At 37.1% G+C, this 72,089-nt stretch overlaps 1 protein-coding gene and 2 pseudogenes across 3 annotated transcripts; 1 reads left to right on the top strand and 2 right to left on the bottom strand.

Annotated features, from left to right (window-relative positions):
* Positions 1-3,228: 3,228 nt before the first annotated feature.
* FEM1C (fem-1 homolog C) lies at positions 3,229-28,820 on the top strand. Of its 3 annotated transcripts, none has more exons than XM_032274188.1 (3): positions 3,229-3,619; positions 4,456-5,187; positions 22,816-28,820. In XM_032274188.1, the coding sequence occupies exons 2-3, from the start codon at positions 4,644-4,646 to the stop codon at positions 24,123-24,125; spliced, it is 1,854 nt and encodes a 617-aa protein (XP_032130079.1). In that variant the 5' UTR covers positions 3,229-3,619; positions 4,456-4,643; the 3' UTR covers positions 24,126-28,820. The 3 variants fall into 3 exon arrangements, with proteins under 3 accessions (XP_032130079.1, XP_032130090.1, XP_032130102.1); XM_032274199.1 differs by having other exon boundaries at positions 3,579-3,666; positions 22,816-27,506; XM_032274211.1 differs by lacking the exon at positions 3,229-3,619 and adding an exon at positions 3,910-4,275.
* Positions 28,821-34,625: 5,805 nt separating this feature from the next.
* On the bottom strand, positions 34,626-36,368 carry LOC116548736 (annotated as a pseudogene).
* Positions 36,369-57,707: 21,339 nt separating this feature from the next.
* On the bottom strand, positions 57,708-58,063 carry LOC116548745 (annotated as a pseudogene).
* Positions 58,064-72,089: the final 14,026 nt, after the last annotated feature.

Below are 72,089 nucleotides of genomic sequence, written 5' to 3' on the forward strand. Positions count from 1 at the left end.
AATCCCAGCTACTCTAAAGGCTGAGGCAGGGAGAATAGCTTGAACCTGGGAGGCAGAGGTCGCAGTGAGCCATGATTGCGCCATTGCAATCCAGCCTGGATGACAAGAGGGAAAACTCCATCTCTCTCTCTCTCTCTCTCTCTCTCTCTCTCTCTATATATATATATATATATATATATATATAATACATAGAAGTTGAAATTTTAAGTTTCTTATGACTAGTGATTGGAAGTTATTTTCTTCTAGATTGAGGCATTGTTATATTTATTAGCAATTCTCAAGTGTTCAAAACAATACAAAATATAATTTTTTATTAAACGTGATGTTTTACAGTTAAGGGCACACATTTATTGTTAAATACTACTTATTAGAATGAGACAGTTCAGATTCAATATTTTCTCAATTTTTCATTTTTATAAATTCTGAGAAAATATTTTCACATTAATAAGTAGATGGAGGCTGGGTTTGGTGACACACACCTGTAGTCCCAGCACTTTGGAAGGTGGAGGCAGGTGGATCACTTGAGCTCAGAAATTCAACACCAGTCTAGGCAATATGGTGAAATGCTGTCTTTACAAAAAAAAAAAAAAAATTGCCAGGTGTGGTGGCGCATGCCCATTGTCCCAGCTACTTGGGAGGCTGAGATGGGAGGATCACTTGAACCCAGGAAGTTGAGGCTATAGTGAGCTGAGATTGTGTCACTGTACTCAAACCTGGGCAACAGAAGAGACCCTGTCTCAAAAAAAAAAAAAAAAAAGTAGCTGGGCCTATAAGGAGTTTTGTCATTATATCAATGTCACTTAATTCTTTAAACTCCTTCTAATTGATATCAGTGATCTTTAGGTCATACTTTGTTCAAAGAGATTATTTGGAAATCATCTGACTTGCAAAAGAATTTGTTACCCAGTCATTAGAAGTATACATTCTCTAAACAGCCCAGTGTTTTAAATTTATAAAGAACTGGCAAAGATAGCTGAGGTTTTTACAACCCAGAGCAATGCCTGTAAGATTCTCAAATGTCTTTCCTTTTACAAATGGGAAATATACAGCTATTATGAAAGAGTTTGGAAAGGAGACACCTTGACCATACTCCTTTACCAGCAGATCAATTTTAGGAAAGAACATAGGTGTAAATCGAAGATTGAGAAACTGATAGCCTTTTTTTTTTTTTTTTTTTTTTTGACAGAGTTTCTTTTTGTGGCCCTGGCTGGAGCACAGTGGTGTGATCATGGCTCATAGCCTTGACCTCCCCAGCTCAGCTCAGGTAATTCTGCCACCTCAGCCTCCTGCGTGGCATGCCTAATTTCTTGTGTGTGTGTGTGTGTGTGTGTGTGTGTGTGTGTGTGTGTGTGTGTGTGTGCGCGCGCGCGCATGTGTGTCTATGCATGTATAAAGTCGGGGTTTTACCATGTTGTCCAGGCTGCTCTCAAACTCTCAGGTTTAACAATCTGCCTGCCTCAGCCTCCCAAAGTTCCGGCATTATTGGCATGAGCCATAGCAGGAACTGGTAGCCTTTAAGCTAAGTGTCCATTTATCCCTTAACAATCCCATGGGGGATACAGAGCTCAGTTTGAAGACGGTTGATGTGAATTTTTACATCTTATTGAATTAGATGAGAGAGAGAAGTCAGTTCAGGTTAGGCCTTGGTTAAAACATTGTACACTGTTATCTGTACCCTGGAAAAATATAGAACTGTGACTTATATGCTAGGGATAAAATAGCCAGTCCTCTTGGTTGGTTAATTTTCGTGGATGGTCAATCTTATGCTTTATACTTTATTCTTTTATATATTTTCTTCTCAGTGGCAATTACTTCAGTTTTGGGAATCTGATGTTGAGTGTAGTCTAATACTGACCACCTAAGGAAGTACTATGCTATACTTAAAAATGATTGACTGTAAAAACATAAGAAATGTTTAGAGTATAAAAGCAAAATATACAGTTAGTTGTATGAAAATTATTTCAATTATGCAAAACTACATAAACTTCTGGACAATACTATATGAAAATGAAGTTATAATTTTTTAATAAATATTTTTAGTGTTACATGGCTTCTAACATAGTGTTATTGATTACATTTATGATGCTGAGGGTCAGACTGTCTACTGTTAATATTCTCTTGCTCCTAGTGGTACTAAGCAATTATGTGAGCTTAAGTTCCCTCAAACAAAGTGACTGAAGGTCCACTTCAAGAGGAGGTCCATTTTCAAAAATTCTATTTTCTCATCAGGATTCATTATGAGTGTTATTCCCCAAACACATTTAAACATTTTCATCCTAGTTTATTACAACCTAGGTCTTAGCATCACAAATTCCAGATGTTTATCAGCTGCTGTATGAGGAAGTAATTCTTTTCATTCATATATATAACCTTTTTAGCTTTCTTTTATTTCCCAATTTTATTATTCAGAACTGAAGAACTTGACTTTACATTGCTCTTAGGGTTTAACCATTCCTCATAGCCTTTATAGATTTAGAGACTACTTTAAAAAGAGAGTCACGTTTGGCAGACTCTAAAACTAATCTCATTTTTTGAAATTCCGATCTCCTCTGTGTGTTCTGAGGTGTAATTACGAGCTTGGTGATTTCCAGGGCCCACCAAAGGAAGGACAGAAGACTAATCTGAGGGCCTTCACGTGTGTGAGGATAATACCGGTCCCCACCCAAATTTGGATTTTAGCTTCCTTGATTCCCACGTGTTGTGGGAGGGACCTATTGGGAGATAATTCAATCAAGAAGGCGGTTCCCCCATGCTGCTCTCATGGTAGTGAATAAGACTCATGAGATCTGATTGTTTTATAAAGGGTTTCCCTTTTCGCTAGGCTCTGATTTTTTTCTTGCCTGCTGCCATGTAAGACGTGGTGCCCTTCCCCTTCTGGCATGATTGTGAGGCCTCCCCTCTCCAGCCACGTGGAACTCTAAGTCTGTAACAGCTTTTTCTCTTTATAAATTACCCAGTCTCGGGTATGTCTTTATATGCAGCGTGAAAACGGACTAACACACTACCCTTCTGGGGTCTCTGAGATGGAACCGAAAGATTCCCTAAAGGAGCACCCCGAAAACTGGAGAAGAGAGGAGCCAGCGAGATCTCAGAACTCGATCTGCCTCGAGAGACTTGATGCGCACAGATCCGCCCCCTCGCAGCGCCCCGCCCCCTGGCACGCTGCACGCAGGCACGTCCTTCCAGCAGCTCGCGGCCCCGCCCCCCATCGCCCGGCCCTGGCCGTGACGCCCCGCCCTGGCCATGACGCCCCGCCCCGCCCCTAGGCGGTTGCTGGCAGCGGCTGCCGCCCTCCCACTGCCCAATAGCGCGGCTGCAGTCTGTGATGTGAAGCTCTGCTCAGGCTTGTCCGGCCCCCGGCTCACAGCCTATTACACCATCCGTCGCAGAAGCCGCAGCAGCCGGAGCCGACTCAGAGGGCGGGAGGCAGTTCGGGTGGCGGGGCGGGGCGAACAGCGCGCCCGGATTCATTCCTGTGGGTCGCGGGGCATGGAGGAGCTGTGCGGCCGCAGGCGGAGCTGGGCGGCCCGGGCGGTGGCGGGGACAACGGTTTCCCTTTGAAGGGGACGGCTTGAACCCGAGTGACCATCGGCGGCGGGGAGGACTAGCCCCCGGGCAGGTAGTGGCGGCGGCGGCGGCTGCCAGGGCTCGGGCCGGAGCCCTGAGGTGCCCGCGGAAGGCCTGGGCGGGAAGGAGGGCGCCGGCGAAGCCGAAGGCGGGCAGCGGGCTGGAGGCCACAGGCTTGGCCCTTCGGGAGCGGGTTGTAGTCGGTGGAGGAGATTGGGGAGGGGGCTGCCGTTGTCTGGAATAGGGCGAGGGGAGTGTTGTGTTGGGCGACTGTGGTTTGAGGAACCTGCGATCATCTCTTGGCGGGGGGTTGGGGTGATCAAAATGGGGCGGGCGAAGTTAATGGCTAAAAGGCAGGCGGATTTCCTGAGAGCCGTGAGTAGTTTTAAAGGAAAGAGAATTTTGCTAGGTGGAGTTTTGGCCTTAGCCGAGGTTTGGTGTGTCCGACCTTTTTGTTCCTTCTCAAAACCCGGCCTCAATGAGGCCTTCTAGCCTGGCGCCCTTGGCCAGCTCGCCTGCAGATGCAAGAAAGAGAAACATTTCTGAACCCGAGTTTCCTGCCTCTTTCGGTTGTACTCTCCCTGGGCGTGTGCAAAGCCAAACTAGAACAAAGCTTGGCTGATTAGAGCTGGAGGCGAGAAAACGGGCTGCCTGTAGTGTTTAAATTTTCCGCACATGGAGGAGACTGCCTGCCACCAAAACATTTGGGTCTCTGTACCTTCTGTATTTTTCTTTACCACCTTTTCTTTGGGGGCAGGGGGCCTTGGGACAGAGTAGTGCCTGAAGTTTAGCTTTTATTCCTTTCTTCCCACAGAAGTGGAATTAAGAAGTGTTTTGCCTTTACCTATAGAAAATTAAAAGCTGCTATTTTTTTTTTTCTTTCTCTAGTTTGGTGCCGTTTGTCAGATGTTGGAAGGCAGTAGGACGGAACATACTCTTCGTGGTTGTATATCCGCTCTAGGGTGCAGCAATTAATATTGAACTTTGGTTCCTGTGACTCTTGGCTGTGTCGATAGAGTTAAGCTGGAGCTCTGCTTTGAAAGGTAAATAAAGCACAGCGTCTCAACTGGACATAAATGGATCTAAAGACAGCAGTATTTAACGCAGCTCGGGATGGCAAACTCCGGCTTCTCACCAAATTGTTGGCAAGCAAATCCAAAGAGGAGGTTTCCTCCTTGATCTCTGAAAAAACAAATGGGGCCACGCCACTCTTGATGGCCGCCAGGTATGGGCACCTTGACATGGTGGAATTCCTCCTAGAGCAGTGCAGTGCCTCCATAGAAGTTGGGGGCTCCGTCAATTTTGATGGCGAAACCATTGAGGGGGCTCCCCCTTTATGGGCCGCTTCTGCAGCAGGACATCTGAAAGTGGTCCAGTCTTTGTTAAATCATGGAGCATCGGTCAACAACACGACTTTAACTAATTCAACTCCTCTTCGAGCTGCGTGTTTCGATGGCCATTTGGAAATAGTGAAGTACCTTGTAGAACACAAAGCTGATTTGGAAGTGTCAAACCGACATGGGCATACGTGCTTGATGATTTCATGTTACAAAGGACATAAAGAGATTGCTCAGTATTTACTTGAAAAGGGGGCAGATGTTAATAGAAAAAGTGTTAAAGGTGAGTTCAGCTTCTTTGTTTTTCTACGTGTCTGCCACTTATTTTCAGGAAGTTTGATGCATAATTATAAGCATTGGTATTGAGTAAACCAACATTTGACAGACTTTGTTTTGATTAGGTAAGTCTTCCAGTCTGACTTTGTTGAGTGTTTCTCTGATGTTTGGTAATACACTGAAAAAGTGTGATAAAAGACTTTTGTTACTCTGTTAAGCAGTGTTTTCTCTCTTATTTGGAGTAACAAAATTCTTGGAAAATGGGTTCCCTAAAGTTACAGAGCATGTTAATGGTAGCTGAGCTGAGCCTTTAGGCTTTTACTTAATCTACATTAGTCTACATGGGAATATGGTTAAGTGTAATACATTTTTCTTAGTTTTTTTTTTTTTTTTTTGAACAACCTTGGAGTAGAAACTACTATGTTTATTGAGTCATGGTCTTGTTTGTTCTAGGTAGTTATTTCACTTATTCTGTCAGAGAAGACTAGTCCAAACTGACCTGGAAGGATTAATATCAGTGGAAAAGGAAAAAATCTATTCCCTTATTCTATATTTGTTGTCAATAGATAATCCTTTTATAAGAATATGCATTAAATATAGCAAGAGAGAAAATACATTTTTAAAACCGCTTCAGTACTGAGAATGCAAAATAAGAACTAGATTAAACAGATGTGGATTTGTTGGCTAGCAACAGTGTAAACACCTTTGTCCAGAAAAAGGGCTCCAAGTTTACAATTGTGTATAATTTTCGTTGATTGTAATCCAAAAGTAGCAAAAGATAGTTTAGAATTTTTCTTAACCCTTAAAAGCAACAGTCTTCATAGCATAATTTTGATACTTGAAAACCTTAACTTTCCCTAAACAAATCTATTTATACAATAGCAAAAAAATTTACTACCTCATTTTTAAAAGCTATTAAAATTTAAAAGTAGCATATAGACGTGTTTAAAAAAAAAAAAAACTGTAAATGATTTACAATAAAAAGTCTTATTCCTGATTTCTAGATCTCTAATGTGCTGACAACCACTATTTACAATTTTTATGTGTCCTTTTAGAGCTGATCTATGCAAATACAAGCAGTCTTGTCTATGTACAAGCATACTTGTTTGTGTAGCCCTCCGTCTAGTGGTTGATTACATACTGTTCTGTCTTTATTTATTTTTCTAACTTGGATGTCATTCAACTTCAACACATATAGCTACCCCATTCTGTTTCATGGTGATACAGTATTTCATTGTATGAATGTACATAATTTTTCTGGTCTCTACTGGTCAATACTTAGGTCACATCCAGTACTTTGCTAATATAAACAATGCTACTGTGAACATTCTTGAACAAAAATGTGTCTTTGCACATTTGTATGAGAATAACTAGTATAAATACCTGTGTTTAGAATTGCTAAATCAAAGTGAGTATACATTTGCAAATGTGATGGTGTCTGCCTTTCAGAAAGGTTAAACCACAAAATTATGGGGCACTGTGTAGTTACTGAGGATATTTACTGTACATAGTATGATCTTTTTAAAAAAGATTTGTTATAAAAATGATACAAAATCATTGTGAATTTTCTGAATTTTTTTTTCCAGAGGAAGTGTAAAAATCCCACAAAATTCCAGTACTCAGGGATAATAGTACTTCCAAAGATATTTCTGAATTTTGCATACAGATATATGTATGCAGTTTTATATGCTGTTCTATAACCTGTTTTTTAGCTTAATAAATATTATCTTTAAATTACTAATTATAGGTCTTTAATTTCAATAGCCGCATACTCTTCTACTAATGGAGTTTTATGTTGCTTCCAGTTTTTCAGTATGATTAAAAAAAAGTTTCTGTAAACATTCTTTCTAATAAGTGTTTTCGTTTGTTCCTGATTATCTTTAGGTGGCTTGGTAGATCAAATGATGGCATTTTTTTTTTTCTTCAAACAATATCATTCTTTTGAAGAATGCTTGTTTTAAGAGAGCAAATTACTGCTGAACTAACCATGTTAATATTGGGAATGGTTTGAAATCATGACTGCTAGTTTTGTTGAATTTTTTTGTTTCTTTGTTTTGGACTTTTTATTCATCAGCTTGATGTAGAGATTATTGATAAATTCATATTTAAGTCAAATTGGGGTATGTTTTAAACTCATGTCATTGGAGAGATGAAAACCGGTATTACTTCCCTTATATTTTTCAAAGCTTCTTTATATACTTTTGGAGATATATGAGAGAACTCTAATATAAATAGCTCATATTATTTCAGGATTTTCTCCTGAGAAGCCGTAAACAGTATTTAACTTGATTACTTTTGAGCTCTTTCAGACAAATGGTCCCTTTGTCACCACTGTCATCTTATAGTCTTGTAAGTGAGGGTATGTATGTTCTCTCTTTTGGTCAAACTAATTCTAAGTCATTTTTTTCCCCAGTATCAATATCTAATATGTATATCTTTTAAAAACTACATGTAACATGAGAAAACAATTTCATTCCAAAAATTGTTTTCTAATAACTTCAACTTTATACACATACATGGTCTACTTAAAGATAAAATGCATGTGACTTCTACATTCCATTACTTTTAAACAGGCAATTGATACTTGAACATATTATTTAACCTCTTTTCATTACTTTTTAACAGGCTACTGGCATTTTGAACATGTTTTAACCTAAGGTAGAACTTACTAAATGAGAGCAATTGTTGCGTCCCTCAGTGTGCCAGGCTATTAGGATGTACAAAAAGGAATAAGACAAGATATCCAATCCTTGATTCCCTGCTCTTGAGGAGCTCATGGTTTGATTGGAGAGACAGGTTCATAAGTAGATATTTAAACCACAGTATGGTAAGTGCAACAGTAGTGCTTTCTTCTATTAGATATTTGGAAATACTTTATCCTCAACAATTTTTAACCTGAGGGGACAATGAGTTTCTTCTTTTCCAATGGCATTCCAAAAGGGAAAATATCTTTGAGATATTTAAGAATACTTCTTCAGTTTAACAGTCACAACAATTGATTTTTGAGACAGGAGCTGGTTCTTATTTAGGACTCTAGACTGCAAATCAGAAGTGATTAGGTGAGTCCTTCTCAGAGCTATCACAGTGATCTCAGTGCTTTGTGGTTATATTCATCTTTGGTTTTCTTTGGTTCTTCTGTTTGTGTTTTGGGGTTGTTTTGTTTTTGTTTGGAGTTAGAATAGAACTTTGCAGATCCAAAGTGAAGTCCTCTTGAATTCCACTTTTATACCCTAATTCTAATGGAAATTGGGCAGCTAAAGGTTCTTGATTCAGTACTACAGACCAGTAGAAAACTCTGTAGGCTCAAGATTTGGAGACTGGCTCTAGAAGACATTCTGTCCTCATTCGTGGGTCAGTCAGTTTAGATACTCAAAGTAATTAAGTAAATTGGTAATAAGGCAATTAACATGCATGTTCTGTAGGCAAGGCATTGTGTTGGACATTTTGGAGATTAGATGATACAAGGTGTCACATTTTTATCTTGTGAAGGAGTAGTATAAGCAATCTGTGTTACAGAATTTTGAGCAAGTGTACTGACTAGGATTACTTCATGGAGAAAGTAGAAGTTAAACAGGGCCTTGAATTTTGGTGTTTAAATCTGCAGACAGGTTGGAGTTTAGATCTGAAGAAAGTTTGTTGGGGTATAGATCTGCAGAAGGGTTTTGGTAGTTTTGCAGGTTTAGGAAATGGCGTAAGGAAAGGCACACTGAAGTATATGCTTGGAGGGTCCAGGAATTGGAAAGTAGGCATATTTGGACTAAAAGGCACTCAGGGCTGGATTTTAAAGGACATTGAATCTTGGTAAAGGAGTTGGATTTTATTCTTCGTGCCAGTGATTCAGCAGAGGACTAACTGGAGTGGCTTGTTTGTTTGCTTATTTGTTTTCAGGGAAACTTACCTAACTGCATTTTACTACATCACTGTGACATCTAACTGCATTCTACTACATAGTCTTTGAGGCTAAAGACCTGGTGTTTTCATCCCATACACTGGGCAGAATATCTGACACTAAATGAGCTTGTTGAGTGGACATGTTGGATTTAAGAGAGGAAAGATTATAAGCTCCTTGTTGGCAAGCACTATGTTTTATAGGCCTTTCTGTATGGAAATAAATACATGCATGAAGACTTGAAGTAACAAAGACAGTAGTTGACAAAAGTGACTGGCACAGGTAGAACTCTATAGGAGTTCAGAAAAGGGGAAAATACATGTAGGAGTGTAGCATGGAGAGCTAGTATTAAAAGGGTTTGAGAGAGCTAGTTCAGACAGTTTGCCTTTTCATTAAAGAAACTTTCTAAATTTAACACACAGAGAAAATACATTGAACCGCTATGTATCCATCATTTTACTTCAACAATTATCCATTTACTAAAGTTAAAAAAAATGTTTCTACTTTCCTTTTGTTTTCTCTAGAAGTTTAAAGCAAATCCAGGGCTTTATATTACTTCTCTCTCATAATATAGGCATTTAGAGTATAGATGTGTTTTAGTCAAGGAAATGCTAAAGAAAAATCTTATTTAATTCCCCACTGTAAATGTACAAGAATCTCAAATGAGAAAATCTCCCTTGTAAACTAAAAACTGTTGGTATTCAAATAGATTAAGATAATGATTGCTGTCATGGAAGCTAGGTTATTTTAGCATACTTTAGTGCTTTCTGAGTGTTGGAAGCTGAAGTTCTCATTTCCTTCTTGACTCTTAGCTGTTGGTTACCTCAGCATACCTACTTTCAGAGAAAAATACAAGGGGGAAGGGAAGGACTTAAAATTGTATCTACTGCATAATATATCTGTATGTATTTTGATTGAGTAATGATGTTTAAATAACTTACTACTTGAATTCGTTAACATTTTAATCCCAAATTATGAAGTTACTCCTATAAGTTGTTCCATATTCATTCTTTTCCTTCTTATATCCCCAGCACACTTTTCTGTGTCCTTGGGAAGACTTGGTATCCTAGTTGGATAAACTAAGCCATAGATGGTGTGCAAATTGAGTTTAATAGGGAAATATCTATGTGGTTCTTTGTCCCTGCAGATTGGATTTTGAACTGTCAATCCTCACAGAATTGAACAGTTTGGTGAGGAGGAGTAGTTCCTGAGCACTATTGCTGTTCATATTGTTGGTGGCAGTAACATGAACTTAAGATAGAACTTAGTTTCACTTATTCGCCTTCGGGTACAATGTGGCTCCTTCACTGGGTTCATTTTTTTATCAGATTTTCATAGATTGATTGATACAATATGTTTGTTTGAAATAAAACTCAGGAAACCCTGGGCATTCCAGAGATTTATGCTGTTGAGGCATCAGGAATATATATGATGGAAGATAGAAGTGGAAGAGAGAGGGAGAGAGGCAGATGAAAAAGTCACATGGATGCAAATCTGATCAAAACATCTCTTCCTTCTTTTTTTCCCCCCTTTGGGAAGAGCTGTGATTGACTAGGGTATCTGTGAACTAGAACAGGACAGGGAATTATAATGTCGAAGAAGTTTTCTGTCATTAGATTTTCTGTCATTAGAGTTTTTTTACACATAATTAGTTGTTTTTAGTCCTCATCCCTTAGCTCCACAGCTCTTAGCCTTGAAAATTCTACTTAACATCAAGACTCATTTCAAAAGCAATTCCTCATCTCCCTCAGGTTATAAGAATGCATCTTACCTCTGTGGAAGCAGATTTTTTTTTTTTTTTTTTTTTTTTTTTTGAGACGGAGTTTTGCTCTTGTTACCCAGGCTGGAGTGCAGTGGCGCGATCTCGGCTCACCGCAACCTCCGCCTCTTGGGTTCAGGCAATTCTCCTGCCCCAGCCTCCTGAGTCGCTGGGATTACAGGCACGCGCCACCATGCCCAGCTAATTTTTTGTATTTTTAGTAGAGACGGGGTTTCACCATGTTAACCAGGATGGTCTCGATTTCTTGACCTCGTGATCCACCCGCCTCGGCCTCCCACAGTGCTGGGATTACAGGCTTGAGCCACCGCGCCCGGCCGGAAGCAGATTTTTTTTAGCATTTAACTTTGTCATAAGCTCAAGAACCTTTATTGTTAAATTTCTGTATGATGTTTGCTCAGTGCCTTATACAAATAATTAATGAAGGGAGGGCACATTGTAGTCTTGGCACAATTTATCTTTGCTTCTTTTTTTTAAATTCCTTTTTGTTTATGAACTGTTCTTGAGTATCTCTCATGATAGACTACATGTGGAAGGGAAACATTCTAAGCAGAGAAGCTTTCTTCTAGGGCTCTTTTGATACCCTAAGTTGTTTTGTTCCTTTTATCCTTTCTTATCTCCTCTATTAACCCACACATATTAATTATTCAGGGAATAAAATACTTGGAATCAGCATTATTGTGCAGTTGAACCACACACCTTTTCCTCATGTTGCAAGTGTACCACCTCTATACTCAGCCCAACCCCAGCTACAAAGTTGTGGAAGGAATGGGTTGGTGCCAAGCATAGTAAGTTGAAGAAAGAGAGATGAGGATTGTTTTTGTGTCTTTCTAGATAAATCTATTATAATAAAAGACCTTCTAATTGCTGCTTCTATCAGTCAAAACTTACACTTTTACCAAAAATACAATATTTTGATTTTAATTGGATTTTTTTAAACAACTTTATTGAGATAAAATTCACAAACCCACTTAAAGTGTGTACAGTTCAATGGCTTTTTAGTATGTTCATGGGGTTATACAACCATCACAGCTATCAGGTTTTCATCACCTCTCAAAAAATCTAATATCCATTAACAGTCACTCCCTCCTATCCCTCCCCATTACTGGGAAACTGCACTAGTCTTAGGCAACCACTAATCTCCTTTCTGTTTCTGTCAGTTTGCCTGTTCTGGATATATCATTTAAATGGATTCACATAATATGTAGTCTTGTGACTTATCTCTTTTGCTTAGTGTAATGTTTTCAAGGTTCATCCATTTTGTAGCATGTATCAGTGCTTTTCTTTTTATTGCAGAATAATATTCCATTGAAACATATATTACTTTTATTCATTCCGCAGCTGATGGGCATTTGTTTATACTTTTTAGCTATTCATGTACAAGTTCTTCTGTGGATGTATGTTTTCATTTCTCTCAGGCCTCTAGCTAGGAGTGGCATTGTTGGGTTGTATGGTAACTCTTTTTTTTAACAGGAACCATTAAACTGTTTTCTAAAGCAGTTGTACCAGTTTACATTCCTGTCAGCAATATAAGAAGAGTTCCAGTTTCTTCGCACCCTCTCCAATACTTGTTCTTACTCTTCTTTTTTAATATAGCCATTTTAGGATGTGTGAAGTGATATCTCATTGTGATTTTGATTTCTGTTTCTCTAGTGGATAATGATGTTGAACATTTTTTTAAGTGCTTAATTCATGTGGTTATTGGCTCTCTCTGTCTCTGTTTTCTTTGAAGAAGTTTCTTCATTATTCTTTGCATGTTATTTAACTGGATTATCTTTGTGTTACTAAACTGTAAGAGTTCATATATTCTTATATATGTCTTATCAGATATATTATTTGCAAATGTTTTCTCCCATTCTGTGGATTTTTTTTCTTTTACTTTTTTGATGGTGGTATTTATAGCAATTTGGATATTTCTTTTACAAACTAATTTTTAAAGAAATTTGACAGTGGGCGCAGTGGCTCATGCTTGTAATCCCAGCACTTTGGGAGGCCAAGGTGGGCAGATCATGAGGTCAGGAGTTTGAGACCAGCCTGACCAACATGGTGAAACCCCATCTATACTAAAAATACAAAAATTAGCCAGGCATGGTGGCACATGCCTGTAACCCCAGCTACTCAGGAGGCTGAGGCAGAATAATTGCTTGAACCCGGGAGGTGGAGTTTGCAGTGAGCTGAGATTGCACCACTGCACTCCAGTGTGGGCAACAGAGTGAGACTCTGTCTCAAAAAGAAAAAAAGAAAAGAAAGAAATTTGGCTGTGTATCACTTATATAATGTCTTAAGCAAGAAAATTGTTAGGAGTAGACTGTGGGATTTACTGATACTATGCCATTTACTACACAGGAACTTTTCCGTGGATGAAACTTTGTAATCTAATTGTAAAACATAACCCTATTCCTGCTTTGGCATATGTTTAAATTTAGAATAAAAAGGAATGATAAAATTTTATTTCTGTGTGGTATAAAAGAGGGCCGTGACCTAGCCCTCCTTTTAAATTTATGTTCATTATGACTTGTTATTGCTATTAGATATATTAGTTATGTGGCAAGTATCTATATAGTATCCATATGTGGCAAGAAAATAATATTTCTTCTCTATTTTCTTGCTACTCAAGGACCAGCAGCATAGGTATCACTTGGACTCAACCGAGATGAACTGAATCAAAATCTGCATTTTACTATGACTCTCTAGTGATTTTATACATGAAAGTTCAAGAAGCATAGCTTTATTTGACTTACACTAAACACACACACAAAGCTTGAACTACATGAGGAACTTAGAAACAGCAGAATCTACTGAGTTGTTACTACTAGAAAAAGCAATTTAAAGACATTTTGTGTTTGTTAAATATTTTGCAGTTCTTAGGAGGACATTTTTGTTTTATTAAAAAGATCAGTAAATTCTGTCTATTCGATGAGGGTGGCTTAGAAACTGACCTGATCCTGGTGAATCTTGGTAATTGTATCCAAATTGAGATATTTATGTTATGTTGAAGCTCTTTTATGATTTAGGTGGTTGGTTGGTAATAATACTTGTCCTTATCAAGCCTAAAACACTTGGTTTGGACCCAGAGAATTCTTGGGCCTCTAACTAGATCTTCCTCAAAATACAGATATGTTTTGGAGTTACCTAATTTGAAAAAAAAAAAATTGATTCTATTCCTAGGCACCTAAGCTTCACAATTGAACATGAATTTTTAATGCCTTACTTGCTATCAAAAGATTACAGATGTCTTTAAAATTAACAGCAGTGAAGATTGGCACTTTAGATGCTTCTTGAGTAATACTACCATCCTTTAATGCACGAGCACTTCCCATAGTTTCCCTACCTTAATGTTTATCCCAGAAGCATCCCAATGAAAATGGCTCTTTTCATTCTTCCAGATTTTCTTAGTATTGTTTTTATTTGTATCATACTATTTTAGCTTTCTAGAGAAATTCTTTTTTTTTTTTTTTCCCATTTATTTATTTTATTGCATTTTAGGTTTTGGGGTACAAGTGAAGAACATGCAAAATTGTTGCATAGGAACACACATGGCAGTGTGATTTGCTGCCTTCTTCCCCATCACCTACATCTGACATTTCTCCCCTTGCTATCTCTCCCCAGCTCCCTACCCCCCACCCTCCCTCCCCTATTTCCTCCCAACTGACCCCAGTGTGTAGTGCTCCCCTCCCTGTGTCCATGTGTTCTCATTGTTCAACACCCGCCTATGAGTGAGAACATGCGGTGTTTGATCTTCTGCTCTTCTGTTAGTTTGCTGAGAATGATGGTTTCCAGGTTCATCCATGTCCCTACAAAGGACCCAAACTCATCGTTTTTGATGGCTGCATAATATTCCATGGTGTATATGTGCCACATTTTCCCTATCCAGTCTATCGTCAATGGGCATTTGGGTTGTTCCAGGTCTTTGCTATTGTAAACAGTGCTGCAATGAACATTCGTGTGCACGTGTCCTTATAGTAGAACGATTTGTAATCCTTTGGATATATACCCAGTAATGGGATTGCTGGGTCAAATGGAATTTCTATTTCTATGTCCTTGAGGAATCGCCACACTGTCTTCCACAATGGTTGCACTAATTTACACTCCCACCAACAGTGCAAAAGTGTTCCTATTTCTCCACATCCTCTCCAGCATCTGTTGTCTCCAGATTTTTTAATGATCGCCATTCTAACTGGCGTGAGATGGTATCTCAATGTAGTTTTGAGAAATTCTTTAAAAGAATTAATACTTAATATTGTACCAGTAACCTGATTTCTAAGAAATGTCCATTTAACAAACATGTCTTTTGAGAAATCATGAATTTTTTGTTTTATGAATATAGTGCCAGAAATTTTTTTTCTCCAGTTGAACTTTTTCTTAATCAGGCACTGAGAATTGTTTAATATAATACATTTTTCTTTTTCTCTTCGTTTTTTTTCTTTAGCTAAAGGTAAATCCATTAAATTTCAGAGGTACATATCTTTAATTTCATTTCAGATACCTAGTAGTATCTAGTTTTGAACTTTGTGTTGCTTTGTTTATTTTTCATTGTCTTTCTCACTCTGAGAGTGTAAAAAAGAAGACATCATGTGGAGATACAAAATCTTTGGGAAGTATGATCAGCGTATTATGGGAATGTTTTAACGCAGGGAAAATTCTTGAGCTGAATCTATAGTACTTGGCATATATTGTTATGCACCAAAAGTTTAAATCAATTATGTTGCCTAGCAAAAAAGAAAATATGATTTTAAAGATTTTTGGCATGTAACAGCACATACTAGTCACAAGACCTTGGTAACTCACTTTTTTTATTTGGCATGTTATAATACTTTTTTTACAAAAAATTCCACTTAATACAGCATATCTAACACTTGAAACAACTGACATAGCAAAATATTTACAATAAATTTAACAAGCAACCAGTTATTTTATAAAGTGCTTACACCTAGAAAGCCAGATTAATCCCAGAAACTAAAACATAGACATGTCATAAAAGGAATTAAAGTTTATAAACAGATATGAGAAAATATTCTATTTACCAACGAATAGAGGTAATATAAATTAAAAAGTTAATTTTGGTAGTAGAAAGAATACTATAAGGGGGAACTTTAAACAGTTTTTCTAATCCCATTGGTAGTGAATTGAAGATGTATATTAACACATTTTTTATTCTATTTTAAGCTAGGCATTAATTTTTTTGGTCATTTGCTTATTGACATATAATTTACATGCAATAAAATTCATACTGTTTAGTATACAGTACTGTAATTTTTGACAAACATATACTACTTGTTTATTAAGAGTTAGAACAAAAACTTCCTTCATGTTCCTTTGCATATAACCCCTCTCCCAGTCCCCAGCCCTTGGTAGTCACCTGTCTTTATAGTTTTTTAAACATTAATTTTAATAGTAAAAATTCTGAAGCAGTGCAGATGTCCATCAACAGGGAAATATTTATGTAAAGTATGACATGCTCCCTTACTTGAACTTTCAGCATAAAACCATTAAGGATTATGTAGAATCTGTGTAGTTACAGAAAGTATGCAGACATGTAATAACACATGACAGAATGTCCAAGATGTAGGTGAAAAGCAGGGAATAGTTTTTTTAATATATATTATAACTTTGTCAAAACATACCATATAAAAAGACTTGGAGAAATGACACAAAAATTATAATTGCTTTAAGATCATGCTTTTTTTTTTTTTTTTTTTTTTGTCTCTGTTTTCTAATCTGTAAGTAGTGCTCTAGGCTATAATTCAAAAACTTACCTTTAGGACCTTCCAGGGCAGAAAGTGTAGTGGTTATACACTTAACATGCTTGAGTAATTAAAAAGATCTCCTTCTAGGATACTACTTTTTGAACTTATTTTGTCTGCAAAAACTAATTACTTTTTCTGATAACAAATATTAAAAATTTAGAATCTACCTTAGCTTTAGCAGTGTTAGTTGCTTCTGGGATATAAAAGAAATACAATATAGGATCTGTATATTTTTAGAATAGACAGTTTAGGTGACAACTTACTTGTGAAACACGAGCATTATACTGTTGTCAGATATTATAATAGGCGTTATATGAATAATTACTAGGATGACCCATATATTCACCATGCATTCTCACGATGATAAAATTGATATGATATAACCAAGAAAACGTCTTTAAGCAGTTGAAATTTCTAGTGAAATTTGAAGGACAAGTTAAAATGGTAAAGATGAAAGTGCATTATAGGAAGAAAATCAAGAACTGAGGCATAGAGGTAGAAGTTAACAGGGCTGTTTGTTCCTAGTGCTGGGCGAAGACCTTAGGATGGAATAATATGAAGCATAAGCAGATTTTCTGCCTTGGGTGTGGGAGATGTAGACAGTGTCTTCTGGTTAGAGCAGGTTTGGCAAACTATGTATGGCCCAGGGTTCAAATCCAGCTCACCCTGTTTTAGTACTGCCTGAGAGCTAAGAAAGATTTTTACATTTCTGTAATGGTTGAGAAAGAAATCAAATGAAAAATATTTTATGACACATGAAAATCAAATTTCAGAGTACATAAGTAAAAGTTTTGTTGGAAAACAGCCATGTCCATTAATTTAATATACTGCCATAGCATATTTCATGGTACTTGGCAGAATTTAGTGGTTACAACAGAGTCCTTATAGCCTGGAAACCTAAAATACTACCTGGCCCTTTATTGGAAAAGTTTGCCAGTCCCTGAGTTAGATGCACAGTGAATCATTCATTCCGGAGATAATAAGAAATGAAGCTAAACAGGTAAGGTAGGGAAATATTTGTTAGTCTTTTAAAATCCATATCCTTGCATATCCAAGATTAAACTTCACATAATGTTTTCTGAAACTATAGATTTCTCCCTCATTGCTCTCTCCACACAGATAGTGCTTTGAGAATCAATGATGTAGAATTTTGAAGGCCATCTCAAAGATTTTCTGCTTTTCCTTAGAGGAAGCGTGAAAGCTTTTGGACGAGTTGGAAAGTTGGAGGAAGAGTTAGAAAATGATGTGATTGGTTGAAATTCTATTATGAGGTTTGGTTTTATATTAGATATAATTTATTCATTGAAGTTTAACATGACTAGCGTTTAAAATACGACCTTAGAAATGAGCAGCACACTAAAGTGGCAGTTGGAGTTTATGTTTTCCCACTAAATTCTCTTTCCTATTTGTATGTAGAATGAGTTTGTCATCTCTACCTTGCAAAGTTATTGATATAAGATTAAAAGGAGGCAACAGTTAAATAAAATGTAGGAATATAAAAAATGCTGTATTAGCATACTTATCCTTTTTTCTTTTTCATTTTTTTTTAACTGTTTGCTTCTACTTTCTCTAATTTAATTTACTGTTTTTCCTTGTAACTTCTTCAGATGGAAACTTAGCTATTTTTTAAGCCTTTCTTTTATTTATGCTAGTTAAACCAAGTTTGTAAGGTTCAAATCTTTATCCTTACTGGTTTTGGTCTTCCAAACTGAGAAAGATATGTTTAGATGTACTAATGTTTGCAGATTTGTTTGCTTTCCTTGTAGTTCTGTCGATTTTTGTTTTATGTAACTTAATTTTATGTTATTAGGTGAAAACAAGTTTAGAATTATTATATCTGTATATTTTGAATTTTATATAATTATAAAATATTTCCTTTTATTGCTAATCATGTATTTTCCATTAACGTCTACTTTCATATTTTATTATCAGATAGCTTCTTAATATTTAGTTTTTGCAAAGAGTTTTTTTCCAAACTTTCACTTCTAAAGTCATTTTCTACCCATATATTTAAGGTGTGTCTCTTGTAAGCAGTGTGTCTTGAGTTTTCTTTGTTTCTTCAGTCTGACAGTTTCTGTCTTTTAATAGGACCATTTACTTTACTTGGATTTAATGTAATTACTGATATTTTTGGATTTTTATCTCCTGGGTATTTTTCTAATTTTTATTTGTCCTGCCTGGTTTGTGTTCCTTGGTCTTTTTGCCACCTTTTGGATTATTATTTCATTTTTTTCTGATATACAGAAAAAAATGTAGTTATATGCATACCCTCTATTATTTTAGTAGTCATTCTAGACAGCACTGCTTTGACTTATCAAAGGCTAGCATAAATTTCTAGTTTTATATCTTTCCAACAAAGAGATCTTAGAACATGTTAACACCAATTACACTCCTTACTTCCATGTTATTGCTGTCAAGTGTTTTATTTCTATGTATGTATTTCAAGCCTTACAAAATACTATTATTTTTTAAATCAGTATTTATTCTTTCTACTTTCTGTTGATGTTTTTGCCTATATCTTCAGACTTCCACGTGGTTAATCTTCCTTCTGCCTAAAGGACACCATCTAGTATTTAGAACTGCTGGTAATAAATATCTTAATTTTTTTCCTTTTCATTTCCTTCTCTCCTGAAAGGGTTCTTTATTTGACATTTATTCTTGATGTGGGTATAGAATTCTAAGTTGGCAGTTAAGTGTTCTCTCATGCTTTTAAATAACATTCCATGTCTCCTAGCTTCTGTTGTTCCTGGTGAAAACTTTGCTGTCAGTTTGGTTGTTGCTGTTTTATAGGTAATTTCCATTCATTCTCTTGTTTTAAGATTTTTCTCTTTGTCCCTAGTTTTCAGTAGTTTTGCTGTGTTTTACGTCAATGTGTTTTTCTTTTTATTATCCTTCTTGGAGTTTGTAAAACCTACTGGATTTCCAGTTTAAATTTTAATCGGCTTCTGAAAATTCTTGGACTTTATCTTCTTAAATATTGCTTTGGGTCCCATTTTCTTCCTCTAGAATTCTGGTTTTGAGTATGTTCACAACAATCTTCTGACATTGTTCCTTCTTTATCTTATAGTCTCCATCTTTTCTGTTCTTTTACCACTCCCTGTTTCTTTCTGTATATTTTCATCTAACTTATTTTCTAGTTACTAATTCTCTATTCAGCTGTGTGTAAATCCACTTTTAAACCCACCCACAGAGTGTTTCAGTTCTAGAATGTTTACTTGAATTTTTAGTTTCTAGTTTTCTGTTCAATTCTCAATTTTAAAAAATCTCCTTGAATATGCTAAGCATAGTTACTGTTTTAAAATCTGCATTGATAAACTACATTATCTGGGTCTCCTTTTGGGCTTTTCTGTCAGCTGCTTATTTTCTTTGTTTTTTGTGTTATAGTTCCTTATTTCCTTTTCATTATTTTTGATTGGATACCAAGCATTACATATGAAAAATATAAATAATTTGAACCCTAGTATGATAATACCTTCCTCTAAATAGTATTTATATTTGCTTCTGGCTTTTAATTATGTATACTAGCAATCCTGGATTATTTTAATTCAATAATGAGATGATTCTAAATTAGATTTCAGTTTTTGTGAAAGCTAGTCTATTTGCAGTTAACTCAGTTAACTTTAACTCCCTAGGATTAAAAGTTGGAGCTCTAACCCAAAGTATGGGGAATTTTCTAAGTTCCTTTCTTAGTAGGCTGTAGGCTTTGCTTTCCCATTCTATCCCTGCAAGGCTGTCAGAAGTTCTGCTCAGGTTTTCAGCTATCTCTTCCACAATTGGTGGAGGCCACTGTGGGAAAGCTGCCTCAAATTTTGAATTTGACTTTAGTTTTCTTTCTTCTCCTTCATATTGTCCCATTGCTATCTCTTAAATCCTGTCAAGCAGATTTTTAAAAATACATTTTTCAGCTTTTTTAGTTGTTAGTGGGAGGGTGATCACATTACAGGTATCTTTGCCATTACTGGATGTGAAAGTCTTCCTTATCCTTTGTTTTTTCAAAGCTACTTCTTTTCTCCTGGTATGCGTGTGTATTCAAAATAAATATATTCTGTATTTTTTCAATAAATACAGAAATATAGTTCATTAAATTGGCTTTTGCTACATTTTATTCTTGATTTTGTGCCACTCTGAATAGAAAAGAGTGCCATCTAAGCCATTTCTTTATATTCAGATTTCTCTTATATTGCCTATTTCTTAGTAAAACATGGGGAATAGTAGGGGTTCTCAATACAAGAGAGTGTTTAAAATATACTTGGTATAGTAGTCACGTTTAATTGAAATTATTTTAATAATTTAAATAATTGATGTTCATTTAAATAAATGAACATCAATAGTCAGAAGTTCTGGGCTCTATCAGTGATTGGTTGGCTTACACATTGTTAAAACATTTTATCAAACACTATTTCATTGTAGACCATTGAATCTTGGGTCAGAATAATTATATAGTCCTTGTAGATATCGTAGAAGACTAAACAGGATAATCTTGTGGAAAAACTCAATTTTTAATATGATAACTTGTTTTTTTCTAACTTTAGTTATAAAGTCAATTTACTTGAAGTATTCAAGTTTAAAATACTTTCTGGTACACATGTTGTGTTGGGCATCCCCAAGGCCACCCCCATATTTGGAGGTAACTCACCATACAACTGTACTCCTAAGCAACATTTATTGCTGTAATATAAGGACATGCAGCTAAATCATGAGGGGTAAAGGCACAGGTGAGGTGTAGATAAATCTTTGCGTAGGTGTTATTATGCTCTGTTCCTCTCATGAGGGATCAGATAGAGCACACACTTCTTCTGTAATGTAAATACATGTGTGTCATGTTCCTAGCAAGGGAAGCCTATGGCAGACTCAGTGCTGAAGATTTTTATTGGGGGCTGGTCACATAGGTACCCTTTGCCTAGCTCATATCCAAAATTTCAGACTCCCAGAAGGAAACCAGGCATTCAGTATAAACTACCTTGTTGGTACAAACAGTTTAGGTACAGTAAGCTACCCTTATCATTTAGGGAAAGTTATATCAGTATAAAGAACTGTTTACCAGCCAAGTTCCCAGCTACCAGCCATAGGTCCAACCTTGCAAGAAGGTCTTTCTAAGTACTCAGTCTCAGCCTGCTGTGCTACCTCTTTTCTACAGACATGCCTAAAACGACTGAGTGTTGAAATTCTATGTAAATGTTGTATGTAAATACCAGAGGTGGGCATGATAATTTCTATTTTGACAATTAGTAAAATGTTTATCATTAAACTTAGCTAAAATACCTGGTGTTTCTGATGTCTTAATATGTTTCATACGGCCTTTTACTAATGTGCCAGTGCCTGTTGTCAGCTTTAATCTGTGTGTGGGAAAAAAAGGACAGTGTTAGAACATTTAGTACAGCTGTAAAGAATTATAATTTATAATAAAAAATGTACATACAAAGTTAAATTATAATAGGAAATAATCCATTATGAAAGGACACTTCAGATATCTCCTTTTAAGTTTCATATTGAACCACCCACATATTTTTCAAATTCCATGGATTTGTTTTTCTTATGAGAGCTTTTTGGGGACAATCGTTTGTTACCAAGAATATTGGCTAAGACAGTTGAAATTCACTTGGCAATCAAAAATAAATATTGAAAAAATAGTTTCTGACTACTATTAGAATGAAACTGAAGAATCTTAGGTATATTAAGGGCCAGTCTGGCCAGGCATGCTGGCTCACACCTGCAATCCCAGCACTTTGGGAGACTGAGGCAAGAGCATTGCTTGAGCCCAAAGAGTTCAAAACCAGCCTGGGCAACATAGCAAGACCTGGTCTCTAAAGACAAAAAAAAGACCAATTCTTTGTTTATAAATGTGGAAACTGACCTGGAAGTTCAGTGACTTGAATAGCTGGTTATTTGTATTCTATCCATTTTTAAGTCATAGAATATGTACTTGAAAACATTAATGGAAAATACCAAGAGACCATGGATTAGTTTGAGTTTCTTCTGGTGACTTTGGATGTCTTTTTATACCTAATATGGTCATGTCATTTATTCAGCAAGTTTAATATCAGATACTAGTTTTAGGTGCTGGGGGAATTTTTTTCTGATTTGTAAACCAAGTATGTCCTACTTATGGGCTTAGAGCTGCCTGCTTTTCTTTAGGTTCTAAAGTACATATACATATTACGTTATATTCTGGTCCCTCAATGTATGTTATTTATTTATTTATTTTCTTTCTCTTTCTTTAAGGTAATACTGCATTGCATGATTGTGCAGAATCTGGAAGTTTGGACATCATGAAGATGCTTCTTATGTATTGTGCCAAGATGGAAAAGGATGGTTATGGAATGACTCCCCTTCTCTCAGCAAGTGTGACTGGTCACACAAATATTGTGGATTTTCTGACACACCATGCACAGACCAGCAAGACAGAACGTATTAACGCTCTAGAGCTTCTGGGAGCTACATTTGTAGACAAAAAAAGAGATCTCCTTGGGGCTTTGAAATACTGGAAAAAGGCAATGAACATGAGGTACAGTGATAGGACTAATATTATTAGTAAACCAGTGCCACAAACACTCATAATGGCTTATGATTATGCCAAGGAGGTGAACAGTGCAGAAGAGCTAGAAGGTCTTATTGCTGATCCTGATGAGATGAGAATGCAGGCACTATTAATCAGAGAACGTATTCTTGGTCCTTCTCATCCTGATACCTCTTACTATATTAGATATAGAGGCGCTGTCTATGCAGACTCTGGAAATTTCAAACGATGCATCAACCTATGGAAGTATGCTTTGGATATGCAGCAGAGCAATTTGGATCCTTTAAGCCCAATGACCGCCAGCAGCTTATTATCTTTTGCAGAACTATTTTCCTTTATGCTACAGGATAGGGCTAAAGGCCTGCTGGGTACTACTGTTACATTTGATGATCTTATGGGCATACTTTGCAAAAGCGTCCTTGAAATAGAGCGAGCTATCAAACAAACTCAGTGTCCCGCTGACCCATTACAGTTAAATAAGGCTCTTTCTATTATTTTGCACTTAATTTGCTTGTTAGAGAAAGTTCCTTGTACCCTAGAACAGGACCATTTCAAAAAGCAGACTATATACAGGTTTCTTAAGCTGCATCCAAGGGGAAAGAATAACTTCAGCCCTCTTCATCTGGCTGTGGACAAGAATACCACATGTGTAGGGCGGTACCCTGTTTGTAAATTTCCATCTCTACAAGTTACTGCGATACTGATAGAATGTGGTGCTGATGTGAACGTCAGAGACTCGGATGACAACAGTCCCCTACATATTGCTGCTCTTAACAACCATCCAGACATCATGAATCTCCTTATTAAATCAGGTGCACATTTTGATGCCACAAACTTGCACAAACAAACTGCTAGTGACTTGCTGGATGAGAAAGAAATAGCTAAAAATTTGATCCAGCCTATAAATCATACCACATTGCAGTGTCTTGCTGCTCGTGTCATAGTGAATCATAGAATATATTATAAAGGGCACATCCCAGAAAAGCTAGAGACCTTTGTTTCACTTCATAGATGATAATTTGACTGTATTTTAGCACTGTCAAAGCACGAATTGGTAACAGTTGTTTCATAAATGAGCACTGTTGTGATTACACCAGCATTCATTTAGCTTGATTGATATCGTGCTCTCATTGGCTAAACCATTATAAGCATCAAATTTACAGGATTGGTTTCCCAGTATTTAATATAAATATACCATATAATATATTGTTTGTGAATTACTGAGAAATGTAACATCATATTCAAATTTCTAAAATTGTCTGCCAAAGGCTTATTCATTCTGGTTTTGTTTGCTGTTGGATGTTTGGGGCAGAGTTAACCATTTTTCCATGGTGTCTTTATACTTTACTGGTTTGTGAATTTTATACAATTGAAAGTCTTTTTTTCCTGCTTCTTCCTTCTCTTCTCAAGTTTCCTTCCTGTTTCTACTTTATTTTTTGTCCTAACCATTTCTACTACAGTTTTTTCCTTATGGAGCCATGCTAGGTTGTACAAACTTTAAGGACTCGTTACCATTTGCAGTTACCATAAGTGCTTTATCTTCTCTATGCACAGGCTTAAACTTGACTGTTGTATGTTAGCATATTTTCTATGCAGCAGTTGGTCAACTTCAACTCAAAACACTGTTTTCTTATGTTTGTTACAAAGTTAGTTTTTTTTGAAAGTACTCTGTAGCATGACAATTTTTAGAGCTGCAGTTTAGCTATTTTAGCTCAAGCTTTTTTATTTGTTTTTTTTCTTCATTTTCTTCACATCTGAGGTTTCTTTCTCTAATCCACTGAAATTATTGTGTGCTAAATTTGGGAAGCAGATCTATTCTAACTCATTAACCCAGTTGAAATTTAGGTCTGTCATCTTAATATATCATGTAGTAAAATGAAGAATCTTTTTAAAGTGACCCACCTTTCATGCTGCTCCAGCATTGTCCTGCTTGTGCTGATGGTGTGACTAGGTGTAGAGAATTTGCTTAAATTTAACTTCAAAGTTTATCACACAGCTTAATGAGTCACATTCAAATATTCAGTAATTGAACTGCAAATCACTTTTAGTTACAAAAAGAGCTAAAGCATGTCAGTGGCATGATGCTTGCCAAGCCAGATCTAGGCATCTAGGATAATTAAGGTATTTTAGTATGCAATTTACTGCCACAATATCAAAGGTCAGTAACAGTGTTCTTTCTTTCTTCAAGCTTACGTATACCTTTAAAGATAACTTGCATGAATTATTTTGATTCCTTTGGTCTCAATTATTTGTCACCCTAGTTAAACATGAAAGGTTGCAGTGCTTCCTGTTCCCTTACTGGAAGTTAGCTTTTCTTTTCTCTTCCTTTTTTCCTTTCTCTCTCTCTCACTGTCTTTTCTCTCTTTCTTTCTCTTTCTCTCACAGATTTGCTAATGCCACAGAAAGGGCTCTTTTAACTTAAGATAAGTGAAAAGTACTAAAAAAGATTCAGGTAATTATCATTCAGCACTTTATTGTATTTCAGAATAAAATTTATGATGGCATATTTGCCCTGCAAATGTCTTAATGAAGTTGTTCTGAATAAAAAGCTCCTTACTGATTTGAGAAAAACTCAGTTTACCTGTGAGTTTAATGAGCTGGATTACTCACTTGGATTTTTGTGTTGACATTTTGTTCTGAGGGTTAGTGTCACTATTTAAATCATCAATGCAAACAGTCACATTAGGTTTGTCATTATCTTTAGTAAAAACCTTGTCATGAAGAGTAGTAAATAAACAAGAGAACATTATTTGACTTTTTGGTTAAACAATTGAGGTTTAATTTTTAAAAGATATTCTCACACATTTTACTAGGTTGCAAATTTGATTTCACCATTAAGAAACAGTAAATTGGGATATGAATGAATGCTCTCCAACCTTTTGATGAAGAGGTTTTACTATCTCTTACTAGTAAATTTGATGAAATATTTGAATTGTCACATATATTAAGAATATTTTGTGATTTAGACCAATATTCTAGAAATATCAAATATCAGTATTTTCAAATCATCTGCCTCTAACTTTGTGGTATAATAATTATATATGTATATGCTATTATTTTTATAAAGGAAAACTTTGCCATTACAGTAAATTATATCAGGAGATCTCAATAATTTGGGGTAAAAGATGACAATTGGATTTTTAAGTGATTTAGTATTTCCTCTTCCTCTTTGGTGGCTGGGTAGGAGGGCTTACATGCTCTTAGAGTAAGGCACACATGTCTTACTGTTTTACAGCTGAACTTGAATTGTACAACTCCGGTGTAAAATAAGGATTTCTTTAGCATTTTTGTACCACTAAAAATAGATAACTTAGAACTCAGTCTTGATAACTGAAATGACTTATTTCACTTAGAATATATTTCCCCTTCTCTACCATCTCCACAGATGCCATTGGGAGGTTTTGAAAAATCAGTTTAATAGCTCAAAATTGTCCCTGATTTTATTTTATTTTAGAGGAAATTGTTTCATAAATGTGAACTTAGACACTAATAAAGCCTTTGTCAGAAAGTATTCTCAAAATTACGAATGGATTATGATAAAATACTTAAATTTCTGTTATTTTTTGAACCACAGATGAGTAAATTTTAATAATGAACCTGTTACACTCATGTGAGTCAAACTAAACTGTACACTGTAGCATGGTGGTATTGACTGGAGTTAATGTGTAAGTTCTTATTACATTTCTATGAAAATAACCGTTTGGGGCCTGCTGAATTTTAGATGTTCCACTGTTTTGATCATTTCTGTAAAAGAAATGGTAATTTTACTCAGATGCCAGTCTACTTTATAAAGACAAATAGACTATGGACTTAAAAATAGTCATTTTTCTTATTCATAAATCTGATAGGCATAAACCCAAATCAAAGATAATTTGGCGCCCTTTATGAATTTGAATTTAAGTGATAGCTCACTTGTGAAGTGACTACCTTAATGTGTATAGAGACCCCAGGCTACCATGATTTGGGAAAATTGTTTAGGTTATATGGGAAAAGTAGCTCTTTAAAAATCATATTGCCCAACAGAAACCTTAGGCTGAATTTACAAATATGATAATTTTTATAATTATTCTTAGAATTGTGCAGACTGGATGAGATGATAACGTATTCTTGTACACTGTAACAACAGCATTATTGCCTAGAACTTTAATCATTTTAGAGTTAGATACTAAGGAAACAAACTAATTGGTCATCATTATTTTCTTTTTCTTTTTTTTTTTTTTTTTTGCCCTCATGTATCACTAAACAACTAGTTTCTCTCCCTTTTGTCAGTTCCCATTGTGTATTTTTCCAAAAGAAGTACTGTATTCAGATGCCAGCTAATAAATTGTCACACAATGGAAAAATCATATGCCACAATATTCATTGTAAGGTTTAATAAAATTAAATTTGCACCAAATTTAAGTGTATTCTTATTAACCCTTAATACTTGATTGGTATTATCTTAATGCAAATGATAGTAGACTTCTGTTTCACAAACACCTATTAATCATTTGTGGCCAGTTAGAACTTAAAAGGTAGCATTTATTGTTAATACTTCTATGTATATATGATTTATGTACAGTTATTCTAAATTTTTTTCTAGTAGAAATTACAGAAACTAAAGATATAGGGAGACTTTTGTCAACTGCATAAGAGAAGGGATGCCTTTAATTCTTGTTTTATAATTGGTTTGCTATTATCAGAAATATATCATAAATATATTTTATAAAGGTAAGTTTTATACATTTGTTTTCCATCACTTTCAGTTGTAAAATCGAAGTAGTCCTTGTCTTTTTTTATGTTTAACTTGCCTAATACAAAAAGCTCTAGTTAAGTCAGAAAATGCATTAGCTGTAATTTCTAAACTCCAAGCATAAATTGAAATATCTAGTTTTATAGGTTTTTCCCTTTTGAATTGTTAATATCCCTTACTCATGACAAGTACAGGTTTTGTTTTTCTTTGACCGAGCCCTTTTAAACATTAGTCTTCTTTACCCTTGGTAATGTGGTACTACGGTTGTCTGCACTACCACCTCCAATATTTAAGAGGACTCTTACCAAATTTATAAGTAAAAGAATATTGTATTTTAAGTCTTTAAGAAAAAGTCTTACCATGTCCTCAAGATACTCTGTTTCTTCAAGATACTTTATTTCATCTTTTTTATCTCTGTACTAGTGTATAGAACATTGTTGAGAAGTTTGGGGCTGTGGGAGTTAAGTCATTGATTCCTGTGTCCCATGTTACTTTATATCGCATGGTTTTTTTTTTTTTTTTTTTGTAAAGGTGCTTTTAAATAAGATTTTGTCTCATAAAATTACAGCTGTATATAATTGTTGATTTAATTGATTTTTCTAATATATCTATGTCTGATTTCAAAAGTGAAATAATACAGTTTCCTACCTTGAAAAAATTGAAAATCCTAGGATTGGTATCTATTTTTAATATCTTCTCATCATTATAATTGTCAATTATACAACTATAAAAGATACTTGTAGTAGTACATAGTTGTCCTAAAGCCTATCTTAGTTATGTTTTCCCTTTTTTCTTTTTCCCATGTTAAATCTTAAACTTTTTCAAGACAAAAATTCTTAAAGTAGTAGTAGTAGCTAAAATTTGGTAAATTATGAAAATGAAATTAGGTCAAGAATGAATTTAAGTGTGATCAGTATATACTGGAATGTTGAGGAAAATTAGGCATATTCCTCATGCTCTTTCAGAGTAATCTTTCACCAAAAAAAAAAAAAGTCAATAAGCCTGCATTTTATGCCACTAGGCAACAATATCTTTCTGCTTACTTCTTCAGTAGCTAATAGTAGAATAGCTTCTACTCATCTAAATGTAACTTATAAAGAAATGGTGGAAGCTCTAGTTATACAGAGCTTGTAAAATGCATTTAAATTTTTCGGATGATCATCTTAAGAATAGACTAGTGTTTTGTACTATTTTGCATCACTTAATGCCTGGGATAATGTACTGAGATGTGTCCTTTAGATGATTTTGTCATCATGAGACTATCATAGAATGTACTTAAACCTAGATAGTCTAGACTACTACACTCCTAGGCTATATCGTATAGCCTATTGCTGCTACTGTACCAACCTGGTTAGCAAGTTACTGAATACTTTAGGCAATTGGAACACAATGGTAAATATTTGTGTATCTAAACATAGAAAAGGTACAGTAAAAATACTGTTTAAAAGATAAAAAAAAAAAATGGGGGACTTAACATAAGGAGAGCTCGCAGGACTGGAAGTTGCTCTGGGTCAGTTGATGAGGAAGTGATGAGTGAATGTGAAGGCCTAGAATATAGACTTTATAACAATGTACACTTAGACTACAGAGCTATACTAGATTTGTAATAAATTCTTTGATAAATTAGCTGATTATAACTTTTTTACTTTATGAACTTTAACATTTTGACTTTTGTAATTTCAGTGTAGACACATGGTACAGCTGTATGAAAATATATCTTTATAAGCTATTTTTAATTTTTTTTCTTTGTTAAACTTTGTCAAAGACAGATACAAACACACACAGTAGCTTAGGCTTACACAAGGTCAGGATCATCAATGTCACAGTCTTCCACTTCCGCATCTTGTCCCACTGGAAGGTCTTCAGGGACAATAACACAGGGAGCTGTCATTTACTAAGTTAACAATGCTTCTGAAATACATCCTGAAGGACCTGCCTGAGGAAGTTTTTGCAGTTAACTTTTAAAAAAAATAAGTATTATACTCTAAAATAATCATAATCATTTTTTACTCCAACACTTTAAAAAACCTTGGAGTAATTTTAGACTTACAGAAAAGTTGCAAAGTTAATACAGAGAATTCCCACATATACCATTCAACTTCCCCTAATGTTAATACTTCATATAAACATGGAACATTTGTCAGAACTAAGATGTTAACATTGGTGCAATACTATTAACTACAGACTTTATTTGGATTTCACCAGCTTTTCTATTAATGCCCCCTTTCTGGTTTTGGACCCAGTCTAAGACACTACATTGTATTTAATCATTATGCCTCCTTACTCTTAACAGTTTCTCAGCCTTTCCTTGTTTTTACAGATCTTGACATTTTTAAAGAATACCGGTTAGATATTTAGTAGAACATCTCTTACTTTGGGTTTGTCTGATATTTTCCCATGAGCATACTGGGATTATAGTTTTCCACGGAAGAATACCACAAAAGTGAGGTAACTTTCTCATATCAATATGTACATGATAGCAACATGACTTACCACTGCTAAGTTTAACCTTGATCACTTGGTTTAAGTGGTGTGTGCCAGGTTTTGCCATTATGAAGTTACTATTTTCTCATTTAATATTTTATTCTGTGGAAGCAAGTCACTAAGTCCAACATTGCTCACAGGGAGAGGAGTTAAGCTTCACTTCCTTGGGAGGGGTATCTATGTACATTATTTGGAATTCTAATGTAAGGGAGATCAATTTAGTCATTTTTTTAGTGTTTACTTGTAGCTATGTATTTTATTTTTTTGGTGGTACTTTCCAGTAATTATTTGTTTTGTTGCTCAGATTGTTCTAGCTTTGGCCGTTGGGAGCCATGTCTTTTTGGCATGCTCCCATTTTTTTTCTTTTTAGCTTTTGCTTTCTGGCACTATCACGATGCCCCAGGTTCATCTTGTATTTTCTCTGCTCAGCCCTAGAATCAGTCATTTCTCCAAAGAGCCTGAACCCTGTTCCTTTTATTGGAAGATGGTATTTGCAATCCGAGATTTGAGTGCTGAATGTGCTTGTTGTTACTGGGATGTCATGGCTTCTAGACCTCAGTGAACAGAGCTAGGACATACATGAATGTGGACTAACATAGGTATACACACATCTATAATGATTTCTGTATCTTTCTGTATATATTTAAAATAAAAAGGAGTTGATATGGATATCTACAACTCCTAATCCAGCACCATGGGGTTCACTCTAGCTTTTCCCTTTTGTTTACTTGTAACGTCTTTCTCTGCCAGTTTGAAACCTAACTTTCATCATAATTTGTTCCCTATTTTTTCAGCCCTAGTACACATGTAAAGTGGTTTCAGAATTGGTAACCTAGCATATATATGTTAAGTTTACCTACTGGAGTACACTTCATCTTTAACTTTACAGTACACAGTCAAAATATATTTCAAAGTTACTTTAGGCAGCACCTTTTCTCTTCCAACAAAACTTTTCTTAAATGACTCAATAGGTAGCAAAGAAAGTGACATAAGATTCTGATTACCAGCTATCGCTCACCTTCATCAAAACAAGGAAATGTATAAGAAACAGTTAAAATAGAAGTCTGTTATCACTTAAAATTATTCTTTATCCTGCTTACCTGATTGCTCAACAAATCTAATTCTAGTATCTTTTCACTGCTTTTACTTGACTTTCTAGCTCACTTTTTTTCTTTTCTTTCTTTTTTTTTTTTTTTTTTATTTTATTTTTTTTAGTTGCAATCTCGCTCTGTCACCCAGGCTGGAGAGCAATGTCATCATGGCTCACTGCAGCCTTGAACTCCAGGCTCAAGTCCTAAGTAGCTGGGACTACAGGGATGTGCCACCATGCCGGCTTAAAAAAAATTTTTTTTTTTGAAATGGAGTCTTGCTGTGTTGTCCAGGCTGTTCTCAAACTCTGGGCCTCAAGTGATCCTCCTGCCTCAGCTTCCATAGTCACTGTGCCCAGCTCTAACTCATTTTTAAACGTAGCAGTGATTACTAAAATAGAATAAAAAGTTTTCAACCTGTGAAATTTGTCTCCTGCCATTTTGAATAAGGCCTTACAAATAAAGTGATGTCTTTTTTAAAATTATCTTTTAAATTTTATTTAATAAAAGGAAATAATTTATTAAAATAAAATTATTCTTCATGTTTAAACAATGAAATATTTTAATTTGTTCTAAAATCCAAAATAAGAGTTAGAATTGCTGGTCATCTTCATAATACCTCATAGTGTTGTTGATTGATTGAATGTATTGACTTTTCTTTAGGCCTCAACTACTTTATTTATACATAAAATGACATCAGAGAATAATGTTGGGTCAGATTGTCAGAACATAAACTCTTCTGGCCTGCTAATGTGGTGAAAGTATAGGAGAAAGTGTCTTTATGACCTAAGGGAAATAAGTTTTGGGGGAATTTATTGTGTAAATTCACATATTCAACAAACTTATTGACCATCAAGCACTATGCAGTGAGTCAGGTATATAAAGATGAACAATAGAATCCTGGCCAGGTGCAGTGGCTCACACCTGTAATCCCTGCACTTTGGAAGGCCGAGGTGGGTGGATCACCTGAGGTCAGGAGTTCAAGACCAGCCTGACCAACATGGAGAACCACCCCTCACCATTTCTGCTAAAAATAAAAAATTAACTGGGCATGGTGGCATATGCCTGTAATCCCAGCTACTCGGGAGGCTGAGGCCGGAAAATCACTTGAACCCGGAAGGTGGAGGTTACAGTGGGCCAACATCACGCCATTGCACCCAAGCCTGGGTAACAAGAGTGAAACTCCATCTCAAAAAAAAAAAAAAAAAAAAAAAAAGGAATCCTTCCATTGAAGAGTGAGCAATATTTTGGGGTAGGCAAACAAAGCTATTTTTCAACTATATTCCGAAGGGCAGAGAATTTGTCTGACTTTTAGGTTTAATAAGAATTAGATTAGGTCTTGAATTAAAGTTGCTTCTATATTCACTGTCCACTTTAAAAAACAAACACAGTTCACACTGTTTAGGGCTAGATGGCTATTGTATATTTTCATCAAGATGGGGCTTAGGGGAAAAGTCCATTTAGTCCATTGACTAAATTTTCTTCATCTTTTGGACATCATTATTGTGCTCAAAATTTGTGTTTTGTATCTGATTTTGAAACTCGTATTTTTTCTTAGATAAAATTGTAGGAGCTACCATTGGGATGTGCATGTACGTATGTCTGCAAATGACTTTTTAAAAGAAATTCTGAACTCCAAAAAACTGACCCATGTCGTGCATTCAGAAGTCGTGCTCACTATGATTGACAATCAGTCATAGTCTACAGGTTTGGTAACAAGAGATGTTCTTTGTAGTCAGGAATTTCAAAGAATTTTTTTTTTTTTAATTGAGACACAAAATTGGCAGAAGAATAACAATGAGTGGGGAGTGAAAAATAAATCTTACAGCTTCTAACTTTTACAAATGTTGTAGGTCATCTGAAAGTACTCCAAAGATAAAAATTTTTAAAGCTGATCCAGAAAAATTAACTCATTGGCTATCACCCGAAAAGGAGAAATTTGGTTTGAAAGAGATTTTTTTTTCCCTTTTTTCTATTTCGTAACCTCTGTTTATAGGCTGAGCTTAATGTCACAGGTGAAAATGATTTGAGGACACAAATCAAATGAAAATGTACTTCTCTCTTGCTAAGACACTGAAGAAGGTATTAAAGAGAATGAAACACACGTCTGTGAATATTTAGAGATTCAATTGTATGTGTGGGTTTTATTTTGCTTTTAATCTAATCTGAATTTGTCTTTTAACAATTGCATTTTAACTTGATTGCATGTAAAATCATTTCTAATTTATTTGGACTTTGGTTTATGATTCACTATGCTTTTTTTCTTTTCTGCTTTCAAGAGATTTCTATTTCTCTCTGTTTGAATGTATACATTCTGCTTTTTAGAAAAACCATTTTAGTAGCTACTTTTACATTTTTAACATGAATACTGGGTTGACTTGTTGTCCTCAAAAAATATGTCCACTCAGAACTTTAGAATACAACCTTATTTGGAGTAAGGGTCTTTGCAGGTATAATTACTGTAAGGATCTCAAGATTAGGTCATCCTGGGTCAGAGTGGGCTCTAAATCCAATGAACGTCCTTGTAAGAGACAGAAAAAGAGAAGGCACGTGAAGGCAATCTCACAAAGGGGCAAGCCACGTGAAGACAGGCAAAGATTGGAGTCCTAGCTACAAGTTAAGGAACGCCAAGGATTGCCGGCAGCCACCAGAAGCCAGGGAGACATGAAACAGATTCTTCCTCAAAGCCTCCAGAAGGAATTTACCATGTCAACACGTTGATTTTGGACTTCTGGCCTCCACAACTGTGAGAGAATGCATTTATTGTTTTACTTAAGCCACCAAGTTTGTGATAATTGGTTGTGACAGCCCTAGGACAGGCTTAACAGAGCAAAATCCTAATTTTTCAGGTTGTTATATAGATCACAGATGTTTGTTTCACCTTGCTTTTCACCCTCCTCCCATCCTCATTTTGTTATTGTTTTAGTTTGTACTCAGTCGTACTTATTTATCAGCTTTGTTGCTAGCATTATTCATTACTTGTATCCCATTCCTTCCTTTTGGGAAAAGTTTCCTTCTTCGTAAACTACTTCCTTTAATCTTCTTTTGAGGGCAGGAGAGAGTGGATACTGTGTATGTTAAACTACGTTTGTCTCACTCAGACAGCTTTTCCCTCAGAATTTTTGTTATTGTCTAAAGAGATTCCTTTAATGAATACCAAAGCATGCTGAGGTAGTATCCCTACAATTACACAGCTTTGAACAAATGAAACTATGGTTACTGAACAGCTCTTTTTATTACAGCATCTACAGTGTCTGAAAAAAAATGTAATAATAAATAACTGTAGATGCCTCACAAGACATCCATTTATTTAATCACAGTAGTAGATCTTACTACACAGTATTCTCAGTGTCTTCATTCTTCAGATTCTCCAGGCTTATAAATGTTGTCCATCTTCAAAATCATTCTATTTGTGTTGCAAGAGATGTCTGTTGCTTTTTGCCAAGCAAGGTTTCTAGGACATGGCGTTGCTTCACATCCTTTGTCCCCTTGTGCAAACAGTCAATGCCAAGAGCAGGATTCGTCTCCTTCACTTATCTGGCGCAGACTTCAGTCATAGCCTGGTTGGAATTCATGCCACTCTTTTCAGAAAGGGCCATGGGGCAACCCCAGCATGTCAACAAACACTCTCATGGTGTACTGTTCTAAGGTGAGGCACTTATCCACCTCTTGGCTAGCTGCCAGAGCACAGGATATCTCAGCAGCTCCACCTCTGTAGGCCACACGATTATAGAGGATGAGGTTTCGGATGACACACAAAGTATCCTGAAGGGATTGTTTGGCCACCTCAATGGTCATCTTATTTCCTCTTCTAATGAAAGTGGCTACAGCTCTGGGGTTCTTACACTGCTCAAGGACCAGCATTTTATCCTTAGTTGTCCTAAATGAGATCTCCTGTACAAGACCAGTAAAGCCCAGCATCTCAGCATTGAGCTCTGAGAACTTGGGGACGTTCCGCCCTCCTGTTGCAATGGCAATCAGCTCAATTTCAGGTCCTCCTACCCAGTGAACCACAGGCAAGTTGTTATGAAGAAATAAGTGATTTGCTTCATCATCAAAGCCCCATTGGCAAATTGCTAGGTTAGCACCAGTCTCTTCAATTTGTTGAATCATCTCTTCAAATTTCTCCTTTTCACATTTCTGAAGAGCTTTATAATTTATGGTCATATCCAGTTTATGCTTTGCTTTTGGCTTGGGTGTTCAAATGGACATGTGAGAATTGCAATCTTACCATCTTCTACTTTTTTCGGCATCTGTGGGTGACTGAAATCCTTGTCCACAATCACTCCCTGAATCAGTTTTGTGTCCGCCAGCCTCCCGCCCACTTTGCCGCCTAGTTTGATGAGCTCAAAGTCAACATCTCTCCGCTCCATATCTGCTGCGGTGAGGACGGCATTTAAAGCAATCTCAGCCATTTGTTGGTGCCAACTGTTGACAACTTTAAAGCCCAGCATGGTTTTTGCAGTCTGAATCAGGGGTTCGGTGCCCTTTATGTCAACAAGAACACTATCAGTGATCTTGTCCAGATGTTCGATGGCAATGCCGGCAGCCTGCTCAAAACCATCAGCTATTCTGATTGGGTGAATGCCTACATCTAGCAACTGCTCAGCTTCTTCTAACAAGGAACCAGCCAGGATAACCACTCTGTGGTTCCAACTCCAATTTCATCATCCTGAGACTTGGACATTTCCATCATCAGCTTAGCAATCTGACAATCGACATCCCTCATGCTTAATTAAGATGGTGTGGCCCCATCATTAGTTACAGTCACATTGTCATCCTTATCCACCATCATCTTAAAAAGCCCATTTGGTCCAAGTGATGTTGTATTTGCTGCAGCCTTTGCTGCCATTATATGAGACTTCAGGGCCTCAAGTCCCATAAGACAGGACTTGTGGTCCCGATCCTTGATGATGAGGAAAGGTTGTTCATATTCATCAAAGGCAGGGGTCCCCATGGTACAGCCCCAGGAGTGACTCTTCCTTCAGAATTTTGAAGATGCTAGTCTATTGTCTTTTGGCTGCTAATGCTGCTGAGTTCAGTCATTCTTTGTTCCATTGTGAGTGATCTTTTCTTTTTTTCTCATTTTCTTTTAGGTATTTTCTCTCTCTCTTGGGCATTTTGCAGTTTATGATGAAACTTGTTTTGGATTTATGTATTTATTCTGCTTGTTACCACAGTACGACTCTTTAATCTGTGGACTCATGTCTTTCTTTAGTTCTGGAAAATTATGTCTTTGTATGAACTCTCATCCTCTTTATTCTTTTTTTCTGAAACTTCTATTAGGCATATTGTTAGACTTTTCCAGTCCATTCTTGTGTCTTAACTTTTTACGTATCTTCTATCTCTCTGTACTTGATTCTAATTTTCTTAAATCTTCTATTCACAAATTATATTGCTTCCTATCATATCTGCTAACATTTATTATGTTTTAAAATTTCTATGCCTATATCTCTATTTTAGAAGTTCTATTTCTTCTTCACAAGTTTACCAATTTTTTGTTTGTTTTCAGTTTCTACATACCATTTAAAACTTCCCCACTTTCTGGTCTCCTTTGGTTATGCTGTCTCAAGTTCTTAGAGTGCTGATCCTCCTGTTGTAGTGCTGCCCACTGCATGATGGATACTTGTCTCATGTAGATTGTCATTGTATTTTTGTAGATATGCTAAGCAGTTAGCATTTCTCAGAGTGAAATCTGTAAGCCGAGGGCTTTGGGAGAATTCCATCACAGTAATCAGGGCTCCAGCAATTCCAGAATCAGTTTCTCATATTAAATTTACAGCTTGGGCATTTTATATGAAGATAGTGGAGTTAATTTGGATTCTGTGTACCAAGTGCAGGGTTAAAGTTCCAGTTTTTCATGGGAACATTTAGTTTTTAACCCAATCCAGACTAATGGGCAGATAACAGAAGTTTCTTTCTGTGTCCTTGGACTTGAAAACTAACGTTTGCTTGGCCTCTTTCCTCAAGGAATAGTATTCTCAGTTATTCCTTGAAATTATATGAAATTCAGTTTCAGCTTCTGTTTAACTGAGACTCAGGGAGATGCCTTCTGTAGGTGCTAAACCCTCAGTCCCTAGCCATTAGATGATCCCACCCCCATTAAAGTTGATTATTTCCTCATGCACTTACTACTCTGAATAACCCTCTTCATTTTTGAAATTTACAGATTTTCCTTTCAAGTTTATCCGTTTACTTAAATAATTTTTTTGTGTGCATGTATTTATCTAGCCTTTTTATGTGTTTGGAACAGGAGAATAGTCTACACTAAGCTAGTCCACTGCTGTCATTTCAAACTATGCTGGGTCATGAGTACCAACGTTATAAGGGAGTTGCTGTTTTATAAATCAGAGTTGATTCAAGATCATTCTTATATTGACATTCTCCCTAAAGTTTAATTACACTTTGTTAATAGATCAGAAAGTATAGAATTATAATTGTGCTGAGAATCGTATGCGACCTTGGGAATGCCCATGGAATTCAGTTCTGAATGTGAACTGTGTCATTCCTCTGCCACAATAGAAAACAAAGTTGCTTAGAGCAACCTGTAATGAGGCCAAGATTTGGGACTGAGAACCTTTTGAGCCATTGAGCCTGTCTTCATTTTGTAGTCACAGACTGTATGTAGTCCCAGCTCAAATAAACCTTCCTGCAAGGTTGAGGGTACAAGGAAAGTAAGAATTGTATAGTGCATTTCCTTTAATTTACTAGAAAAATTCACTCGTGTTATTTTAGTGTATAAAGTACAATTTTTATTTATATTCTTTTTTACTTGTATATGAATCATTTAATGTTTAACAGCCATTTTAAATAATGTCATATGTGTCTAGCAATGGACTACTGCCTCAAGGTAGCTAAAAGGAAGAAATGTATATTCAATACATTCTTTCATCATAAGCACTCTTTTCAATATATATTTTTGTCCTTAAGATACTTCATTTAATATATACATGTATGTAAATATATAAATACCTATATATCTACATACTCATATATTTGTGTATATATGGAAAGAGAGAGATTTCTCCCAAGACACTACTTAATATAAAGCTAAATGATAATGCACTTTGTTGGATTGTGCCAATAACATAACATAACAGATAGTGCATTTGCTGGAGTGCTCATACTGAAGTTAAGGAGTGGTTTATTAAATTATAGTGGCAAGACTGTTTTTAATCATAGAACATGAAAGCCATCAAATGTCAGGTGTCTAAGAAAACATTAGATTCATCAGAAATGACAACGAACTTTAAGTAATTGTGACCAAATTTGTTTTGCTTGCTAGTCACCTAGTTACCCACAGGACACGACAAAATTGCAAATACAGGGAAGATGGGGTAAATCACCCTAATTATCAAACAGGTGAAAAATAGTTTGGTGATGAGAAATTCATCTAAAATAACTCAGAGCTCATTGGTGCTTTTTTACTACGTTGAACTCATTCAACACACCTTCTTTGCAACGTACAATTATAGTATAAAAGGAATAAATGTTAATTCTGGATCTTTGCAACATATAAATACAGTGTAAAAGGATTAAATATTAATCCTGGATATATTCAAATTGCCTTGGGAAAGTATTGAATATCACCTTTTCTAGAAATGTGAAGTTACTTGTGGTTTTATTTATTCATTCAATTAGATTCAACAAACTAGGTCAAAGATAGCGATAAGCAGAGCACAAAATAAAGACAAAAAGGAAACAAATGTTGGAGGGTAAAGATTAATATATTACTTACACACGAGTTTCTATTTACTAGCTGACTAACCTTGACCTAGTTAATTGACTATTCTAAATCTCAGTTCCATGGTTAATGAGAATTAATACTTATCTTACAAGGTTTTTATGAGAGGCAAATAAAGCATTTAAAAGGCTGAGTACCTGGCACATAATTTCTAAATAAATGTAATAGTACTATTATTTTATGGAAAAGTATGTCATTAATATATCACAAATACTAGACTTATTTGGATTTTAACCTTCAAACAAACTTTATGTCTATAATGAGCTTATTTTGTACTTGATTACAAATGTAGGCTGGGCACAGTGGCTCGTTCCTGTAATCTGAACACTTTGGGAGACCGAGGCAGGAGGATCCCTTTAGCCATGGGGTTCAAGACCAGCCTGGATAACATAGCAAGACCCCGTCTATACAAAAAAAATGTAAAACTTAGCTGGGTATGGTGACAAACGCCTGTCATCCCACCTACACAGGAGACTGTTGTGGGAGGATTGCCTGAGCTTGGGAGATTAAGGCTGTAGTGAGCTGTGATCATGACACTGCATTCCAGCTTGGGTGACAGAGTGAGACCCCCATCTCAAAATAAATAAAATTTTATTTTTTGAAATCTGGAATACGAAACTGAAGGGTGCACCTGATAGTCGAAATGAGTATGTTGATATACTTTCTCAAAAGATGAATTTGAGAGGCAGTAGGAGGAAAGAGGTTAGAATTAGAAATGCTTCATTCTTAATTTTGAATTATGACCTAATACATTAAAATTCTGTAACATCATTAAAAATAAGCCCTCAAATAGCAGACCCTAGAATAAGAAATTCGCTAAACTTTTCAAAAGCTCTATTTTGAAGGGTCTCAATTATATTATCTTTCAAACATGGAGAGCTGATTTCTAATTCTGCATATGAGGGGAAATTGGCCACATTTTCAGTATTACAAGCAGACTTCTAATGCTCAAAGGAATTATGTTCTGTCTTTTATTGCCTGTGGGAGGAGTGTTGCTAAGAAACAGAATTCCTGATACATTCTGAGGAAAGCAGCTTGTCATTTTAGTGATGCACTGAGAATAAAATGCAGTGAAGGCGATGTATTTTCAAGATCTGAGGTTGTTTCTAGCCAAAGAAGACTGCATCTCTGGCTGGTTAGATGTAATACATTTAGTTATGTGAAGCTCAGAAAACAAACCTTTGAAGCCTATATATTGATGCTCTAGAAGCCTATATGGCCTGCCAAATCATTATTTTGTGTTTGCCAGATGAAAAGCAAAGAGCTAGAGTGTGAAGGATGGAAGGAAATGAATATGCCCCGAGCACTTCCATATAAGCATGTAAGCATCAGGCTGGGCTCCCTCACAGCCACATCTCCTGGACTCTCTGTGATAACTTGTGAAGGAGGTTCATTATTTCCACAAGGCTACTAATTATCATAATGTCAAACCTGTACTCTCTAACTGCAAGTGTAGAGTTCTTGCCATTACACTTATCATTATCTGTTTCCATTTTCAGAGACTAAGTAGGGCCAGAGTTAGACCACAACTGCCGAGGAGATTGGGCAAATTCTTTAAAGTCAAAACACAGGCCTAGACTTTGAAGAAGGCCTAGATTTCCGCTTTCCTTTTCGTGCTACAGAATGGGCACTTTCTCGTCATTTTTTTGTCCTCTAAGGCACTACAGCCTCAGGTGAATATGCTTTCTTGCCAAAGATCTGTAAGGTACACAGAGTAGGGAATTGCTGACAGTCTCATTAATAATACCATCTGGTACAACGTAGGTTATCTGAAATGCTAGGGAACTCCAGCGTCTCTTCTTATTTCTCTATTATACCACCATGTTTTTAGACTTTCACCCTCACCTTTGCAGCACTAATATCAGTCTTCTCTGTTATGATAACTGGGATCATAAATAGCTCATGGGAATAGACATTGTATTCAGAAGTAGGAATATTCATTCAGCAAATATTAAGAGTATATTATATGATAGGTGACATTACAAGACTGGAGAATCAGGAGCAATTAGGACGAAGTTCTTGTTCTCATGAAGCTTGTCTTTCCATGAAAAAGAGACAGGCAAAAAATAATGTCAGATTATATGTGCTGCAGAAAATCCTAAAGTAGAGTAAGGGAGAGTGAGTGGGAATGGGACTCAGTGGCAATAGAGAGGTGATTGATTACTAAGGCCTCTCCAAGGATCTGTTGTTTGAACTGAGATCTGAGATGTAGAGAGGAGCAAGCTGTGAAGCCTTCTGGAGATAGAGTATGGAAGGCAGAGAGAACAGCAAGCATAAGGCTCCGAGACGGGTTCTCGCTTGCTCTTTCAAGGAATGGCAAGGACATATCCCAGGCATGGGGGAGGTTGACAGGTGCATTATATCAGGTCTTGTTGGCCATGTGGAGGAGCTAGGGTTTTATTCTGGGTGTGATGGAAAGCTGAGAGATGGTTCTGACTTGGAACTGACATACTCCATGGTATTAAAAGACAGTTGGCTGCTGCCTGGAAAATCAGTTGTTGTGAGTGGAAGCTTAGAAACCTTTAGAGGGCTCTTGCTGTAGACAAGATGAAGGAGAGTGGGACTAGGGTGTTAGCTGTGGAAATACATAGGTTAACACTTGGAGGTAGTTCCTAAAGGATTGCTAACATTAAATGAGAAGTGTGAGGGGAAGAAAAGGAATCAGGGGCTCTAGACAAATGCTTGGCAACGTATCACTTTAATAGTTGTAAAACAACACCTGTCCTTATTATAATAATCCAGTCATTTTCATCCCTCTTTGAACCACAGCAGCAGTCACTGGCAGTATATATTTATACATGAATACTAATAGAATGTTTATAGTTAAATATTTACAATTTTTAAAGATTGGTTTGATTTTGTTACTGAAAGGAAAGAGCAAATATCCCTTTAGCAGTTAGAATCTTTAAAGAAAATTCCAAGACCTAAATAAATGAACTCTGTATATGATTATTGGTTCACATATTATATAGTTTGGGTGTTTCATTTCCAGCCCTTCCCTCCAAATCTCATGTCGAAATGTAATTCCCAAAATTGGAGGTGGGGCTTGGTGAGAGATATTTGGGTCATGGGGCAGATCCCTCATGAATGTTTTGGTGCTGTCCTCGTGAAAGCGAGTTCTCATGAGATCTGGTTGTTTAAAGTATGTGGCACCTCTCTCCTGCTCCTGCTTCTGCCATGTGATATGCCTCCTTCCCCTTCCCCTTCTGCCATGACTGTAAGGTTCCTGAAGCCCTTGACAGAAGCAGATGCTGGAGCCATGAGGCATATAACCTGCAGAACTGTGAGCCCACTGAACCTCTTTTTCTTTAGAAATTACCCCGCTTCAGGTATTTTTGTATAGCAACGCAAAAATGGCCTAATGCAACATGAAACATAAAAATAAAATCTACAATGAAAAGAAAATGTTTAAAAATTATTGGCCATTTAGGGATTCATAGGAAGAAATATTAATACAGTTTATCTATGGTTGGAGTACATGTTGTCTCCCCAAAATAATATTAATAGCTCAAAAGTGAAAAAAGTAAGACTATTTAACTTATGGGTCTTCAAGGAGTACAGTGATTTAGATAACCTGAGTATTAAAAATAGAGAACATGAATATATGGCATACACACTGAGAAATATATGCCAAAACAAATATATGGCATGCATACTTTTTTGTTGCTCTCTAAAAAGAAAGGCAGACAGTATCTTCATTGGAACACAGGATATCCTTCTGGTACAAATTCATGACAATCACCATGCAAAGAAGCCATTCTGGATTGCTAGGTCAATATTGTGTTCGATTAACATAACATATAATGTTAGATGCTGTCATCAAATTAATACTCAAAAGTACGAGACAGAGATGAAAATCCTTTCATCAGTGAGTCACCTGGTAGCCTAGAGTAGATATTTATTCTCCTTCCCACCACCACTAGCATTATCTGTTCTTGTCTTCTGGAAACAGCCTCATGATTTTGTTTGAGACTAATTTCTCCCCAGTGGTTACAGCCTTAGTGGGACTGTTCTGCTAACACTGATCAAGGTGAGGCCATCAGATGCGCTATCTCTCCATTAGAATCTCGATGCAATACAAACATTAAAAAATGGCTGGCTCTCATTAAACTCAACAATGGCATCTTGAAGAAATCCCCCCACTGGTTTCAACTACCTAAGTACCCGGAGCAGCCTGGTTCCTGTGCCTGTCGAGACCTGGTTCTTCAGCTTTCCCTCAGCCAGTATCTGCTACCATATGCTGTTAATAAATCCCAATATTTGCTAAGTCAGTTGAGGTTAGTTTCTAATGCTTGCAATTGGAGAGTCCTAACTGAAACATGGTTAAGTTATATCTTTTTAGTAATAAATGCTTGCTTCAATAAAAACTGTTACACTGTTTTGCAAAAGAATGCTCAAAAAGACCTTTGCGCCCTTTAAATACCTAGTTATAGCTAAGGCTTTAGAAGGTAATGGTGTTAAGAATCTATGTATTTAAAAATGACTTTAGATGCCACATCGATTCTCATGGCTTTCTCAGGGAGACACAGTGTGATAGGAGTGTTCATTCAAACATATGCTTCAATTATTCCTACAAATTTTCTTTTTATATGGTTTAAAACAACTATGTGTCCTTTACAGTTTTTGAAGGTCCATATTCAGTTTCAGTTGCCTTTTTTTATCTTTGGAAGTGTCCAAAATTTATTAAAATTTGCCAAAATGCTACCTTTCCTCTGTGATTTGCTGTCAAGAGAAGCAATAAAAGGCACGCCTGGGCGGGGATCAGCCAAGCAGAGGTGTGAGCCTGGGCAGGGCCTGGCCTCGTGAATTCACGTGTGGAATGCTAGGTTAGCCCAGCCCAGGCTCACATCTCTGGATGGCTGATCCATGCAGAGATGGATGAGGGCTCATTTTGGAAGATAAAGGAAGGAATGGGTGTTCAACTTTTATCTAGTATTTTTTTTTAACATGTATCATTCTGCACAATAATCCTGTTGCTTTCATGTTGCATCCTTGGTTGAAATGAAGAATCTACAAATTAAACAAGATATTCACAAAGACGCAGAAGGAGAATAAAGCCACTGAAGAGAAAAGCAACCTAAGTTGTAAATGACATGAAAGACAGGAGGAGTAGGAAGATAATTAACTTATGTAACCCAGTTCATGCAGAAGGGTATTGGGCTAGGGGTGGGGCAACGTGTTCCTTTATTTGTGATAGGCAAGGTTCCAGTAGAGTGTGAGCAGTGTTCTATATAAAAAAATAAGATGTTGGATGTCATCATTGATGCTGCATTTTCTTCCAGCATTGAGTTATGGTTGGAGGAGGTCTTTGAGAGATACACTATTCAACTTACTTCCTTTTCAGCCAATCACTTCCAGCAGTATTTTTTACTACCCTAAATTGTGAGAGGGCTCTCCATTCCCCAGGCCTCATCTTTCCACAAAGGTTCTTCTGTTACCAGCCCTTGTCTCCATTCCTTACCGTAAAGGAGAAGTAACTGCCTGATTGTGAAGCTTGTTGACTTAGACCTGTCAGGTGTCTCCCTGGCCACCCTGCTCTCAAGATAGCTGCATTCTCCATTCACTCCTGCACCCCTGCAGTAAGCGCACTAGGGTCAGGCCCAGAACCTACTTTCTGCAAGCACTTCTGGACATCTGTCTCTCTGTCTTTGCTATCTGGGCTAAACAGGTACAAGGTAGCAATTTCCTTTTGTAGCAGAATAGGTAAGCTTTGCATGGTCTGGAGGATTAGCCTCTTCTGCAGATGGATCTTGGTCAGTGGTATGAAGAAATCAAACCAGTGTAAGGGGACGTAGGGTAGGGGAGAAGAGGGCATAGGCAGTGTATTCAGGGAAAGCCCCTCTGAGGTGGTGACATTTAAGCATAGACATGAATGCTAAAAAGGCGAAAGCTATTGTAAAGATTTGGGGACAGACTGCTTCAGGCAGAGGGTAGAGCAAATGTGAAGGCCGTGAGGTGAGAACTAGCCCGTTCTTGGATTTTCAGGAATAGCAGAAAGGCCAGGCTGGGAGAATGGTATGATATAGTATCAGACAGAGAAGTAAGGGCATGAGTAGAGATTGGAAAGTTGAGACAGGTTTAACAAAGGAGACTGAGAAAGCAGTTGTATTCTGTTGGTTCTCCAAAGAAAGAGATCAAATTAGATAGATAGATGGATGTAGATATAGATCTTACATGTGAGATATGTACATAATTATACATATAATTTATGATAAGGAATTGGCTCACAGGATTGTGAAGGCTGGGAAGTCTAAACCTACAGTGTGGGTCAGCAGACTCAAGGCCCGGGAGAGTCAATGGTACAGATGAAATTCAAGGACAGTCTATGGGAAAATTCTCTCCCACTCAGGGGCAAGTTGGTCTTTTTGTTCTATTCAGGTCTTCAACTGACTGAATGAGTTCCACCCATATTATGGAGAGCAATTTTCTTTACTCCAGCAATTTAAATCACTCTAATGTTGAAATCTACCAATTTAAATGTTTATCTCTTCCCCAAACACCCCAACTTAAACAGAAGCACCCACAATAATGTTTGACCAAATATGTGGGTACTCCATGGCCCAGCCAAGTTGACACATAAAATTAACCATTATAGCAAGCCATAGGAAAGTTGGCTTCTTGATATGATTGTAATACTTTCTCATATGCATGTGAGCCAACAAAGGCAGCAGAAAACAAACAAAAAAGCCACATTTAAGCCCACTTTTTAAGCTAGAAGCATAGCCCCCTGGAAGGGACCTTAAAGCTGGCTAGGCCAACTTTCCATTCAATGAAGATTTTTCAGTCTCTGCTTAAACACTTCTAGTGCTGGGGAGTTCACTATATTATAAGACAAAAGTTCTGTTAATATGAGTCTCTAAAAAAATCATCTTTATATTGGGGAAAAAATCTTGCTTATGAAGCCTGAATATCCCTCAGCTTCCCTAGCATGATGTAACGGCACAGCCCATTAACATTCACATTTGAATGTGTTAACTATAAAGCACCACTCCTGCAGAGGACTTTGCTGGTTCTAGAGCATTGCAGAGTTTGGGGACAGCTCTATTAGTCCTAGACTACAAAGTTATTTTTTCCCAGGACACCAGCATGCCCCCAAGTAGTTGGGTCAGGATGGATTCAAATATTGTTTATCTGAAACCACTTGTCTCTGACATGCAAGTCTGGCTGCTAACTCTGCCAGGCTGCCTCAAAGTGGGGAATTCACTCTTAGAGGCCTCTCTGATCCTATAAGCTGGTTTCTGTAAAATTCCTAAAAGCTGTCAGCCTTGTCTGTATGTCTGGACCCAACTGTGGACACATTTTTTTTTCCAGCCCACATTTAGATCAGTAGACATAAATAGATATGAGGAGAAAGGGGTGTGGTCCAACTCCAAACACATATGTAAATATTAGCTCCATTCTGGCTAAAATGCTTCAGTTGGAATGACCACACATTGGTTCCAGTTTTGTCCCCTGGGGACACATCTCCTTTTTACCTGTAGTCAGAACACAATTTTGTCCTAACACTAACTCATTATGAAAATGGATTAAATTGCAACCTAGACGTTGATGAACAAGACTATTTCTTTGTAAATGAATCCCCTGAATATAAACCTATCTGAGAGGCTACCACCAGATCAGTGTTTCCAATGTTGGTGGAGAAGCAGCTTTCAGAACACTGTATAGATGCCACTCTTTAAAAATCTCTGATTGGAAATTGGCCACAAGAGAATATTCAACTCAGTCCCAAGAAAGAGGATTACAGAATAGAAAATCCAGAAATAAATCCATGCATCTACAGCCAAGAAAAATATACTGATTCTCAACAAAGATGCCAAAAACACGCAATGGGGAAAGGACAGTCTTTTCAGTAAATGGTGCTCAGAAAATTGGATATCTACATGCAGAAGAATGAATCTGGACTCTTGTCTTTCATCATGTGGAAGATTCAACTCAAAATGGATTAAAGACAAATGTAAGACCCAAAACTATAAAACTCCTGGAAGAAAACACGTGGGAAATGCTTTGTGACATTAGACTAGGCATGACTTTTTTTGGATAAGACCTCAAAAGCAAAAGCAACAGCAAAAAATTGGGCAAATGGAAATAAACTGCAAAATTTCTATACAGCAAAGGAAACAATCAGCAGAGTGAAGAGACAACCTACAGAATAGGAGAAAATGTATGCACACTATACATCTGACAAGGGGTCAATAGTCAGGATATATAAGGAACTCAGTAGCAACAACCGCAAGCCCCAAAGCCCCAAATAATCCCACATGGGCAAAAGACATGAATAGACATTTCTCAAAAGAAGGCATGCAAATGGCCAATATGCATGTGAAAAAAATGCTCAACATCCCTAATCATCAGGGAAATCCAAATCAAAACCACAGTGAGATACTACTTCACTCCAGTTAGAATGGCTATTATCAAAAAGACAAAAGATACAAGTGTTGGCAAGGATCTGAAGGAAAAAAAACCCTCACACACAGTTGGTGGGAATGTAAATAGTAGAGCCACTATGGAAAACAGTATGGAGGTTCCTCAAAAAATTAAAAATAAAACTACCATATGATCCAGCAATCCCACTGCTGGGTATATATCCAAAGGAAATAAAGTCAGTATGTCAAAGAGATACCTCACTCTCATGTTTATTCACAATAGCCAAGATATGGAATCAACCTAAATGTCCAAAAACAGATGAATGGATAAAGAAAATGTTGTACTGCTTACACACAACAAAATACTATTTGGCCATTAAAAGACATGAAATCCTGGCATTTGTGACAACATGGGTAAACCTGGAGGACATAATGTTACATGAAATAAGTCAGACAAAGAAATATAAATGCTACATGTTCTTATTCATACTTTGGATCTTAAAAAGTTGATCTTATAGAAATAGTGAATAGAATAGGGGTTACCAGAGGCTGGGGAGGGGAAGGGTTGGAGAGAGGTTGCCCAGGAGGTACAAGGTTACAATTAGAATAAGTTAGATATCCTATTGCACAGTAGGGTGACTACAGTAAACAATAAGGTATATCTTAAAATACTTAGAGGATTTTGAAGGTTCTCATCATAGAAATGATAAAGGTTTGAAGTGATAGATGTGCTACATGATGATTTGATCATTACGCAATATATATACATGTTGAATATCACATTATACCTTATAAATATAATTATATGTTAATTAAAACAAAAAAAGATGAATACAGGGCATGTCCCAACCTCTTTAAGACTTTGCTTTCTACTTTAAGCAGTGAAAAACTTAATAACGTAGTTTTGGAGGGGACTGGCTCTAATGTTCAGAACATGGCTGGCCAATCTCGAATATTTTTAGCCTTCAATTGTGGATTAAATATGTCCCCCCCCAAACTGATATATTGAAATCAAATTCCCAAATGTGGTGGTATTTGGAAGTGGGAACTTTGAAAGATGACTGGGTTATGAAGTGGAGCCCTCATGACTTGGATTAGTGTCCTTATAAAAAAGACCCTGGATTAGTGTCCTTATAAAAAAGGCCATGTGAGGACACAGTGAGAAGACACATCTAAGAACAAGGAAGTGAACCCTCACCAGATGCCAGATATACTGGCACCTTGATCTTGGACTTCCCGGCCTCTGGAACTCTGAGGAATACATTTCTTTTGTTTAAGCCCCTCAGTCTATGATGTTTTTATTATGGCAGCCCTAATGGACTAAGACACCTGCTGTTTGCACAGACTAGGACATAACATCTTTTGTCCTGATTTCTTTCATTAGAAAATTCAGCAACTATAACTTCTAAAAATGTATTTTTAAACCTGAGGAGGACCGGTTACACAAATATGCACAAATGATATTTTTGGTCACTGGGCTCTACTAAGAAATTGAGGACACCACTGAACAGAGATTCTCAGCAGACATTAACCACTCTGGCAAGCCTTTTTCTCCTCTGTAATGCAATGTTCTTTCATCTCTTTCCGAAGCCCCTCATCCCCTCACAGAATCATAAACTTTGTACCTCCAAGAAGTACATGTGTACACCAGCATTCACATTTTTCCCTCAAAAATGAAGTTCCTAATATTTATAAGAATACTCAGGCTTTTGTGTGATTTTTTGATGATATCATTTGTTACTAAATTTTGTTCATTCGATTGTGAACTGCTTGAGAAAGGGATAATATCTCAAATAGCTTTTAGGCTTATATGTTTTAGATAACATCCTGCACTTAAAGAATTATGATTATTTGGTGAAGGGGCAGAAACAATAAATACAATATATCCATACATTAACATATTATTTGAAAGTAAATTGCTTTTTTAAAAAAATGATCATACATTTAGTATACACAGCTTTTTTTTTTTAATATTTGGCAAAAGTGAATGTCATTGTAATTTCACTATTCCCATATAACCACTACTAAAATGTTGGCATGTTTAGTCTCTAACTACTGAAAAATCACATTAAACAGTTTTTGTTGCAAGTGAAATGCTCCTTGTATAGTTGTATTGTTTCCAGCTCTTATCTCACTGCAGTTATCTGTTAATAGATGCAAAGAAGCTAATGTTATTTCTTATATTTATTTTATTTAAAGAGAATCCTCTCTGGATTCAGGGGCAAGTGACTTCATTGACATTACTGTTCAGATTTGAAAGGTGCCTGCAGAAGCTAAGGTTTATCACTCAGGAGAAGCAAGGCCAACCCTACCCTATTGAACTTCAGGGTTTGAGGATGTGCCTGCAAGTGAAAAAAGCAAAAACAAAAACAAACCACTAAAGTAATTATTTGAATGACTGAGAAGTTTTTGTTCGTGTGTTTCTTAGTTTTTGTTTTGGTGATCAGGCCAAGTGATTTTGAGATCTGAGTTATCTGGAAGCTCCTTACTTTTCTACTTTTGTACTAATGGGCTAAAAATGTTCCTGTTGTGTCAAGTCACTGGGCAACTTTTCCAGATGCTACTTTTTCCTCCCAGAAATGTAGTTTAGCCATCATTGGGCTGAAACTCCCCTGCCCTGAAGGTAAAGAGCTCTGGGCCTCAGGATTCTCTTGGAAGATGCTACAAACGTTTTGCTCAGCACCCATTCCAGCCATATTTTAGCTTGGCTTCCAGTTCAAAGAAGATAGAGAGCTAAGCATTCATTTTTCTACCTCCCTCGAAGTGAGGGTTCTGCAGGCAACCTTGCTCCAGCTAAGGTGATGGTTCTGTGTGAGACTCGGAGGTGGACTTGAGTATAGTAAGGCATTGGCTGGGCATAGGAGTGGGATGGGAAACAGTTCTTTTGACAGGCATGGTGCTAGAGCCATCTGTTCTTTGGGGGCAGCCGAGGCAGCGTTTCTGGCATCAGCCCTTATCAATGTAGATGCAGTGCCACAGACAGCAGGAGTGTGTGTTCTGCCAAAACAACCACGTGGTGTGGGGTGGCTTTCTCCTAGGGCTCAGTTCTCTGGTCCTCCCAGATTCTGTAAGCTTCTTAGATCTTTTCATTAACCCCTTTGTTTACCCTAGACAGAAAGGACTCACTTGATGGCAAATAAGAACTAGATTACAGAATAAGATGTATGGACCAGCGCAATGGAAGTTGTCAGAAGTTTGAATTTGTTGGATAGTAAAATTTCAAAAAAATATTTTGGAACTTTGTTAAAGTTAACATTTTGTTTTTCCAAGAAAGGATTTTAACAACACACAATCAATTTATTATCACCATAATTTAGCTAAAGAAATGTTTCAAAAACTAAAGAAGTAAAAAGAACATACACTCAGAAAAAAAGAATTTTCAAGTTGAAATAATCTTGCTTGATGAAAAATCTCACAGTAAATCCTTATGTCTTCCTTTTATTGTTCTTGGTAAAACTTATTCACAGAAAATTATTGGGAAACCATTGTCTAGGAGAGGTCAGAAAGCTTCACCCCACCACTGATTATTTTTGTAATAAAATTTCAAAATATAGGGACACAGCCTTGCTTGTTCATGTGCATAATGTCTATGGCTGCTGTAATGCTACAGTGACAGACTCGAGCAGTCAAGGCAGTGACCATATGGCCCACAAAGCTGAAAATATTTACTGCCTGGTTCTTTAACAAAATAAGTTTGCCAACTCTGAATGGCCTATGGTATTCCTTCCATCTAGATGATTCTAAAAATCCTTGAGTGATATCTTTAAGCGTTCACTTACAGACCCACTGTTTGTACTCCCTAAGTTGTTAGGGAATTCATTCCTTCAGCAAACATCTGTTGAGTCCCTATTATGTACCAGGCTGTCTTCTGGATAATGGGGATATGGGAATAAATTAGAAAAACAAGTTTCCTAAGTTCATAGAATGCATGTTCTAGTGAGAGGAGACAGACAGTAACAAGTAAATGAATAAACAATATTATTTTATGTAGTAATGAATGTTTCCATGAAAAACCAATAGGTGCTTTAATGAAGACTGATCCAAGGAGAGGTGCTCAGGGATAATTTTAAGCTCTCCATTTCTCTTTCTGTGGAATGGGTTTGACCACCAAAGAGCCTAGTCAGAAACCATGTGTAAATACTTATGCCAGAGCCAATTCATGATAGTGGAGGGGGGCAGGTGGGCAGGAAAAGGAGCATAAATATATAACACAGAATACATAGTCACAGATTACAAAAAATTTAAGTTCTCAATCTGGGAAACATAGATCAAATAACAGAGCTACACACCTAAATCCTAGCTGTATGTTTTAGACTTTTTTTCTACATCAGAACACAAAAATAAGTTGAAGGAGAAAAATAACTTACGCGACAGAACATTGTGATATAGTTTTGAAGAGTTGGGAGCAACACATTGTTTTGTGTGTTTTCTGTATGCTTTATATCTTTTTATAAAGCCACACTGTGGGAGGTGGGGACATGCTCTCATTAGTATGGAAAATTCTTAAGGAGAAAATTAAAGGTGATGCTGTATTGGCAGACAGAAGTATTATAATAACCCTGTTCTCAGGAGAACAGTGATGACATACTATAAGCAATCTTATTTTTCTATTTTTCACTGTTTAAACATACGATATGATTTCTTTTAGCTTATTTTAGCAAATTTATGACATGAAATAAACCAGCATAATGAGACTCATTTATCCCAATCTAAATCTCTGGTCAGCAAAGTTTTCAAAGCCAAAACCAAACGAAACCAAAAATACCCTCAGTCTGAAGTTTAACACCAATATAATTTTAGGAAGAAGAAAATTTTTCTTTTTCTTTTTCTTTTTTTTTTTTTTTTTTTTTTTTGCTTATAGTTTCTCATGATCAAATACCTCAAATCATGACCAATCCTAAAATACGGATAGTATTGACTGGAGCCCTACTGCAGCATTTGGGACTGATATTAAAAAGTGGATTAGAGATGTCTGATCTTCTGCTTGTTTTGAAACAATAAGCTCCATATTGTAAAAGTGGCAGAGTTCTTATGGTCCCTGGTTGAGCATAGCAAATTCCTGATCCGTGGGAGCATGTTTATATTGCAGTGATTCTAATTTACCCATAAATAAATTATTCTCCTCTGAGGCCCATATAGTTTTAATTGCATGCCAACTGTTAGACCCTAAAATTAGACAGCTTTGGTCCTCCTTTGCCAATGCGAGGAGGTGTTCTAGAATATCTGAGTTGAGATTTGCTGTGGCTCCAGAAGCACTCTGGGAGAGAAAAGAGGCAGAGATATTTTTGATGACTGTCTAAACAGATTTCAGTTGTAGAAACGTTATTTCTGGGTCAAACAGAAGCCATGTTCAAATGTTTTCCAACAAGCTGAAGGGTCGTGCCTGGCCCTGCTTTTTATCATCTCACTTCTTTTGAATCCCCAGAGTCCGTTTTCACAGATGAAGCCAAAGAGGATGAGTCAGAGACTGCCCTCCTGGTTTGTTCCAGTGTTCACTTTTCCTTAATTAGCAGAAACAGTACCCACTTAGAAAAGATGTTTGTGCCCCAGCGACGAAGCATCTTCAAATTGAGTCACTCTCTAAAGAAAAATGTAGGACAATCTTACAAATTAATTTTAGCACAAGGGAATACAGGCCATGTGTGAAATTAGGTTGACCCCAATAGAAGTGAGGTTACGAGGAAGCAGGAAATTTTGAGCTCTCCCAACCCCCATCAGCACTCCTTTGCCACCTTCTTCTCAACATAGCGACTTACACGCCCTCAAAGCTGAGTGGCTATGGGCAAGGGGGTTTCCCAATTGCTCGTTGGAAAAATAGGGAGAATAACAGTACCTGTCTCACTGAGTTGCTGAAAAGATTAAATCAGACAATGCTTATAAAGTGCCTGCACACACACGTGTCAGAAAGAGGTTGCTGCCCCCTCCTTCCCTTTCCTTCTCGGAGGCGTGCTCTTTAGGAAGTTATCTCTAGCTCTGCTCTATGCCTGTTTCCCATTTTTCTCTGTACCCACATTCTTCTTCCGTGTAATGATGAGGGCTGATGCACAAGGGTAGATTTTTTTGAGAGAAAAGGTACCTGTGTGCTAATACTGAACTCAAAAATCCCCTGGGTTTTGTTTAACATGGCAATTGCTAGAAATCAGTTAGCAAGCCATTCTGAAAGCTTGCTTTACTCCTGTAACATATTCTAGGGCTAAGCACGAAGTGTGCTTTAGTTCCTCAATTCACATTTTAACAGATAAAAGCAAATCTTTTAAAACAATTATTCAAACAATATTGGAGGATTCCACTGTTTTTTTTTTTTTTTCAAACAGCAGATACCATCTTTCTTATCTTTTTACTAGTTAAAAAAATGTATTTACTTAGATACATTGAGAATGTCAACAAAACTCCTAAAACTTTGTTTTTCAGTTACAAACTTGTATTTGGTCAGTGGCACAATCATTTGAATTTTTTGTTTCTTTCTCTTTTGGGAGAAATACGAATTTTCATTTCTTTTTCATAATGATCCTTGTTCACCTTTGCCATGCCTTCAAACTTCCTTTCTGTTTAGATCTGTTCTTCTACACTTATGAGCGTGTTTTGGAAATTTCCAAAATGCTGACTAAAACATTTGGTGCTTCTTCTTGTGCTTCTCACAACTTTGCACTAAAAACTTTATGGTGACATTTTGACTCTGGGCTTCATAGGCTCTCCTTTGCCCATGTTTAGTTATTTTCTCCAAAAGTTAGAAAATAATGTTGCTGATTCTGTGCTTCCATTACTTAAGAAATAAACAGGAAACAAGAGAAACAGAGGAAACAAATTCCAGAAGCAAATTGCAGCCTTCAATTAAGTATAGATTTCCCAGTGATTTCTTTAAAAACGACCTCATCTGCTTAAAACTTTGCTCCTAGGAGGGTGGAGTAAAAAACTTGTGTCCTCTGAGAGGTTTAGGTATAGCTGCTAACTGCTTTGTAGCTTACTTCCCTATTAGCTTAATTGCAAAATGTATTTCTCTATTTTTCCTTTAAAGATTCTGAATAGATAATACCTGTACATATTCCATTCTTTTGTGGATCTGTGGGGCAACATCACAAACTAGTGCACCTCAACTTTTGTTTGCTTCCACAACACTTCCTTCAGGAAAAACTGCACAAAGGAAATTGATGAAAAGTGTTCCTTCCTTTTCAGTCCCCAGCCACCAGTCCCTGCCATCACATCTGTCAGTTTGCTCATATGTCCCTATAGTTCAGACGTATGCAAGTGTGGATGGAGATATAATTCCTCCATACTTTTACACAGTCAGTACCATACCCATCACAATGTTCGGCAACTTTCTTTTTCCATTTAATAATATGTTTTGGTCACTACAGTATTATAAGCCAGAACACATAGCTTTCTGTGTTTCTAAAGGATGGATTTTTATCGCAGCCTCTTGTATGTTCATATGTATGTAAAGCTTTCACTCAGTGATTTTGTATGTGTGCGCAATTAATGCCTGGACCCCTCACTTTTAATAAATGGGAGAATAAACATAAAAATTTAAGATCTCTGGCTATTTAGTGAGTGTTATGGATTTAATGTTTATGTCCCCTCCACAAATTCCTACTGTGATATCTTAACCCCCAGTGTGGATAAATTTGGAGATGGGGTTTCTAAGGACATAATTAATGTTAAATGAGGTCTCAAGGGTGGTATCCTGATCCCATAGAATTAGTTTCCTAATAGAGAAATCAGAGAACTCACTTTCTCTCTCCCTTTCTGAGATAAGAGCCCTCATTAAAGGAATCAGCTGGCACCTTGACCTTAGACTTTTAGCCTCCAGAACTGGGAGAAAATAAATGTCTGTTGTTTAAACCACCCATTCTGTGGTATTTTATTATGATAACCTGAGCAAACTAATACAGTGAGGATTCTGTGATCTCCAAATTACTTGTCTGCTTCTTCCCTCCCTGACTTAGCTCTTGAACATTTGTCCAGGATGGTGATTTTCAGGAGAGGGCCATTGTGGAAGGGTCTTTTTCTGGTCCCACTCCAGCACAATTTGATACCAAAACTGGGTTTTTCCTCTTTGCCATATTCGAAGGACTCTTGGAGTCTCATACTATCAGAGGGATTTTTGATCTAATAGTTTATGGTATCTTTCTTAGCACAGTCATGTGTTGCTTAACAATAGGATTACATTCTGAGAAATGTGTAGTTAGCCAATTTGGTTGTTGTGCAAACATCACGGAGTGTGCTTATACAATCCTAGATAGTACCTCTTAACTACACACCCAGGGTATATGCTATAGCCTATAAGGCAGGTTACTATGTTATAGGCAGTCATAACACAGTCGTAAGTGTTTATGTATCCAAATGTATCTAAACATAGAAAAGGTACAGTCAAAAATAGTATTATAACCTTGTAGGACTGCTATAATATATGTGGTCTGTCATTGACTGAAATGTTGTTATGTGCATGACTGTCCTCTTGCTTACTTATAACTTCCAAGCAAGTAGAGATGTTTGAGGTGAGGGCAAGGAACATGAGAAAAAGTAGGAAGGTAGATCAATGCCAACAATAATTAAATAAAATAAATTGTATTTTTTGTCCTGTGATCTCATGGATGGGTATATCCTCCCCGCCCTCCACCCTCCCACACACACAAATTGACATTAACTAGAGATTTGTTTCTTAGGTGTATTTGGCAATCGTCATGTTTCCAGAACTAGCACAGAATAAACAGCTATCAAGAGTAATAGAAGGGCTGGCAAGGTGGCTCATGCTTGTAATCCCAGCACTTTGGGAGGCAGGGGTGGGAGGAACATTTGAGCCCAGGAGTTTGAGACCAGCCTGAAATCTAATTAAGGGGGAAAAAAAGAGTGGTAGTGTCTTACGGGACAGCTATACATGTTTGATGCTTTAGGGTTATACAATTAATCATCCTGGTTCATAGTACCCTAATTTTCTTTGGTACTGTTTCATGGTCCTAGTCCTAGGAGGAAGCCCAAGGGCCTATGTGAGTGAGGCCTCTTCCTGCCTGGAATAGCCTGGGGGGACAGGTGACTTGGGCTTGGCCATTGGATGATGCCATCTAGATATGGTCTTTTAAGAGAGTGGCGTCCAAGGTTCGTGCCAGTAGTATGGTTCCAGGCAGCCCCAATGAGTCTTGCTGTGTGACAGACCTTTGCTGTAAGCAGGATCTTCTTCTTCTGGGGTTTAGAGGTCCCCCCCACGATCTCTTCTGGCTTCACCTCTGCTCACCTAGTGCCCATATTCTCTAGACTAGCCTTCTAGACTAGACTATGGGTACCCAGAATCCTGGGATTCCCTGCCCAAAGGGCCCAAAGCCTTTGAGAGCAGATCAGGCCACCACTGTTTGCAGTCACAGGTCCTCAGAGTGGCAGGAGCATCTGTTCGGGAATGTGAGCAATGTGTAGAAAGAGCTTGAACAATGGGCTGAGTGTTCTCACCAGTGTGCTTGAGGGCCCTTGTGGTGTGAAATGGGGCTGGGGCTAGGATGAAAAAGTGGATAGGCTGTGAGCTCAACCATGGGCTCTATTTTCACTCTTGCTCTGGGCCTCATGAATGTTAGGAGTGAGACTGGCTGTGATCTTAATGCCTTAGCCTGTGTGGAGAAGTCTTGGTTTCGGCCTACGTTCCAAGACTGACCTTTAGCTTGCTGTGGACTCTGTGAGCCCCTATGAACCTTCAAATAAATGTTTTTGCTTAATATAGTCAGAGTTGGTTTCTGTTGTTTACTACCAAGAACACAAACTGAAACAGAAATGTTAAGGGGAATTCATTCCACCTTCCATCCAATAAAGACTGTGTTCTCCAGCACCCTGATTAGCATTCTGTTTTCTGGGAGTTAAACACCCAGGTTAGAGGCCACAACCAGACTCTGCCTCCTCCTTAGGCAGGATCAAGAAAGAATGAGCATATGGAATTGATAAATATCTAAATACAGTTTTAGCAAGTTGTCATCTAGGTTTCATTTGTTCTGGAAAAATGACATAATCTCAAACATTTACAATATTAAATGTTGTTAAAGAAAACACCTTTTTTTAGTGAATGCTTTCAGTGTTTTTTTTTTTTTTTTATTTACATCCACTTCAAAGTCTTTGAAATCCATCAATCTCTTTTTAATAAAAGATCTGATTTCAGATCTTTTATTAAAAGATCCTAATTCTATAAATAGGATAAAGCAAACACACATTCTTATTATGAGTTCATTATTTCAGCTGATTTATACTACAAATGACTTCCATGAGTATTAGAGTTCTGAGTGCCATTCAAATACTGCCTACAGGCTTGTGGGAAGCTTCTGTAGCTTTTACTCAGTAGAAATTCCAGTTTTTCTGAATTCTTCACTTTCCTTCAGGTATTCCATTTTGTATTCTTTGTAAAATATTGGATAATTATAGAAAGCAGTTAAGACATTCTTTCAATGCAGAAATTTCTTTCCAGTATTTTACCACCATAAGGATTCCAGAGTTCTTGCAACACTTGGTAAAATCTTGAACTTGTGCAGAACACCTCTCTTTGGTCATTCCCCTCATTATGTTAAGGATCAAAACATCTTTTTTGACATGTCTTAGATGCTGCTGGGGTTGAGTGCCATCTTGGCAGGCAGAGAGGGCAACTATGTTGCTACCTGGGTCAGATAAACCCATCGATCTTTCTAAATGACCTTCATTATTTTAGAGGTGTTTTATGTATAGTGCTTACTTATTCACAGGTCTTAACTACCAAACTGGAATATGTCGGCTCTTTGAGGCCAGGAACTCTGTTAGAGTCATCTCTGCAGCACAGTGTTGTGCACAGGCAGGACCTCAGCAAACAGTTGTTGAAATCATATTTTATTTAGCATTTATGGTAATTACTACTATACGCTTATTTGACATTTTACATATGCTAATTTAATACGAGTCTCTGTGAGCTTGAGAAGGCTAGATTAAATTTAAAATAAATTTAAATGTATGTATATACACACCACTATCTTATAATAAAAGTTTAAGACACATTTAAGAGATTGTTGGTAATGATGCATAAAGATTTGGGTAGAAGAGAAAGTAGAGATATTGGAGATTATGGTAAGTAGTGACATAGTATAGGAAAAAGTTCCAGGCAGGAAGCCAGAGAAAAGCGTAGGTGATAAGAAAGAATGAGACAAAAATTGGAATCGTAGGAGATAATAAGTATAAATAATGAAACATCATATGTTGAGTTTCAGTCTTCAAAACATTTTATTTGGAACCTCTCATCTCTGGAGAGAAAAGTGGGCCAATCCTTTTATTGAAGGAGTACCTGTTACTCGGAGGCCATGTGGCTCCTAAGAGAAAGAACAAGAATTCAAGCCAGATTTTTCACTGCTCCTCTAGTAGTGACAAGTAGCAAAGTGAGTAAGGGACAGAATAGAGTAACTGCATCTTTACATAAAAAGAATAAACGTGCTAACAATGGCTGTCCTTATTCACAGTTTACACGCGGGCATTTGTTTAATCTTCATAACTTAATAAGCTGTTACTCTATTCTGCAGATGACAAAACTGAGCACAAGGCAGTTCAGTAACTTTCCCAAGATTCAGTAACTTTCCCAGTAACTTTCCCTAAATGTTAGTGCTGGGATCTGATTTTGAATCCCGTTTGTCTCCGCAATCAGTCCTTGTCTCTTCATTCTGAACAAGCTTTCTCATCCTGGGGAAGAGTCTATTGAAGCACTATGTATAGACTCACGTTTGTATTCGGTAAGTTTAATGATTGTTGGTGTAACAACCAGATTCCTGTGCCTGTCACTAGGCCAGAAGTACTAATGATGGTTTTACTTATTTGTTAATCATATACTCTGTATGGCTTAATTTAGAAACAATTTGTTTCTACAGTGGTAAATAATTTGTTCACACAGTTAGGAAATGGCAGCGCCAAGAGTTCAGTTTGTGCCTCCAAATTTTGTGGCTCCAGAGACTCTTCTCTTAGGAGCTCCACTAAACAGCTATAGTGTCCTCTTCACCTCTGTCCCAGATGTGGCTCTCTCTTCTCTGTCATCTAAGGGCCCATAGTTTTCATACCATTATTGAGGGGTTGATGTCGGTTGCCTTCTCAACCACCATGTCCACCTTCTTGCTTGCTCACCGAGATGTGATTTTGTTCATCTCTTGAGAGGCCAGTGATAGGTTTAGCCATCAGCATGTATATGCAATTCTGGCTAATGAGATATGAGGGAAAGTCTGCTGGTGCATGGTGGTTGCCAGAAAAATTGTCTTCTGTCTTAAAAAGAAAAGCGTGGTCTCTTCCTTCTTCCACTATGGGAGGTTGTTCGAGATGTCATATCTGGAGTAGTGGCAGTCATCTTGCACCCAAGAAGGGACAACCCAAGTTAGAAAACTGCCAACTTGCTGAGAAACTCTGAGTGAAGACAGGAAAGAACTTAAGTTCTTGGCATCTTTGAACCAATGAATTACCCATTCTGGAACCTCTTGAACTCAGGACTTCCTGTCATGTGAATAATAACATATCCTTGCTGTTTAAGTCACTTCCGCCTGGGTTTTCTGTCTCATTCAGTTGCAAGCATCATAACTGATATAATCAATATATTCAGCATCACCATCATCATCATTAACATGTATTGGGTGCTTACAATAGCCAAACACTGTGTGGAGCTTGTTATGTGCATCTTCATATTTAATCTTCACTACAACCCTATGAGCTATGTGTTTTTATCATTTCTACTTTACAGATGAGGAAACTGTAGTTTAAAGAGGTTAATCTGACCAAGAATTCACAGCAGGGAAGTGGTAATCATCTGAAGAACCAGTTACTCTACTTCCTTCATCTTTATTAATACTGTAATAAACTACAAGTTTTATAATCCTTAAAGAGATTAAGTTCTGCCCCACAGCTAGTAAGTGAAAGATTCAAACTGAAGTTTTTCTGATTCCAAACCTGTGTTTTTTGCTGTATGTTCAGGCTTCCCACTTTACTCCCCTCCCAGACTCTGAAAGGACTCCTTATTCTCAGACTTTTATTTAACTCTTTCTTCTCCATCCCTTTCCTGTTCTGTGCCCCAGTCTGCCAGCTCCTTTCCTTCTCCTGAATGACAATAGATATTCATTTCTACTTACTAGCAATCTAATTAATCTACTACATCTCCTAGGAATTGGGTTCCTTAACTTTTGTCAACACGCCCCTGTTGCTTGGCAGCATGGACGCCTTGATGAGAGGATGGAACCTCAGGCTTGTGGTATAATAGACACATGATGCGGTAAAGCATGTGCTTACGGTGGATCCAGGGGGAAGGGGCTGGAGAGAAGGCTTTCCTGCATGTGGCTCATGGGCTCTGCAACCCTGCTCCTCAGAACAGTTAGAATGGAATATAGAAAACTCCTACATTTAGACCAAGGGAGAATAAAAATATTGGCAACATTAAAACTTTAGAGACAAAAAGAGGAGGAGGACAGAAAGTTAATCACTATTCTCAGTAATATCAATTTAGTCTGGAGACTCAAACCCCTTGTTCCTCTTACCCAGTATGCCTCCTTATCTCCTATAGGCTGATCTCACAAGGAGGATGTGGCTTTTCCTCTCCCCGACAGTTTTCCGCATTTGAGCCAGACTCTTTGCCTTTATTCATGCAGGTCTGGATGATTTCTGCTGCTCTTTTTCCCTATCTTTCAGCCCAAATCTTACCCATTCTTCAAAACTCAGTGCAAGTCCTACATTTTTCATGAAGTCTTTTTGAAACACGTCTGCTTACATGAGTTTATATTTCCCTGAATTTAGGAACTGTGATGATTCAACTCTGGAGTGTGGATGCTTCTGAAAGTTGTTTCTACAACTTTCTCTAAAACCTTTGAGCTTCTGAGCTGTTGGCATTATCGGTCCTTGGAAATGCTGACCCTTGAGGAGTCCTTACCTATACCCTCAGCAGTCTTTCTTTCTAAGACTACCACATACCTATTGTGGAAGGCATCTAGTATTTTGCCTGACCTCCATTTTTTCTGTCTTCTTCTGGTAACATCATCTCAATTTTTCTTTGGAGTAGCTAGGGGAGGGCATGTGACCCAAGTTTTCATCAATAAATTTATTTATCTCCCAAGTCATCTGATTTGTGTAGGGAGCCTGCCACTCTGGCCAGTCCAACATGAATCTCTGTGGAACTTACATGGAGCTATTTAAAAGGAGAGAATGGGTCGGGCATGGTGGCTCATGCCTGTAACTCCAGCACTTTGGGAGGCCGAGATGGGAGATCACTTGAGATCAGGAATTCGAGATCAGCCTGGCTGACATGGTGAAATTTTGTTTCTATAAAAAATACAAAAATTAGTCGAGCATGGGGACAAGTACCTGTAGTCTCAGCTACTCGGGAGGCTGACGTGGGGGAATTGCTTGAACCCAGGAGGCAGAGGTTGCCATGAGCTAAGATCATGCTCCTGCACTCCAGCCTGGGCAACAGAGCAAGACTCCATCTCAAGAAAATAAAAATAACAGAGCAAGACTCCATCTCATAAATAAATAAATAAATAAATAAATAGAATGGCATCCAAATTGAAAAGGAAGAAAATTGTTTCTGTTTACAGACAACATGATCTTATCTAAAGGAAAGCATAAAGATTCCACCAAAAGAGCTAATAAACAAATTCAGTAAAGTTCTAGGTTACAAAATCAACATACAAAAATCAGTAGTGTTTCTATACACTAACAATGAGGTATCTGAAAAAGAAACAAGAAAAATACTATTTACAGTAACATAAAAACTACTTAGGAATAAATTTAACCAAGGAGGTAAAAAATCTGAACACAAAAAACTAAAAGATTCTGATGAAAGAAATTGAAGACACAAATAAATGGAAAGATATTCCATGTTCATGGTTAGAAAGAATTAATATTGTTAACCTGTCTACCACAAGCAATCTACAGATTCAATGCAATCCCTATCAAAATTCCAGTGGCATTTTACACAGAAATAAGAAAAAGAATCCTAAAATTCATATGGAACCACAAAAGACCCTGAGTGGCCAAAGAAATCTTGAGGGAAAAAGAAAAGCCAGAGACATCACACCACCCAATTTCAAAATCTACTACAAAATTATAGTAATCAAAGCAGCATGATCGTGCCATAAAAACAGATACTAGGACTAGTGAGCCCAGAAATAAATTAATATATTTACCATGAATTGATCTTTGACAAGGTGTCAAGAATACAATGGGGAAAGGATAATATCTTTACTAAAGGGTGTTGGGAAAACTAGATATTTACATGTGAAAGAATAAAATATGACATTTATCTTACACCATGTAAAAGTCCATTCAAAGTGGATTGAAGACTTAAATGTAAAACCTGAAATTGTAAAACTATTAGAGAAAATTATAGGGAAAAATCTTGACATTGGTCTGGGCAATTATTTTTTGATATGAGTCCCAAAGTACAGGCAACAACATTGCATCAAACTAAAAGGTTTCTGCACTGCACAGGAAACAACAGAATAAATAGACAACCTAAAGAAAATGTTTGCAAATCATACATCTCATAAGAGGCTAGTATCCAAAATATATAAGAAATTCAAAAACTCAATAGAAAGAAAATAGCCCAATTACAAAAATGGAAGGGCCTAAACAGACATTTCTCCAAAGCAGACATACAGATGGCTAACAGGTATATGAGAAGTGCTCAGCATAACTCATCATCAGGGAAATGCAAATCAAATCACAATGAGATACTATCTCACTCCAGTTAGAATGGCAATTATTAAAAAGAAAAAAGAAATGCTGATGGGAATATAAATTAGTATAGCCATTATGGAAAACAGTATGGCAATTGCTCAGAAAATTAAAAATAGAACTAACATATGATGCAACAGTCTCACTTTGGGGAATATATCTGTTGGAAACAGGTTTACAATGTTGGGAAAAATCCACACTGAGACAATGGATCACTCAGGAAGGCTAGTTTACTTCCTGCAGGAAGGGTGCAACTCGCCAGCAGTCTTGCCATGAGAGCACACTTGAACAAAGCAGACAGGGACATTTATAACTTTCATTACCTGATGCAATTGCCCTACTGCTGTGTCCAGTTTTCATTGGCTGGAACGGGACCTCACATTCTATGCTTGACCTGATTGGCTAAAAATTTGAAAATTTCCTTAATAGATAAGGGGAAAAGAAGACAAGGAAGAAGAGGAAAGAGAGGAAGCTAGTAAGGAGAAGGTCAGGAGGGTTTCCACATAAGGAATGCCATGCACCAGGGTTTGGAGCTTGCCCAGTCCTGTTCAGAAATGCTGGAGCGAATCAAGGTAGCTGATTTAAAACATAGCTGATTTAGAGAATATATATACATGGGTATATGTTTATGCTAATAGCGGATCGTAGCCATAGAGCAAGAGAATTATAACTCCTTATAATGTAGTCTAAGATAAACTTTGAAGAAGAACTTTCTCATCTCTCACAATTCCCTCTTTATTTCATAGTTCTTCTTCAAACTTATCTAATAGGTTTTTGCTTTGTTGTTCAGCTTGGTCTTCCAACAGAAGTAATTTCTCTGGATAGGGTGGAAGAGGAGTTGGGGATATTTTAGTAAGAGTTGCGTGGTATGACACAACATCTAAGGAGAAGAAGTACACTTATCACAGTTGCTAGAGAGGTAAAAATTGAGGTTATGGTTTCTTTCCATTGACCAAACCACCTTTCAAACCAATTTTAAATAGTGTTATTGATGCCAGGATTTTTAGCTAGCTCATTTGATAAAGCAGTAATTCCTTGGAAGGCTTTTGTTATGCTCCTATCGGGAGCAGTGTTGTTTGGAATAAAGGTACAACACTGGGTTCTAATCACAACACAAACACCACCCTTTCTCCACTAATATCATATCTAGGGCTATTCTGTTTTCCCAGGCCATTGGGCTAGTCGATCTTAATTGTTCAGCTATTCTTAATTGTTACCCATCAGAACAACATTGACTTAAATCCTGCAGCTATCTGTGAGTTGCACCCTTCCTGTAGGAAGTAAACTACCCTTGCTGAGTGCCTTAGTGTGGATTTTTCCCAATGTTATAAACCTGTTTCCAACAATATCCAAAGGCAATGAAATCAGTATATCAAACAGATATCTGCACACCCATGTTTATTGCAGTATTATATTAGTCTGTTCTCATGCTGCTAATAAAGACATACCCAAGACTGGGTAATTTATAAAGAAAAGAGGTTTAATTGACTCACAGTACCACATGTTCCACATGGCTGGAGAGACGTCACAATCATGGCAGAAGGTGAATGAGGAGCAAAATCACATCATGGGGGCAGGCAAGAGAGCTTGTGCAGAAAACTCCCACTTATAAAACTATCAGATATCATGAGACTTATTCACTACACAAGAACAGTATGGGGAAAACCGCCCCCATGATTCAATTATCTCCACCTGGCCCTACCCTTGGCACCTGGGAATTATTACAATTCAAGATGAGATTTGTGTGGGGACACATCCAAACCATATCAAGCATTTTTCATCATAGCCATGATATGCAATCAACTCAAGGGTTCACTGAATGATGAATGGATAGAGAAAATGTGATATATATTTACATATAATGGAATAGTATTCAGCCTTAAAAAAGAAGGAAATCCTACCATTTGCAACAGGAGAAATGAACCTGGAGAACATTATGCTAAGTGAAATAAACCAGACACAGAAAGACAAATGCTGCATGAGTCAGTTACATGTGGTATCTAAAAAAGACAAACTCATAGAAACAGAGAGTAGAACAGTGGTTGCCGGGGCTGGGAGTGCGGGAAACGGGGAGATGTTGGTCCAAGGGTATACAGTTTCAGTTAGACAAGATCAGTAAGTTCTGGCGATCTGTTGTACAGTATGATGACTATGGTTAATAATAATACATTATATACTTGAAAATTGCTAAAAGTAGATCTTAAACGTTCTCATCACAAAAATAAGTATGTGAAGTGACAGATGTGTTAATTACCTTGATTTAATCGTTCCGCTATATCTCTCTGTCTCAAAATACGTTGTACAGTACAAATATTTGTTAGTTAGGCCTTAATAAAGCTGGAAGGAATATATTTTGTTTTAAAGGTGAGAAGCGTTCTTTCTTTAATCTGATGAAAGCCTGGGGTTATTGGATGTCCAGTTTGAGAGTGTGCTGAGAATAAAGTGAACAGAGGAAATTAGACAAATAACAAGACAGGCATTGATTAATTCCATCGTTTGACCTGAGTTGTGTATCCAAACAAACCCACACTTGAAATTTTCATTTTCTTGAGACAATATATTTCTTTTTGCTTAAGTCTGCTTGTGTTGGGATATTTCTCAATTGGAACTCAAAAAGTCTCAAAAGATTTATCCACCCAACAAGTGAGGTTTCCTGATACTACATCATTAAGCCCGGGCTATAAGCCCACGCCTGCTAGAAAAAAATTCTTTGTCATCCAACAACAACAAATGCTATAGTTCTTCCTTCCTTTCTTCCTGTTTTCCCTTAGAGTATTAGGAAAGTGATCAGGGGCCCAGCATATGTCCCTGAAAGCCTTGGTTTTGGTCTTGTTCTCAGAACAGTAATTCTGTGTTTAGAAGGAATTGACCATGGTTCTTCAAGACACTGTAAAACAGAATTCTGGATCCAGTGTGATGTTGATGCTAAAGAGCCTTTTTTCTTGGAGAAAGCTGGTGCTAGATCTTTCCCGAAACTGCCCCAGTATCCTCAGACCCATCTGAACACTGAAGGGAGGGCACGAGTCATGTGCTAGAAGGCTGCTAGAGGTATAGCAACAAGAAGACATTTTCAGAGAAAGGACAGGTCATAAAGAATTTCCAATAATTTCATGGTTGTGCCATAGGTTTGTGAACAGGTTTATACACTTCAGGTACTGGGAGTTTCAGGGCTCTCAGAAAAGTAGGAAGGCTAGAGAGATAAAGTGGGGAGGACATTGGCAGAGAATGAAGCAATTTCCAACCGGAAAACATAGAAATGTAGCAACTGCAGAAAACCAGAACTGATACTTCTCTGTTGCTTATATTGTGTGAGCACGTGTGTGCGTGCGTGCGTGTGTGTGTGTAGCCAAGTTAAAAAATCGAGCCATCAGATTGTTTAGCAAGCGTTCATCATTAGGCCTTGAGTGTTCATGGTGGTGCCTTGTTCATGGTTTGGGGGGCACTGGCTAGGGTGTTTGCCCTGAAGCCTCCTGCCTTACCTTTTCCTCTGGGGGTGGGAAGGAGGTGCAGTGGGTTCCAGCCTTGAAACTTGATGTGACACAGAACATGGGTCACTTTGCTTTGTGCAGATCGCCAGATCTCAAATAGGAGATAAAAGGCTCTGAGGTTGACAGGTTTCTAAGTGAGGCTGACTGGAGGCTGGTGTGGCATTGGCTGGGGAACGTGGAGATCAGGATTATTAGCATTTTTCTTAACCACATGACACTGGAAAAATACTAGTCAACTACCAGCTGGCTTGGTACCTTTAGGCTCCACCTCACCCTTCTAGTTGCCTCAGTGGAATCAAAATATAGGTCTTTGTGCTATGAGACTTTTTATGTGTTTCCCAAAGCTCCCAAATCCCTTGAAATGTATTTGAGACCACTTTTTTTCCTGTTAATTTTGTTTTCTTAAAATTACACCAAGAATTCATGCTTAACCATAGAAACACGAGAAAATTCAGAAAAACAAAATGAAAAAGTAAGTATAAGCCCACTGATAATCATTGTTAACATTTTGTTATATGTACAGTCATGTGTTGTTTAACAACAGAGATTTGGCATTGTACGAACATCATAGAGTGTACTAACACAAACCTAGATGCTATAGCCTACTGTATACCTAGGCTACATGGTATAGCCTGTTGCTCCTAGGCTACAAACCTGTACAGCATGTGACTGCACTGAATACAGTAGGTGATTAGAATGCAATGGTATTTGTCTAAACATATCTAAACATAGAAAGGGTAGAGTAAGGATAAGGTATGAAATATTTTAGAGATGGTACACCTATAATAGGGCACTTAGCATGACTGGAGCTTGTAGAACTAGAAGTTATTCTGAGTGAGTTGGTGGGTGACTGGAGTAAATGTGAAAGTTTAGGACATGACTGTATACTACTGTAGACTCTACAAACACTGTACACTTAGGCAATACTAAATTTATCTTAAATTATTTCTATTCAATAACAAATTAGCCTTAACTTACTGTAGTTTTCTTTATAAAAATTTTATGTTTTTAAACTTTTTGGCTCATTTAATATTACAGCTTAAAACACAAACATACTTTACCACTGTATAATATTTCCTTTCTTTATATCCTTATTCTATAAGCTATTTTCTATTAAAAACTTAAAAAAAATTTTTTGAAATTTTGTTAAAAAGTAAGACACAAGCATATGCACTAGCCTAGGCCTACATGGGGTCAGGATCAACAAAGTCACCATCTTCCTCTTCCATATCTTGTCACTCTGAAAAGTTTTCAGGGGCAATATCATGAATGGAGTTGTCTCCTGTGATAACAATGCGTTCTTCAGGAATACCTTCTGGAAGATCATCTGAGTCTGTTTTATAGTTAATTTAAAAAATATTAGAAAGGATATGAACAGACACTTTTCAAAAGAAGACATTTATGAGGCCAATAAACATATGAAAAAATGCTCATCATCATTGGTCATTAAAGGAATGCAAATCAAAACCACATTGAGATACCATCTCACAACAGTTAGAATGGCGATCATTAAAAAGTCTGGAGACAATAGATGTTGGAGAGGATGTGGAGAAATAGGAACAATTTTACACTGTTGGTGGTGTGTAAATTAGTTCGACCATTGTGGAAGACAGTGTGGTCATTCCTCAAGGACCTAGAAATAGAAATATCATTTGACCCAGCAATCCCATTACTGGATTTATACCCAAAGGATTATAAATCATTCTATTATAAAGACACATGCACACGTATGTTCCTTGCGGCATTGTTTATAATAGCAAAGACCTGGAACCAACCCAAATGCCCATCGATGATAGACTGGACAGGGAAAATGTGGCACATATACACCATGGAATATTACACAGCCATAAAAAACGAGTTCGTGTCCTTTGTAGGGACATGGATGAACCTGGAAACTATCATTCTCAGCAAACTGACATAAGAACAGAAAATCAAGCACCACATGTTCTCACTCATAGGCAGGTGTTGAACAATGAGAACACATGGGCACAGGAAGGGTAACATCACACAATGGGGTATGTTGGGGGTTGAGGGGCTGGGGAGGGACAGCACGGGGCGGGGAGGTTGGGGAGGGATAATGCTGGGAGAAATTCCTGATGTAGGTGACGGGCGATGGAGACAACAAACCACCATGGCATGTGTGTACCTATGCAACAATCCTGCACATGTACTCCAGAACTTAAAGTATTATATACACACACACACACACACACACACACACACACACATATGTGTGTATGTATATATCCTGCACGTATACTCCAGAACTTAAAGTTACATATATATATATATATATATATATATATGTTAGTACAATCTAAAATAACAATTAAAAGTATGGTGTAGTAAATACATAAACCAGTAACAGTTACTTATTATCATTATCAAGTATTATGTTCTATACATAATTGTATATGCTATACTTTTATATGACTGGCAGCACAGTAGGTTTACACCAGGATCAGTACAAACACAAGAGTAATATGTTGTGCTATAATGTTAGGATGGTTATGATGTTACTAGGGGAGAGAAATTTTTCTGCTCTATTACAATCTTACTGGACCACAGTCATATATACTGTTCATCACTGTCCATCATGTGGTGTGTGACTATTTTTTTTTTGTATTTATTGCTTGGTAACCTCTTTTTAAAAAATAAGTATATTCTAGACATCTTTTCTTATCAATAAGTACTCTTCTATACAGTCATTTTAAAGGTTGGCTGCATTGTGTCCTGTTGTCTGGATATACGTAATTTATTTTTGTCAGTTCCTATTGCTGGGCAAGAAAGTGGCTTTTGGTTTTCCTGTATTCAGTATAATAACCTCCTTATAGTTACATGTTTGTATACATCTTTGAATATCTCTCATAGCTTTCTTGAATTGGAATTGGGATTTTGTTGCATATTATGTTTATTTTTAAGGTTTTGATGACTTTGTCAAGTTGTTCTACAGAAGATTGTACCATTCATTTATGAGTGCCCATTACCTGAGTAATTACAGTTTTCAATGACCATTCCACCCACTTTGGGGCCGGAGAACAGCAAGCCACACAGACTCACTTTCTTTTTTTAATCTGTTTACTTCATTGTAGTTTTGTTTCTCTTTATACTAGATATGTCATGAATTTTCCATGGAATGCAAGTATCTTGGTCCTTCCATACATTTAACCATGTTTGTTCAGTGCCAACACGTGCTCAGGCTGGGGCTCAGACCAGACTCTACCATGAAGGAGCTTGCAACCTATTGGTGTTCATTAGAACCAGAATTTCACAAAAGTAATAACCAATTCATGCATAGCAATTTTAATGTTACGTCTTGATGTATATTACCTCATTTAGTGTATACAGTAACAGTGATATCAGGATAATTACCATCCATTTTACAGACAAAGACATTGAGACTGAAAGACGCTGGTTGAAAGCCTGTGCAACTAACACGTGACAAAGTAGCAATTCTAAATCTCACCCTTCTTTCTTTAGACCCCGAAGAGGGCAGGGGGTAAGAAAGCATTCTGTTAAGGACGTGTGGAAGGGCTTCTTATCTACTAAACTTCTTTGCCTTATTGTCTCTCATCTCTGAAAATCCCCCATGCATTCTTTTATAATCAACATCATTTTTTGAGATAAACTTCTTTTTAAGAGGTAAATACATATAAAGTTCCAAGAAAAATAATAATGCCTGTCGGTTTTCTCCTTATTAGGAGGGTCTGGGGGGGGGTTGCATCAATGGGAGGGAAAATGCGTGTACATAATGCCATTGAATTGTACACTTAAAATGGTTAAAATGGTCATTTTAATGTTATGTCTATTTTATCACAATTTTTTTAAATTACCAAAATAAAACCTTAAAAAATAAACATCATCCGTGGGGGGAAAAATGAGAAGGTAGATTTCAGGAGATGTACTTCACCTATCCCATGTTTAATATGCATGAACCTTCCTTCCATAAGATACTGGGATGGTAATATGGAAATCATTGATATTCTAAGAGATGCTAATTCTTAGAGTTGTTTGGATTTCCAGGTTCAATATGTCATTTTCATTTCTGAAGTATAATTTTCAACATTATAATATCATTACATATTCCCTACATAGCAGCATATGTAAAATCCAGAAACAAGACAGTGGCCTTCTAACTCTCCAGCATACGGCAGTATCAGTTCCCAGAATAACAGGACATTCTTGATTATGATTTAATCGTAACTGGAAAAGCCCAGTATATGGAGACATCATCTTAGAGTTTAGAGGTAGAAAAATTTTTGTTTCTCTTAATGAACAAATGTGTTTCCTTTTATCAGATGACAGTTTTTAAATCACTAGTTTTCCTTTTTTCATCTTGACTACCAGGAGCACAGAGCTAATTTGGGGGCTGACTGCAATGATGTTTCTATAGCGTAGGCTTTATAAGTCAGTGTTTTCCTAGCTCTTCAATCCAAGTCTTGGTTCTCTCATTTTTGTTTTAATGGGTCAATTGGATTTTTGACTTTTGTCGTAAGCACTCTCGTTTTTTTAAATAGGCAAGGAATAGAATATAAATAAATGAAAGACAGATGAAGAACAACCACTTGACTGGCAGGCTGAAATAGAAGGGCATAGCAAATTACTTTATCAGTCACCTATCCTAGTTTAGATTCCTGCCTGGCTACATTTTACTTGAGTTAGCTGCTTTTCTGCTCTCTGTATGCAAGGTACATGTTCTCTCATCTGTTACTTGCTTGGGCCTGGCCAGCTGAAAACACCAGCTGGTCACCACCTTCTGAAGTTAATAATGGTATACAGTACATAGAGAGCCTCCATTGGAGAAGTGCTGTGTAACACACCTGCTCTTCACATACTGTCAGAAGAAAAGTCAGTTGAGCCAGAGTGGGCAGGGTTACCAGGTACTTCTGGTGGAGGGCCCAAGCCCAGGCTTCAAGATAGTGGGAGAAGCAGGAAGAAGGTGGGCTCTGCTGAACTTGCCCTGGAGTTTGAGCCTGAGTTGGTGCCGCCTTGTTAGAGATGGCCTTCTAATGGTGGTGGGTATGCCTGTGTACCCTCAACCCCTGAGTGTAATGTAAAGCTTCTTTTTGCTTGTGTTCTAGCCCCTGAGTGTCTGCCTTATGTTCTAGGTTGGTTGTGGGGAAGAGTTTTCTGTGTGAGATTTTAGAGTGTGATGCTTGAGGGGAGTAGATGCTGGGATAATTGGGTAGCCACATGTAGGAGAATTAAACTGGATCATCATCTCTCACATTACACAAAAATCAGCTCAAAATGGATCAAGGACTTAAACCTGAGATCTAAAACTATAAAAATTCTAGAGGATAACATTGGAAAAACCCTTCTAGGCATTGGCTTAGGCAAGGACTTCATGACTCAAAAGCAAATGCAATAAAAATGAAGATAAATAGCTGGGACCT

Source organism: Sapajus apella, unplaced genomic scaffold (assembly GCF_009761245.1).
Source record: "Sapajus apella isolate SASKATOON/1434 unplaced genomic scaffold, GSC_monkey_1.0 scaffold1, whole genome shotgun sequence".
Lineage (NCBI taxonomy): Eukaryota > Metazoa > Chordata > Mammalia > Primates > Cebidae > Sapajus > Sapajus apella.

Excerpts from the sequence above, each read along its gene's own strand:
- FEM1C (XM_032274188.1), top strand. The coding sequence starts at position 4,644 with ATGGATCTAAAGACAGCAGTATTTAACGCAGCTCGGGATGGCAAACTC. Across the intron at positions 5,188-22,815 it reads TAATAGAAAAAGTGTTAAAG|GTAATACTGCATTGCATGAT; the intron begins GTGAGTTCAGCT and ends TCTTTCTTTAAG.